The sequence below is a fragment of the Diceros bicornis genome, chromosome 8 (assembly GCF_020826845.1).
Source record: "Diceros bicornis minor isolate mBicDic1 chromosome 8, mDicBic1.mat.cur, whole genome shotgun sequence".
NCBI lineage: Eukaryota > Metazoa > Chordata > Mammalia > Perissodactyla > Rhinocerotidae > Diceros > Diceros bicornis.
In genome coordinates, this window is record NC_080747.1 from 20,274,226 (window position 1) to 20,346,314 (window position 72,089).

A 72,089-nucleotide genomic window follows, 5' to 3' on the forward strand; every position below is an offset into this window, starting at 1 on the left:
TCCTCTTGCTAAAAAAAAAAAAAATATATGCCTGGACTGCAATTTTGCTCTTATGGCCTCTCCCCTGAGATCAGCTTTTATTTCAAAAGTAAAACCCCAGCACAAAGGGTAAGGAAGCTGCAAACCTTTTGAGGAAGGCTGTACAGCACTGGCTTTCATTAAAATACTTCTGCAACTCCTGTGTTATCCGGAAAATGCCTTTTGTGCTTGTTCTAAAAAATCTCCAGGTTCCGTCCAATTTTACGATCCCGTGATTCTCCCGTGTCTAGCACAATACCTGGCATTGTTGGTATTAAGCAAATTTTTTTTTTGATAAAACGAGAGCAGAAAAGAACGCCTATTGGCCAAATGGCTTCCTTCTTCATCTGCGAGACGCTGCAGGGAATCCTGTATTACATGAAACGTGCAATGATTACCAAACTGTTTGAATTTTGATGAAACATTTCACCATAGGGGGAAAATTCAGGAAAAAAAATGCAAATACAAAACTATCCTGCATTTGTTGTTAGTATTATAATTATTATTTTCTTTTGGTGAGGAAGATCAGCCCTGAGCTAACATCCGATGCCAATCCTCCTCTTTTTTGCTGAGGAAGATCGGCCCTGGGCTAACATCTGTGCCCATCTTCCTCTACTGTATATGGGACGCCGCCATACCATGGCTTGATAAGCAGTGCGACAGTGTGCGCCTGGGATCCGAACCTGTGAACCCGGGGCCGCCAAAGCAGAGTGCGTGCACTTAACCACTGCTCCACCAGGCCGGCCCTTGTTGTTAGTATTTTAATGCGCTTCTACAAACAAGCAAGCAAAAAAACTTTAAAACTGTATTCAGAAGGGAAACAAAACCCAGAATAATAGGTCCAGGGCTGGGGAGGATGGTATTTATTCTAAAAGGCAACAGAGAAATGTTCGGGCCTGGGACTCAGCTCTTAAGACCTTCCTCTCAAACTGGTCATTATTCAACATCCTTTGGCTCCAACTAAAGATGAGTGGACCTGTCCGTGCTGTACGGCCAGATCACATTACTCCTTCTTGTCCAAAAGGCTATTGCGAGTGTCTCTGGGAAATATCTCACAAGACCAAGGCTCACCGGGTCTAGCATTTCCCAAATCCATATTGACCCATCCTCACAGGAGATGGAGAGGGTTGGGCAGGACTTGCTCATAGTGAACCCACGAGAGTCCTAGGTGATCACTCTTTTCTTCAACAAGTGTGTCCAAACTGTCTAATAATTTTTAAGGGATTGTTATCACATCAGTCTGGAGTTTCTACAATTCACTCTTTTATCCTTAAAAAAGAACTAGGAAACCATCCCTGGCTTTCTCTCACGCCTCCCGTATTTCTTGATTCCTCACGAGACACTGATAGCAGTTCCATGGCCGTGTCAGTAAGTTTTTCAGTGTCCTGGGGTGGAATGTTGCTGAGCTTTGGGAAGGGTACTCATCTGCAGCAGCTCGACACACTTTCACTATCCTCCCGGTCTTAAGAATCAGTTTGCTCCCTCTCTGAACAGTTGTTTAAAGATAAACCTTTCTGAAGAAGGTAGAGGCAAACGAAATTGTGGTCATGGTTCGTCCTGGGCTCTAGCACCACTAACGGGCTAGCTCTAGTCTGCGGGCTCCAGAACCACCGATGCGCCCTGCCTTGATGGAAACCTAGCCTTCCTCCCACCAGGAAGCCCCTGGCTTCCCTGTGTCCTGAGCTCCTCTGGGTTAAGAGCCCCTCCCTGCTTTCCCCACCTCAGCTCATCACAGAGAGGGCTGCTGCCCTTCTCCATTCTTCACCAGGAAAGCCAGTCAGCCTCCTTTCCTGCCTCCTGACCCGTTCCCCATCAGCCCTTCCAGGAGCCACAGGCCCAGACTAAGCCAGATGATAGGGACAGAAGTCTCTTTCCTGGAAACATCATCCACAAGGAAAGACTTGGTGTTATAGGTTGAATTGTGTCCCCCAAAATTCATATGTTGAAGTCCTAGCCGCCAATAGCTCAGAATGTGACTTTGGAAACAGAGTCACGGCAGATGTAATTAGTTAAGTGAGGATGAGGTCAAGCTGGAGTAGTGTGGGCCCTAATCCAATATGACTGGTGTCCTTATAAAAAGAGGAAATCTGGACATAGACGCACACAGGGAGAACGGCACAAGGAGGTGTGAAGATGACAGCAGAGATCAGGGTGATACAGCAGAAGCCAGGGAAAGCAAAAGATTGCCAGCAAACCACCAGAAGCTGGGGGAGAGGCATGGAGCAGTCTTCCTCACAGCCCTCAGAAGGAACCAACCCAGCTGACACCTTGATCTTGGACTCCTGGCCTCCAGAACTATGAGACAATAAATAATAATAAATAATTTCTGTTGTTTAAGCTACCCAGTTTGTGGTACTTTGTTACAGAAGCCTTAGCAAACTAATACACTGGATATTAAATAATAAAGAAGAAAGAAGGAAATCCCAGTTAATGAAATCCTCCGACTCCCCACTTAGATGCCCCTCTCTCAGGAAGCCTTCCCCGAGCCCCTGAGAGTGGGGGCAGCTCGCCGGAGGAAGAGAAGGCCAGGGGATGGTGTTGAGATGGTTGCAAGGGTCACGTGCTCGTGTGTTTCTTTGTGGTGCCTTGGGTGGAAGGATCGTGAAGCTAGGAGGGAATAAAGTTGCCTACAAGGCTCCCACTTGGGCTCCATCCTGCCCCTGCTCCAGTCTGGGTGATGTACCCCGCCCACGTGCTCCCACAGCACCTTACACTTCCCCTGTCTTTGCTTCCATAGCACAGCCTGATGATCAGCTCTCTACTTGTTGGTTCCCCCACTAGACTCAACGCTCAGGATCATGCCCACTCCATCACCATTATATCCACGTGTCCACCACATGCCGGGCCCACAGTGCATGTCTGTCAGTGGATGGATGGATGCTTGTACGCATAGGGGTAAAAAGAGCCAGAGAACTAAGAATATGAAAAAGTAGAAAGGGAAGGACAAGAAGAAAGAGTATTTTTTTAAGGGGATAAAAAGAGGGAGAAAAGACGGAGGCGGACAAAGAAAGGAGAGACAAGTGAGAAGAATAATGTTCAGCCAGGGCCGGCCCGGTGGCACAAGCGGTTAAGTGTGTGTACTCCGCTGTGGCGGCCTGGGGTTCACTGGTTCGGATCCCAGGCGCGCACCGAGGCACCGCTTGTCAAGCCACACTGTGGCGGCGTCCCATGTAAAGTAGAGGAAGATGGGCATGGATGTTAGCTCAGGGCCAGTCTTCCTTAGCAAAAAAAAGAGGAGGATTGGCAGATGTTAGCTCAGGGCCGATCTTCCTCACACACACACAAAAATAGTAATAATGTTCAGCTATCTTTCTGAGGATCCACAATTCCTTATCTGGCACTCTTGGGACCAGGTGTTTCCATGTTAGAATTTTGGGATTTTAAGAAAGATACCTTGGGGCACAGTTCATATGGGGCAGCATTCTATGCACAAACACATTAATATTTCTGCAGCAAAAATGGATGGATATTTGCACAAAGTGGGATAAATGAAGACTAAAAAGAGCTCCATTATAGTTTAAGTCAAGTCAAATTTTTTTAAACTTCAGGTTTTCAGAGGTTTGGGGTTTGGGATAATGTTAAGGGAGTGTGACTCTGCAGTAGAACAAAAGCCAGGCTGTGACATGAATCTCTGCCACACTTCTCATTTCCAGGAAGGGAAAATGCTCGGGGCAGAGGGCCTTTCCCTGCCTGTGTGTCCTAAGGTCACAGCTAAGGTGAGTTTGGGGCGGGGGTTCCCAAGAAACTGTTGGGGACAAACCATTTGTTCAACGGATAAAAAGACAGAGCTTTGTTCTCAATCAAAGCAAGTTGAAGACAGAGAGGCAAGAGAGAAGCTTTCTTGTTGAAAATCAAATCCTTCCTTTAGCTCCAGACTCCTCCCCACCCTTTCCCCCCTAATAAACCACATTTTCCGTTGTTCTCCTTTTCTGGGAAATCGTTCTACAGGCATCTTCCCAGCCGCCCAGAGCCCAGCTGCCCCAAGCTGCAGAAGGTCTGGGCAGTGTCTGGTAGAGGACCCGTGGGGCCCCCAGGGCCATGCCTGGGACTTGCTTAGCTTTGAGAATGCTCCCCTCCTATAGGATTTGTCCTTGAACCTGGTTCAGCTCATTCTTGAATGATGCAAGGCACCCGCAGAGATGTACCTGCTGTCACCCCCAGCGTGTCCAAGCCCAACCCGCTCTGCCTCATCAAGGGGGGAGGGTTAGGATAGGGCAGAGGAAGGAAAAGAAGATCAAAGCCAGGCAGGTCTGGCTTTCAGTCTTGTCCTTGCCACTTGCTTTGTGACCTTAGGCATGTGACTTGCATCTTTCTGAATTTCAATATCCCCTCCTGTAGAAGGGGAATAGGGATTTCTCTTGCAAGGCTGTTGTGAAGATTAAGTGAGATAACATGATAATATATGAAAAACCCAGGCCCTTAATAAACAACTATTCCCGTGTTTGCTGTTCCATAAACCGTCCGGTGATACTTCCTGGGACCAGTGGCCCATAGTGTCCTAGGTGGTATGTGGGAGGTGCGGGTGATGGGGATGCAGGACTTGGAAGACTTTTAGAGCAAGACCCCAAGCTTCTCCTGCACTGGTCCATACTCTCCAACCTCAGGCAAGTCCACAGCTTTTGGGACCCTCCAGGGATTCCCCCAAGAAGGTTGTCCTGGATTTGGGGCTGGTTCCTGTAAAGACAGGTTGATCTCAAAACCACTCTTCCAAGATGTCAATGCTTGAAAGTCTGTTGATGCTCCCACCAGCTCATCTGTGAGTGGTTTTACCTACCTGGGGGCCAGCAGACCCCCTGTATCTGGGCACATCTGCACTGGGTACAGCCCCTCAGTTCTTACCAAGTCAGCTGGTGCAGTGGCTGGCAGCTCACAGGGCTATCAGGGACAGAGAGGGGACTCAGCCAGCACCAACCCCTGGTATTGATGCCCAGGGCAGCACAAAGGCCTCCTTCTCTCCTTCCCAGCTTCCCAGCTTCCCAGATCCAGAACACATCCATGTTAGGTTAGGTCTGGAAAGACTGACTGTGCGTGGTCCTTATTGTCTGCACCATGCCCTTGGCTCCTGGTGTCTCTCTGTGGAGTTGTCTTCATGATTCAAGATGGCTGCTTGAGCTCCTGCCATTACATCTGTGCTCTGCTTGCTTCCCAGGGGCCTCCCCAACCAGAGTGACCATTACTGAGCCTTATTGATATATGTGGTGGTCTTAAACATGTCCACAAATTCTTTGACAGTCCTACATAGACAGGTGGAGGTCTGTGTCCCTTCCCCCAGAATCTGGGCCAGACTTTGTGACTCACTTGTCACCAATAAAATGCAATGGAAGAGAGGCAGCAGGACTCAGATCACAGAGGTCATGCAGCCTCCAGCTGGTACTCTAGGGACACTTGCTTTTGGGGGGTAGCCACCACTTCAGAAGTCTCACACCCCAGGACTGCCACGCTGGAAAGCCACACCTGAGGAGGGACAGCGCTGGTATGAAGACCAAGGACAGGAATGAGAGGGCCCAGTGCCAGCTGAGCGGCAGTCCCTAGGCAGCGCTTCCTCCCTCTAGCCTGTTGGGGCAGCAGGGCACGTTGTCAGATTGTGTGCTCCTGAGGCTGAGGGCCAGGGGTCACGTGCTGCTTCATCCACTCACGGGCTGAGTGTTCTTACACAAGTAAATACACCTTTCTGTGCCTCTGTTTTCCCTATCTGTACCATGGGGATAATAATAGCCCACACCACGGAGAATTATATCGGTTAATAAAACGTGACAGCTCAGAATCGTGTCTCATTCAAAATTATCTGGTTTTCTTTACTCCACAGCACCAATTATTTCCTGGAATTATTGTGTTTCCACTTTTATAGTTCTCCCTCCACTAGAATGTGAGTGCACAGGGCAGGCACCACATGTACCATCCTCACTGCTGTGTCACCATCACCTAGAAGAGTGCCCGGCACATAGTGGGGTCTTGTATCAGTTGAGATCCGGTTTGGCTGTAACAAATGAACTCACGATGACAGTTGTTTTAAAAGGTAGCAGTTTATCTGCCTCTCATGAAAAACGTCTGGAGGTGTGCAGCCCAGAGAAAGTGTTGTGGAGCCGTCGTCATCAGAGGCCCAAACTCCTACCTAGCTACTCCACCAGGATTAGCATGCCCACTTCCTGGTCCAAGGTGGTTGCCTGAGCTCCAGCTATCACATCTAAATTCTGTGTTAGGACCAAGGAAGCATAAAAATGTGTACTGCTTCCCTTTTCAGGAAATTTTCCAGCAGTCCCACACAATAACTTAGCTTATGTCTCATTGGCCCGGCCTTACTACGTGGCTATGCCTAAATCCAAGGCAGGCTAGGAAATTTAACCCACTCGAGGGGTGCCATTATTCCCAGTTAAAGTTGGAGTTCTAAGGGAGAGGTGGGAAAATTGAAAAGAAACTAGCAGTCTCTGGCCAATGCTCAGTAAATCTTGGTCAGACAGACAAATGGCCCAGCAGCCTCTGCCCTTTCCAACCGGGAGTCCCACTGAACTGAAGGCCAGATGACCTGTAATTTGTGCCCACGCTGCCTGTGCCAGGTGTGACTACTGCCTGAGTGTGAGTCAGAAGGTAGGCTGGCTCGGGAGAGAGGGCTGGGCGAGGCAGAAGCAGCCACTCTTTGGCCTGTGCACACCCCCTCCTTCCCATACGTAGGGCCCCCAGTCACCCCCAGAGCAGAGCCCCTGGGCACAGAAGGGACGACTGACCAACAATGAGTCTGTCTGATGGAGAGGGGACGGCCAAGGACAGGGCTGACCTTCCTCATTTGCACTTTATCCCAGGACTTCACCTGCTTGATTATCGATGGTTTCGCCATCCATCACCACAGGATGCAAAATGTCACCTCACGGCCTGGTCAGCGGGAGTGTCAGCAGCCTCTGGGCAGGAGCAGGGGTTCCAGCTGACGAACGGGGACTTCAGGCCCAAGAGGGCAGGTGCCTGGCTCAGCCTCTTGGGTCCCAAGAGCCCTGCTCTCGCCTCCAGACCTGCATCCTTCCTGGCTCAAGGGTGCAGAGTCATCCAAGAAGGCTGGTGTATAGAAGGTTCCGGAAACAGGTGCCAAGTCACAGGCATCTGCTTCTGGAAGGGGAGAGCAGGGAGCCAGATTTGGGCAAATCTAGGCTAGATTCGCAAATGCTGAGCAGACTCAGGGCTTTTTCTTGGATTCAGTTCCTCAGCAGCTTTCTGTGCCCACAGACGTTTTCTGTCTGTCGCCATCCCAGCCTCCTGGTGATGCCAGAGCCCCAGAGATCACAACCCCAGGCCTGGGGCTGAATCCTCTGGGTGCTAGCAGCAGAGGGTTTCCAAAGTTCTCAGTCTTTTTACTCCTCAGGAGCAAAAGATGTGTATTTGGCTAATCGACAATTCCCCAAACCACCACCACCACCGGCAACACCCAACACTGGTCTCTTCAGAACTTGAGCTTGGAGTAGGGCACCAACGAGGGGCAGAACAGGGAGCTCCTCAGCTGCCCTGGAAGAGTGCTGACCCCATGCCGAGCACCGTGCTATGCACTTGACACCTCTTAGCCCATTTCGTCTTCTCCTCAATCCCCATTGTGAGACACTATTGCTCTCATCCCCATTTTACAGATAAGGAAACAAAGGCCAGAAAGCAGAGGCTCCTTATCCTGATTTCAAGTCAACAGGCCAAACGTGCAGCCTGTTTTCATTTTGTTTGGCCCTTTCTTATCACTAAATGATACAAGTTATTATTTTTTAAAGGATTATCTTTGGTTTTAAAAAAAAGTATTTCTGTCCCATGGGCATGTTTAGACTTCCTTTCCACACACAATTTTTCATTAGCACCAGGTGTAAAAAAGGCTGAAGTTGTTTTAAAGATCAGAATCCCTATCAGTGTATTTTGGGAGGACAAACAATTCCCCAGATCTTGGCATCATGGAATCCTAACAACTCCCATTGACTGAGGGCTAACTATATAAGAATATCATGCTAAACACTGTGTATTCCTTGCATTTCCTTCTCCAGTTCCTGAAGATAGAAATCATTACTTTTCCCACCTTGTAGTTGAGGACACTGAGGCTTATCTAGGTAACCTGCCCCAAACTACACACTCAATTAATGGCAGAACCAGCTGAAAAGGAAGAACCGCACACCACAGCCCACCAGCAAAACCCTGCTAGCCTCCTATTTTTGTATAGCCCAGGAGCTAGGAATAGTTTTTCCACTTGTAAATGATTGAAAAAAAACATCAAAAGAAGACGAATATTTCACAACTCATGAAAATTATATGAAATTCAAATTTCAGTGTCCATAAATAAAGTGTTACTGGAACACAGCCATGCCTGTTCATTTACATACTGTCTGTGGCTGCTTTCGAGTAGTTGCAGCAGGGGCCGTATGGCCTGCAAAGCCTAAAATATTTACTACCTGGCCCTTCACAGGAAAAGTTTCCCTGTCCCTGCTCTAAAGCATGGGATCTTAACCCTGGTTCCCAAGTTTCCAAGAAAGCTCTGAGGCCAGAGTCAGCCCTGAGCGCCAGAGTTTCCGGCCCCTACCCCTCGGGATGGGGCCAGACAAGCCAGCGGAGTCGACCAACTTCTCCGGGGCTTAGCTGCAAAATAAGGATCATCATCACACCCCGCCCGGCTCCAAAGACTGTCAGAAGATGAAAACAAGATATTGTACGTGAAAGCGTTTTGTTATCCAGAAGGCGCTCTATAGAAATGGGCAGGTTTACTGCGTTATTTGATTCAGAGAAAGGAGGTTGGTACGAGGGAAATAAACCCATCGGGGGAGGGGGGAGTTCTGCCTTGCTTTTGCGTGATTCGTAAATAAAACAGACCAAACCTGCCAGAAATGGCCTTGGTCATAAACCCCATGCCCCTCGCTCATGCAGCAGTTTCTTTGGCCCCGCAGAGTGGAATCACAGCTTAAGCACTCATATTTGGGGCCAGTGCCTCAGCCCCAGGGAAACGGCTTGCAGGCGCTTCCCAAGTTTGGCCTCCTTCCCAAGGAGTGGTTCCTCCCCGGGGAATCTTAAGGTGCTAAGAAGACGTCCCTGCCACCAAACATGCCCTGTTTTTTCTGCTCACTGACTTGCAACATTTCAGAGATTCATTTCTATCTTTATTCTGAACTTGTTAAAACAAGTATTTCAGGAATAGGCTAACATTAAACCCTATTGGTTATTTCTATAGAGTGAACAGTTGATAATTTATTCAACAAATACTTAATAAGGTCCCAAACGTGCCGAGGAAAGGGAGGAAAACGTGATGGATCAATGCCCCTAAAAAGGAGGCAATCTGAGGGACATGGGGGGGGAAGCTGGGAGGGCGAAATCGAATCTGGTACCGTCACTACTGTGCTGAAATGACCCCATTTCTCAAGGTGTCTAAGAAAGTGAAAGGCGGAGAGGAGGGCACAGCAGGAGTCCAGGAGGCATGGCTAGGTTTGGAATAGTTTTGTCATAGGAAAGGGAGAGGGCATGAGGCACATCTTGAGGGTAAAGGGATATTTGGAGCTGCTGCCTTGTAACTCCTGGGCGAGGTCCACTGCTGCAATGACCCCCCTCCCGCTAATGGAAACCTGCTGCCCTGGGGGCTCTCAACACAAAAGCCAGTCTGGAACCAGACAGCAGCCCTGCGCTCCTATGCCCCAGCCTGAGTCCCCCTGCTGGCAGCGTGGATGCCTGACACTCAGCCGATCTTTTAAAAGTGAGAGACAAACAAAACCGTGCAGAATTGGATGTTTATTTCCACCATCTGCATGGCAATACAAGTTCAAGTTATAATGGCATCCGCTCTCCATCAGTATTAGGGAACCATTTAAGCATCCACAGCCATTTACAGATTATAAACACACACTAAAAAAAAAGGCGACAAGTGGCATGTGGCCCCGCACCTGCTGCCTTTGTGTGTGTCAGTCAATTTCACGCCTAGGAAGCGCTGGGCTCCTTGGGGACGGCTATATAAGCAGTTTGGTTGGTTGTGGGTTTTTCTTTTTTTCCTGGGGAACAGCATAAAGCAAGTTGGCTCCAAAATACACTTATTGCAAATAGATGAGAATAAATGAAAAATAGACTGATCATAAACACACACAAAAATTGCTGAATTTTCTAATGTTAAAAGGTCCATTTGCTTATAGTTAGTAGATTACAACTGAAGAGTCGTTTTACTGGCCTTCAAGAAAAGTTAGCAGGGGTCGCTGTGCAAAAGGCTCCTATCTCCCCCACTGCCGCCCACTCCCACTCCATTAAGGTTGAATCACCAGGTAATGGCAAATAAAGCAGAAACCGAACTTGGTGACAGCAGGCATGGGAAATTGAAGGATCAAAGAGAAACTGATGCATTTTACGAGGAAAGAAAAAAGAAAGTCTGCCCAAAAGCTGTGAAAATGTTTTCTGGATCAACTTTTTATCTTGCAAAGGGTTTCTCCCCCTCCTTCAGACTTGCCCCTGCCCCTGTCATGGGCCCACTGGTGGCTCCAGCCTCCCAGACCTGCCTCTGTTCTGACCTTAATTAGCTGTGTGACCTTCAGTAGTCATTCTGGGAACCTTTCTTATCCAGGAAAGCTTAAAAGGGGGAGTTTCACTAGACCAGTGTATTCCCAGGGGACCTCTGGATCTCATGTTTCCAGGGGAACTTTTCCAAAGAGAAGTTTTATTTTCGTTTTACTTTGTTTTTGGTTTTGTTCTGTTTTTCTTCCGACAGTTTTCTAACTAAAAGTACCTTCTGCTTTTATGGTGTAAAGAACCTGGTTATTGCCTACGGCCAAATTTTCTGGAGGAGGGAGTGTGAAGAACACTTTCTCAGCTTTTTATTTAGTCAAAAGCTCCAAGTGCTTCCTCAAAGTTCCTTTGTCTCTCTAATGTGATCCACGAGACACATCAGGCAGACTCTTCCCACCAGAGCACCACATTCAGCTCCTCTGATCTATCCCAGGGGGAGCCTGCCTGCCTCCCTTTTCCTCTGAAAACTGGTTTTGAGATGGCACTCTACCTTCCGCTGCTCATTAAGCCCGGCTGGCTGGAACCCAACATAAGAGCTCAATTAGCCTTCAATACACTTATTTAGAATAAGGGTTCCTTCTAGATAGCTAGAACAATTACCCCTACTGTCTTATAGGCCTAACCCAATTTGGGGTTCTAATTCGCAGCCTTATGTTAAGGAAGTTGCCATTGAAATTGAATTATTATACATGAGTGTGGACTCAGTTCATTTCTTATGATAATCACTGAAATTTCGAGGTCAAATGGTAATTTCTCCAGCACTTTAGGAGATCTTTAGGAGCCCATGTAGAATATGAACATCCTCCAAAATCTAGTATGATTAATCCATGGGGAAGTTGTTAGAAAAACACCGTCTCAAGTATTTCGAATCTCCCCTTTCTGCACTTGTCTAATTTTCACTGGTTCCTCACGCTGTTTCTTACCTCTTCCCCTTTTCCACTAAAATCTACCCTTAAAAGGATCTTATTTAGATCCTGACTCAACATAAAAAGAAAGGTAATTAGAGAAATGAACACTGGCAGTATAGTGGATGATATCAATACATTATTGTTAATTTTTTTAAGGTGATACTGTGATTTAAAAAAAAAATGAGTCCTTTACTTTAGAGATACATACTGAAATGTGAGCTACACCTTGAAAAGACGCTTGAGATTCGCTTTAAAATAATAGGGTGGTGTAGATGAAACAAAGTCGGACTTGACTTGATAAGTGCCAAAGCTGAGTGATGGATACTGGGCTTCATTATATGATTCTCTCTACTTTTGTACATGTTTGAAATTTTCTATTAAATAAAAATGGTATTTTTTTTTTTTAAATAACCCACTTAGAGAAACATCTGATAAACTCATCCTAACGAAGATGTAGCTAACTGATAAGGATAAATAGCAGTTATCTATTTCCTGATGTATTTGCATTTTAACAGGGGAAAAAAGACTTAAAGAAATGAACCCAACAGCGGTAAGTCAGGCAGGAACGAAGAGGAGAGGAGGGAAGGAGTGGGCCACCAGGAAAAAGGCAACGTGAGCCCAGAGCTTTGAATACAGTTCAGTCTCAATTTTCTATTTCCATCTAACCTAACAGGATTCAATAAAGATCACGCCAATAAACACAGCTACATTTTGTAAAAGCTATTTCTGATGCTACTTTATTTTCCATTTTTTTGTTAGCCACCATTTAACAACAGCTGCTATCAGAGCACTTGCGACATATCAGACTCCTTGCTGGGTACTAGAAACACGCGATTTCATTTGATCTTTATTTTAACCCTTTTAGATATTATTTTCCTCATTTTACAGATGAGGTAAAAGTCACTTGTGCAAGGTCACTCAGCCAGTAAGTGGTAGAACCAGGGTGGGAGTCTGGCCTCTTAATTACTTCACGGTCACTAGAGTGCCCTGAAAGAAACTCTTCCTGAGGGTTGGTCATTGGATGATTTACTTCTCTCACAGCATATGGACCAATTATCAAAGGTGTGCTAAATCATTAAGTCTTGCCCCATATTTAAAAACAGTAATTAGGGGGCCGGCATGGTGGCATAGTGGTTAAGTTGGCGCGCTTCGCCAGCCCACGGTTCGCAGGTTCAAATCCCCCGCGCAGACGTATGCACTGCTCATCAAGCCACGCTGTGGCAGCATCCCATATAAAATAGAGGAAGATGGGCATGGATGTTAGGCCAGGGCCAATCTTCCTCAGCAAAAAAAAAAGGAAGATTAGCAACAGATGTTAGCACAGGGCCAATCTTCCTCTCAAACAAAAAAAAACAGTCATTACTATTTTAAATTATGAAATAGCTAAAACATGATGCCAAACTAAAACAACATAATAATCTGTGATGGCCAACAAATGAAAGATTTATGAGGCTAACGAGGAACTATACTATGGACTGGTATTATTTAAATATTAGTAAGTGAGTAGACTCTGGGCTTTGGCAGGTCTGTCTAGAGCAAGGGAGAAGAGGGCTGGGAGATGAAGGAGACTAGAAAGGTAGGCAGGGGAGCATAGCCCACCTTGTAGACCACACGTGCCACACGTAGATTCTCCAGGACGCAGCTGCTGAGAGCACGAAAGCTTTATGGGGGAGTAACACCAGTAAAAGAAAAGGGAGGAAGCAGGCCGGGGCAGGGGAGCCACTTGACTGCCATGCAGATCCCACAGAGTTCAGCCAGCCCTGAGGCAGCTCTGAAGCAGAGACTGCCTGTCAGAGGAGTCCTGCACCAGATGGAAATAGCCAGGCCTCTGCACACTCACCTCAGACCTAGTGAATTGAAATCTGCATTTTAACAAGAACCCCCAGGGATTCTTATGCCCAGTAAAATTAAGGCTCCCCTCTCAATTTTAAGACAATTTTTAGACAATGCTAAAGTGGAGGAGATAACTACCGTATTAAAAAGGGTAGTCCAGGTAGACCTCATTGAAAAGGGAAACTTGGAATAAAAACACGAAGGAGGTGAGAGAGATAGCCAAGCGCCTGGACTGAGATGTTCCCAGGCAGAGGGAATAGTTGGAACCAAGGCAAAGTGTGCCTGGAGTGTCTGAGGGACAACAAGATGGCCAGTTTGGCTGGAGCAGAGGGAGCAAGGATGAAGAGCAGGAAGGAGAGTCCGAAAGACAGAGGAGGCAGGGGTAGAGTGGCCAGATGCTGTAGGGCTTTTGGGGACACAGCAAGGACTTTTGCTTATACTCCATGATACGGGAAGCCACTGCAAGGGTTTGAGTAGATAAGTGACGTGACACATGCCTGAAAGGGATCACCCTGGTTGTTGTATCGAGAACAGACTATAAAGGGGCATGAGTAGAAAGCAGGTAGACTTTTTTCTTGGTGGGGTGGGGGGGGTGGTGTTGGGAGTACTGTAATAATCCAGACAAGAAACATTGTTAGTTCAGACCTGGTTGGTAGCAGAGGAGGAGGTGAGAAGTGGTTTGAGTCTGGACACATTTTTAAGGTAGATCCAATATGATTTCTTGATGGATTAGATGTAGAATGTGAGAAAGAGAGAAGTCGAGGATAAGCCCAAGGTTCTTGGTCTAAGCAACTGAAAGAAGTGTGACCAACTGAAGTGGGGAAGGCTGTGAGTAGAACAGGTTTCAGGGGGAAGATAAGGAATCACCTTGGGCATGTAGAAGCTGAGATGCCTGTTAGACATCCAGGAGATGACTGGGCAGTTTCATACGAGAGTGGAATTCAGGAAAGAGGTCTGCTAAAGATGTAAATTTGGGAGCCATGATCAGTCATTCTACTATAAAGTCATCTAAGACTAGGGCTAAATATAATGAACTACTGCTATGCTTGTAGGTCTGCTGATTATACCAAAAGCTTTGGTCAAATAATATAATTGATGCGAAAGTCACTGTGACACAAACTTTTTCTGTACATCTCTCCTGGGTTGTGATCTGAAATTTCAGGGGCATAAAACAGTTAATGCACTTTAAATATGTTTTTAAAAAATAGTCTCAAATGTAAATGCAGAACAAAAGGCAACTCAGAGAAATCAATAGAAGAACTCTGCAAATAAAAAAAGATGATGATCATCTAAAATCAACTACATACTTTTCACTTTCCACTGGAGAAGGGACAAAATTCATTGATGACTCCCTCTCAAAAAAGTTCTACTAAATAAACTAGATAATGAATATATTTTAACTTAAATCTAGCACAATTTGGTACAGTATACCTTTATGCAGAGCATCATAGCAATTATTAACAGAAAGTGCTATGTTTCAGGCACTGAGTTAATCACTTTACATAACTATCATCTCATTTAATCCTCAATCCTATAAGGTTGTACCCATTTCACATTTGACAAGACTGAGATTCAGAGAGGTTAAATATGTGAGCCCAGATGGTTAATAAGTACTAGTGCAGAGATCTAACTCCAAATCAAATGACAACTACCTGCAAAATTCAAACAGTACAATTTTGAAATGAAGAAGGAAGCGATACTAATCTATTTTATTTTCCAATAAAAGGTAAGTGTTTCTTTTAGAAAAGATTAACTCTAAGCATCCAACTTTCTACAGCCAATAGATCCTTTGCAAAATGGTTGGAATATCATCTCTTTCCTCTCTTATTTTTAATAATCTTAGGCAGCCACCCTCCCACCATGACTCATGAGTCTCATTATAAGTATGACTTTTCTTGCTGATTTCTGGGCAATTTGATACTGATGACCGAATCAAAAAATGGGCAAGTAATTTAGTGTTAGTGATCTGTACATTAAGATTTTATCTGTAGCAATAAGGTAAAATAATATAATGTACTGTCAATGACATTAAAAATTTATATCATGTAATAAATTATATAACATTTATATTTTTAAATAGTCTACACCAAAAATATTTTTGGAAAAACCTTTTTCTTTTCGTAAAACGTACAGGTTAGCAGGCTCACATCAGCTTCAATTCTTATGGCTAAAATCCCCCACAATTATGCAGTTAAACATAACCTTTCTTCACATTTCTCTAGAAGCTCAAGCTGACACCACTTGATAAAAACAAGACAGCATAAACATTTCCAGATTTTGCCTAAGGCCTTAGATTGAACTGTAGAGTATTAGGCAGGAAATTATAAAGCTACATTCATTAGCTTTGAATTCATCATCCTAGATGTGAACATCTGTAATGGCCAAAAGGAACATGAAAATAAAAAGGAAGACACAAAAGAATGCAGTGGGTAAGTCTTAGACTTGTATGTTAAGAGTGGCCATCAGCGACATATAATCAACACAATGTAAGAGACAAAGAAAAGACTGTTGAGGGAGATTTTTTTTTTACTCTTAACAGCATATTCAATTGTTCTTATCAAATTATTCAGAGGGTATCAAACTTTTGGAATGACCAAACTTCTGTGTACACACACTGGATTATTTTTTAGTTACAAAGTAAGGTCAGCCTCATGAATGCAAAACATAACAAAACCATTTAAGGGCCTGGCAGAAATTAGTACATCTTAGACAGTGGGAAAAGAGAACAACTTTTATATGCACCAAATGTATATGTATTCAAAAAAATTTCGCTGAGTGTAATATGAAAGAGACTCATCAGGGTTTGCTGTTGTTGTCAACTGTTGGCTTTTTTCCTCTGTGAAAGAACACAAGAATTTAACTCGCACAGTGAGCTACTAATTCAATATTAAAGTAACATCACCGGTTAAAAAAAAATCAGCTTTGTTTAATTTAAATTTTACTAAAACCTATCATAGGTATATAGTCTAAAAATAAAAGCCCATCCTGTAGCATAGGCCTCATGACAGTCTATGGGTGATTAAAGAAACAGAATCACAGCAGAGTTATGTGCTGGGGCAAAACATTAGAAAAAACTTAATTTATATTTAAATTTACTACTCTGTATATCAAGTGCCTATTGGCTGAACAAAACTGTATCCAATAATTCACATTCTATAACATTCAACTAATACAAAAAGTTAAATAGAAAGATTTATAATTGAACACTGAGTTCCTAAGGCTGGTATCGCATATCATTCCCAGATAGAGTGAGAACTCATCAGCAGAGGACATAAGAGCCAAATTGAGAGTTGGACTTAAAATATCTTTCCCCGCTGTGTGTATAAGTAACACATTGTGAAGTGACCTAAAGAATTTTTCATGTTATTCAATTTTCTTTTCCAGGCAGACTACCACAGCCCAATGACTACAAAACCAATCCAAAATTCATCCTAATAGCCTTAGTAAAGGCAATTGGATCACAAAGATAGAAAAGGTCAGCAATGATTGGAAAATGTACCATCCATTGCCCCTCTGCCACAGTTCAAGGATAACTAAGGCCAATTATGAGGTTACCAATCAGTACTAGCAATTTAAAATAAGTAATCATACGTACATACTTTGTTATACTTGTATGTGGAAATGGGAGAGAGCAAGCAAAAACGACACTGGGATGGGGGCAAAGGAAAGCCTGAATATGCAGAACCTGCAAAATCCCTTCAAAAACTCTTATGAATTCTATGACCCCAAGGTCACATTCAAACCAGTAGAAATAGAGCTGGAATTCCAAAACCTTTGGAAAAAAGGGCTAATAAAAACTGCAGCTGATTTTATGCACCAGGAATGAAATGTTAGAACATATCTATCATTCACATGTGGGTTCATGTAATTTATCTTCAATTAGAATTATTATCTATTCAGCAGCTGAAGCCTAAGAACTGCTGATACACCGCAGAGGAGAAAACACTTGCTCGTCTCTCGGCTCTGGCCTTTCTTAAGCTAAATGATGATCACACAATATAGATCACTTGTTCTACAAAACAATTTTGGCTTACGTGTGTAGTAAGCTGCACTGCCAGCATTTACATTTGCAACATCACTTCATTCCCTTTCGTAGACTGGAGCGGTTCTATTGCAACTTTTTAGCGTTATTGGTTCTACAACTCAGTCCCAAATTCACATAAAAAAATTACACAATTTTTTAATCCAGGATTTACTCCTTTGAAATGAGTTATTATAGCTAGTGAAAAAAAGCCCAGATATTTAAAATATTTGAATCCCAAAGATACAACAATTTAAAAGTAACTTTTACGATATTTATAATTAAGTACTTTATCTCAACACAGTCTAGACTTCCAAGGTTGTCAAGCCAGTGTCTAAAGTATTCTAACCTAATTCTAACACTAATGGGAATGGCATCTGTCTGAGCTCATGCTTAAGAGTTTACACTGCCAAATTAATACAGAAAAATACAACCCAGAAATCAAGGTGGCATTCTCCACTGTAGTGTTTTCAAAAGTAAGTTCAATGAGAAGTCAATAAGTATTTAATTTAAAAATAGGTTCCATCTTTAGATAAGGATACATTCAAACCAGCTTCAAAGGAATTCTTAGAGCCTTTAATATGCCAATAGGCAGGTTTGCAAAGTCCCAAAATTATTTGCCCACAGAACCTTTTATCCCCATGAGCATCTCAGGAATGATGCTCCACAAAGCAAGTCCTGAGAAACATGGCTTTGGCATTTTGGTGTATTCAGAAGCTTCATTAATTCCTCAGGCTATGAGACATCAGTCTACTTCTTAAAATTTAACAACACAAATAACTGTTATAGCCAATACCTCTGGAATTTCGGACTCAGAGATTGAGCATGTGGGCAGGGAGGGGGGAATACACTTGTTTATCATGCTATACCATTTTTACCTCCCTAGCAAAAATATGTTCAGAAATACCCATGTTAACCACTCTTGATGGTCATGCCCAACACCTGGACAAACTAACCAATATACAAAGGCTGCTTAAAACAAAAACAGTGGAATAAAGTTTTCACTTGTCCAAATGGAAAAATGCACAAATGTCATATAAAACAATTTATAATTACATGTTTAGAACTGGTAACCCTAGTTATCACTTAGGGGTCTATATATTGTCTAGTTTGATAACATTTACAGAGCTATCTTCTTTGAACCACTAGTGAATAATTAAAGTGGCTATGGAAAATTTCTTTTTACTTGAGGAGGTCAGTTACTTTAGAGCAGTGTTTCTCAGCCTCAACCTCAGCACTACTGAGATTTTGGGCTGGATAACTGTTTTGGGAACTTGTCCATTGTAGAGTGTTGAGCAGCACCCTGGCCTCCACCTACTAGATGTCAATAGCATCCCACTAGTTGTGACAACCAAAAATGTCCCCAGACGTTGCTTACATATAAGCAAATCATCCCCAGTTGAGAACCACTGCTGTTGAGTGAAAATTAAAGCTTACACCTTGACTCTGCTTCCCGGGGAAACGTCATTTTACAGGCATACTGTGACTTACACACATCAACGAATATCTAGTAATTAGTAGCATCAGAGATCTTTCTAAATTTCGTATAATCAGAAACATAAGTAATTTGTGAATGCTAGAGAGAATGGTTAGGAGAAAGCAGTCTACACATTTCAAAGAGAATTAGAGGTAATTTTACCGTCATTATATTAGTAAGAATTATCTGAATCATAATGCTTAATTGAAAAACATTCTAACAATTAGAAAAATGCTAATTGTATATTATAATCTGTTAAGGATCATAACGATTGAGGCAGTCTAAGAATAAAGATGTAGCAATCATCAATGGCTAGCTCAGCCCATATTCTACTCCTTGGCCAAATATTCTCCATGAAATTCTCAATTCAAAAATCTCATGTCTTGTCTTTAAATTGCTTTTTGTATGGCAGCTTCATCACTTCTTTCAAATTATTAAAAAAACTCTTCACATGTCATGAAGAAGAAGCCTGGTATGTGTCAAGAAGTACATTATCTAGTTTTGAAGCCACTTCTTCAATATCCACATCTTCAGTTTTGTCATAATTGTCAACTCCCAATACATCACTCTCTTTATTTTGTTCTTTTCTTACTGTCTTTAAACACTTGTCAAGTCTCTTTATGAACAAGTCCACATCCTGTGTCTTCATTCCAATGGCTGATGCAGCATTGAGGTAAGCACAAGGGTAATTATTTGTATGTGACATAAAGCCTCTGAAAGTGTAGCCACTCACAGTTTGCACAGACCCATGAGGCACAACCCTGAAAGAGAAAAGATTTACCAATTTAATATGTCTGGTGATATTAATAGAATATCACCATAAACAAAAGATATCTGTGTTACTAAGCCTTACATTTACTTATTAAGAAGTTTAAAAAGAGCCGGCCCGGTGGCACAGCGGTTAAGTTCACACGCTCCGCTTTGGCGGCCTCGGGTTTGCCGGTTTGGATCCTGGGCGCGGACCTACTCACTGTTCATCAAGCCGTGCTGAGGCGGCGTCCCACACAGAAGAACTAGAAGGACCTACAACTAGGATATACAACTATGTACTGGGGTTTTGGGGAGAAAAAAGAAAAAGAGGAAGATTGACAACAGATGTTAGCTCAGGGCCAATCTTCCTCAAAAAAAAAAAAAGCTATAAATCATAGCCTATGAAAACAGACTGTCAGTCTTACAATAAAAATTATACAATACACTGCTATTTTACATAAAAAAGTATTGCCTGGTGATTACCGTTTACTCCTCTTCTATTAAACAGCTACAAGCTCTAGGAATCACAAACACCTCTACATCTTCTTCAAAGAGGTAAAAAGAAAATTATTTCTGTTTTTGTACCAAATACGGAATTTGACTTCACATCTAAACACTTTAATGGAATATTGAAATTTCTAAGTCAAACCACTTTAATTAATTGCTGTGCATCATCTCAAATAATCAACAAAGGAAAATTACACCTATCTGATCAGTGCTAAGCAACGGAGGGTTTTAAAGCAAAGATCCAGAAATTATGTCACTGCTTAGAGCAGGGTGGTCATCAGCAATCAGTAACATTCAGCAATGGCACATGCGTTTTTTAAGCTTGATTTCACTGGCATCCTTGATATAAGTAGACTTCTAATGGTACTTCTTTTTTTAAAGAAGTCAATTAAGATCAACCTAAACATACAAAGAGTGGCAACACTAAAAGCAAGGCCAAGAAAACCATTTTAGAAGCGTCAAAACTATGCTGTAAACAGATATAGTTCATCAAGGGAAAAGCTGAATTAATCTAAGATTTTTTTCTTTTAAAAAGTTGTCCTTTGATGCGAAATCTCTAACTTCTAGCAGAGAGAAATTCTTTAATAGAAGCATGTAAAGAAGAGTATTTAGAGCAAGATATTTCTTTTCAAGTCATTTTTCTCTGACCTTATTAAATATAAAATGAAAAATGAAATTCATTTTTAAGCCATGTACATACAAGAGCAAAAGATACATTTTTTAAAGGCAGTACTCAGACAAAAATTGCATAATCTTTTTAGTTTAAGAAATGGTGTTTTCGTTAAAAACATTTTCACTTAAATTTAGTAATGAAGATGACTTATTTGTAACTCCATCATGTGACACTACTGAAAATTATATAACAAAGGAAAATAAAGACAAAAATTTGTACAGAGAGGTAATGAAACTTTGTTTCTGTATGTCTATTAAAACAAACACTGTTCATATCTTTCTGTGACTATTTCAAGTGTAGGCAGTCCACAGGTGGGCATATAATGAATGGCCTTACAGATCTCTACCTCATCATTCTTTTACTCCCTGATGAATTCTCAGGTGTAGGTCAGAGTGTACTTAGGGGACTATTGTTAAGGAAAGGTACTTGATTAGAGTTAACTTTGAAAAGCCAAATAAATCCAAGCCTCTTTTAAACATACTTACCTGGCTCCAGAAACCTGTCTGGTAAAAAGCATGGAGCCAAGCTGAGTGACAGCTTTGTCACAGTGCTCATCTAGTGTCTTAAGTGTCATAGCTGAAAAAGAAAAAAGTATCCTAATGAGCCTTGGTTCACCAGCACAAAAATCACTCAAAATACAAACACTTAATGATGGGGACATCAATTTTTTTACTATTCTGTTAAAATACATATAAAATTTACCATCCTAACCATTTTTAAGTGTACAGTTCAGTGGTATTAAATTCATTCACATTGTTGTGCATCCATCCCCCTAACTTTTCATCTTGTAAAACTAAAACTCTGTGTCTATTAAAAAATAACTCCCTATTCTCCCCTCCCTTCACAGCCCCTGGCAACCACCATTCTACTTCCTGTCTCTAGGATTTTGACTACTCTAAGTGCCTCATGTAAATGGAATCATATAGTATTTGCCTTTCTGTGACTGGCTTATTTCATGGAGACATTACTTTTTATTGTCAAGTGGTATGATTTCACTTTAATGCACTTAATAAATTATAGTAAGGATTTGTTTGCATATCAAAAAATATGTTAATATAAATTAACATACTCAGAATTAGAACAGAATTTCCAAATTACCCTTCCAAAGAGTGAATTTTCCAATTAAATAGATGGGACAATGGGATGATCAATATGACAGTTTATTCAAATTCAACCATGTTTTAAGAACTTATAAAATGAGAATGTGGGATATATTTCAGCACATATATAAAACTAAGTAAGATCAACTTCTGCATATGGAAATGGAAATTATCTTTCTGAGGTTATACACGTAAACTATATTCTATTCATACCACCACCATGAGCTACCATTTCCTGAGAACTGACTCACCTTAATAGATACTTTACAAATATATCTCAACCACTGTTAAACAATTTTGCAGGGGAGGGATCATTATCCCTATTTTAAAGATAGGGAAAAGGAGGTTAGAGGCTAGTACATGGTGGAATTGAGATTCAAACCATACCATATCACCTTCTATAACACCTACATAGATTATAAACCAGCAAGGGACTGATTGGGGTGGGTTTTATATATAACTGGTGGCCAAATGGTTTTCCATGGAAGCTCATTCCAGAAAAAGGCTTCAGTTACAAATGACTCTTTCCTTACTTTACTCAGATATAGATGAAATACGAAACATGTTATACTACATCTATTCACAAATTAAAAGCGATCAGTATGAAGCCTGAAAGTTAGTTAAACGCGTAAAGTCAACATTTATATTATCCTGTTTAGTAGCTCTTGTACTACAGGACAAAAATACATAGTCGTTTTACAAACCAATGAAATTATCATAAATACAGATATCTCTAACGTAGAGACAGTCAAGAAAACAAACAATAATAGCATTAAAAACAATATAAGAATAGCTTTAATTTCTAATATTACAGTGTTTTGTTAACTGGTAGAAATTTTTACACATTTATATAGAATTCTTACTAGTGACCAAATTATTTTGGTTAGAAGCAGGAGTTAAAGTATTATTTTCTGTATATTCATTATATTCACTATAATACTTAATATTGATTTGGATTCTTTCCGTATATAGGTTTTATCTTAGAAATACATTGAAGCATTTCTAAAGGCTAACTAAACTTTTTCAATTTACAAGTTAATACTATAATGAATTTAGAAATATCACTGTAACCAGAAAGAATTCATACTGTTTCTAGAAATACCAGCTTCCTGCTGGGGATGGTTCAGAAGTACTGATTTTTTTTTTTAAAAGAAAAAATTACCTAAAGATATGGGATTGTGAGGTGTATGCAACAGTCTTTCATTGTAGGCTTCTGACAGCTTCTTCAGTTGGTTGGACAGATATGAAAACATTTCCTGCAACAACAAAATGTTACATTTAAAGAAAATCAAATAACTACTTACTGCAATTTGCCAGATTTAGTAAGACAAAATCTGACAGGTGTGAAGTCTGTGCTGTGAGTTAACTCATCCATGTGCCCCAGGAGCAATTCTTTCCTTTACCACAACATAGCAAGATTCAAAGTTGCCATAATTATCAGAAACCACAGGATTTAGGCAAAGAAGGCCAAGAACCAGCACATTTCCTGCTTTGGGACTATGTATCTACCACAATTTCATTCTCTTTTCAGACCTCCAGGGCTACCGCTCTAGTCCAAGCAGTCATCAACCTCTTCCCTGGACCACAGAAATAAATTCTAAATGATTTCGCTGCCTACCTTTCCACCCCTCTACAATCTGTTCTACACACAGAGGCCAGAGTGGTCTCCTAAAGCAAAAATCACATCACGTTCCTCCCAATGACTTCCTCCTGTAAGTATAAGAAAACTAAACTCTTCATCTATAAGGCCCCACATGATCTGGCCCAGCCAACAGGCCCAACTCAGCAACTGTCATTCCCCAGAATGACTATGGCACCAGCCACATCAGCCTCCTTTCCAACTGCTGAACATGCCAGCTCATCCTAGTATCAGAACCTTTGTGCCTGCTTCCTTCACACTCAGAAAGCTCTTCTCCCAGATCATTCCATGAATGGTCCCTTTTGTCACAGACTAAATTATTTTATTTACTTTATTACTTATTTATTATTTATTTATTTTATTACCCTTATTACCTCCCTTTAAAGCAGCTCTCCGACTTGGCCCACTCCCAACTCTCAATCTCGTTCCAACACCATTACCTATTTTGGTTCCTTCACTGTACTTACCACAATCTGAAACTATCTCATTTACCTGATTAAATGAACACTGCCTCTGATGACCTACGAGAATGGAAAAACTCCTTGAAAGCAGGGAATTGTGTTCTTTACCACTATTTTCCCAACACCAAGAAAAATGTGCCAGGCTTCTAGTATGTAAGTAACTCAGGAAGAGGTAGTTTAAAAATGTATTTCCTTTAAATCATACAAACTTAAAATTAACAAACTCTTTAACTCAATTAAAAGAATATAGCAACTAAAAACTAAAAATTGGACTCGATCTTATTTGAATAACAACGTATATATAATAAAAATATTTTACGAATATAAAATTTCACGCACACATGTATATAAGTGGGAGTTTAATGAAGATACAAATATATATTATAATTTTATTTATTTATTTTTTTCCCCCAAAGCCCCAGTACATGGTTGTATGTCACAGCTGCACATCCTTCTGGTTGCTGTATGTGGTACGCAGCCTCAGCATGGCCGGAGAAGTGGTGCGTCGGTGCGCGCCCGGGATCTGAACCCAGGCCGCCAGCAGCGGAGCACGAGCACTTAACTGCTAAGCCACGGGGCCGGCCCACAAATATATATTAAGTTGGCAACTGGTTGACCTAAAGTTGTATTTTCTTCTCCTAGTAAGCCCTTTAAAAAGTGCTGAAATGAGGGGCCGGCCCGGTGGCGCAAGCGGTTGGGTGCGCGCGCTCCGCTGCGGCGGCCCGGGGTTCGCTGGTTCGGATCCCGGGCGCGCACCGACGCACTGCTTGGCAAGCCATGCTGTGGCGGCGTCCCATATAAAAAAAATGGAGGAAGATGGGCACAGATGTTAGCCCAGGGCCGTCTTCCTCAGCAAAAAAAGAGGAGGATTGGCGGATGTTAGCACAGGGCTGATCTCCTCACAAAAAAAAAAAAAAAAAAAAAAAAAGTGCTGAAACGAAAATCTGCCCAAATAAGTCTGCCCCTGAATAAACCCATTTTGCACTGACCTCCTCCAGCCATAGTCAAACATATAAATGCTAAAGATACACCAAAGAGCCAAGGGCCAACAGAGTACCCCAGTGGAGACAGCAGGAAATGATACTTCTTCAACTTCAAAGGCAACAAAAGCTGCTTCATTCTTCTCTAAGGTAAGGTCTGATCTCACACTGGGACCCAGAGTAGCTTTTTCATGTCTAAAGCACACAGATGACTAACTCCACCTTCTGTTAGTCAAGATGAAGAGAGGAGGAAAATTCCTACCAAGTTTATGAATTATTAGTGAATCTCCTTAAGACCACAAACATTCTTACCCTGTCAACACAGTACATTTTATATTCTGACCTGAAAAAATTTTAAATCGTCATTCTCAAATTTTTAGGATAATTTATAAGACCAATTCTCAGCATGTCAGAATTATGAAATCTTAGATCACTAAAATAAATCGATTCTTTTTATATTCAGGGTTAACACCCACATTTAACATACCTAATAAAGCTACGAGTAAATGTTACTTTTACATGTGATAAGCCTTTCTCTTTTGTCACTAAGTGTGGAGAAATATTTAAGGAGGCAAATGTTATTTATCACCACTTGTAGAAACAGAAAAAAAAAGTTGTTGTAGGCATCTTTTCTTAGACATAAAAAGATTTCCTGGCTCCTCCTCCTTAAACTAATATTCCAATATTCACTTTAGAAGGTGAAACAATAAGATAATTAAATGGAATAAAGAAATCAAGAGTTTTTCCAGCAACTAGAACAATTCACAATCTTTTAGTACCATACCAGTGTTAATGAAGAGTCAAATTCCTGGGTTTCATTTATATATTTCCATCTATTATAAAGTAACTAGGTCACTAATTTAAATGCTCTGTATTGTTTAAAAAAGAAAAAAGCAGCCACATATTTTAATTCAGATATTAGATGCTGATTTTTCTTCATTTATATTATACACCCAAGTCTTAATCGGCATCTGTCTGTCTAATTCTCTCTTACTCTCAAATTCATCAACCTCTCAAAAGCAGAAACAAATCTGATAGCCAAGAAATGCTTTTTACAGAATCCTACATTTTCTGCCCAACAGTAACAACAAAAAACTTACTTCAGTGGTGAGGACCAATTTAAAATACTATTTTCTCTAGTATGGCTGCCAGCATAGTCACCAATGTGGTCACACTTACAGACTACTAAATTTGTACTTAGCTATTTCCAAAAAAGAGGAAATGTTTCCTTAGGAACACCCCTAGTGGGTGCTTTTAAATTTATTTATGCATCCATGGCTATTAAAAAACTGAGATTTTCCCAGCGTTCGATTTCTAATACTTTAACACATTAGTTTTAACCAGTTCTATCAATCACTTACCAATGGCACTAGAATTCAGTTTTAACTGCAGCAAATATTAGGATAAAAATCTTTAGACTATAAACATAATATTAAGGTAACTAAATCTCATAAATCACTAGTATGGGAGTAATTAGACAAAAAAGAAAATATTTGTGAGTCAAGTTCACATCCATCTGCAAATATGTATAGTATCTCCACTCTGTGTAAAGGGTTATGAGGTTATGACAGGTAAGCATCTTAAAGCACAATATACTGAATCCTCCAATATTGCACACATTAAGGTCCTAAATGCTCTCCCATTAATATCACTACATTTAAAAAATATCATTTAGGAGACTGTACCAGTATTTCCTACACTAACACTTAGCTAAGCAGTTTTTTATCTGATATATTAAAGGTACTACAGAACTTGCACTATTTTTTTGCTACAGTTAAATCTATAACTGACATTTATTATAAAATACTTCTATAAAGGGAGAAATTTATAAGCACCCCAAGCAAATGTATATAGAAAGATCTTACTTAAAAGAAATGAAATATTATTGATTTTCTATGTCTTTTGTGCTGTATTTAACTTAATTTTAAAAGACTCTTCACTAGACATAAACTGAACTGTATACCTGATTGCTAATGTCAGCTATATTTCCAGAATAAAAATACAAAACTTTACACCATAGTTCAAGATGTTAATGGAAGAGAAATTGAATTACATTAAGCATTATCTTTCATACGGCCTCTTGCAAATTGATTTGCAGTCATGAAGCCCAACATTTAGCCTATCCCTCCCCATAACCCAATGACATGCATAATTCACTAAATTTTAAAGAAAAAGGTCTTACGTAACATGCTTTTTTGAAACATACTGTTTCATGTTATAGGATGAGATAAAACTAGAACTTCACATATTATTACAATATGTCTCATAAGGTAGGTAATAAGTCAAAAGAGAAACATAAGTAGTCTAATATTTCAATGATAACATGAAATGGTGGATGGACAACAGACTGTAGGTACGTATCCACGCACATAGATGTCCATATTTGAAGATAACAGTACTAAAGGCAATATGCTGCTCTCTATGACTGTGGCCAGCTGAAAGGATCCAGGCAGTCCTTGCATCACAGGCTAAAGCACTGCTTTCAAACTCTTCCGCTGAGGCCCCATATCCAGGTCTGAAACCCAACGTTTTTGTTGAGATTCAACTACTCTACTTTTAGGGCTGCAAATCTACTAATGTTTCCAAACTTAGCTTTGTATAAGACACTGTTTGAAGTTATATGTCTGATGTTCTTTTAGAAGTTAGTTTGTCCTCCAAGCTTCAGCTAACAAATTCCAGCCACTGGAACAGCCATTCGGCTGTCACTCCTCTTCTGCACTTGTCCAACTCAGCAGATATTTGCAACAATGAATGATTATCTTGCCTGCCCTGCGCAGCAAAGCACTCTTCTAAAGGGAAAGCTAAGCAGAATAATGGTTTTCTCCAGAAACAAAACAGAAGTGAGGATAGACTTCTAAGACTGATCTTTCTTTTTGCATAAAAAAACTCAAAGAAATAGTCTCTTAAATTTTAACCCCTTTTCTTAAAGGCCTCTTCAGTTAAATTCACGGTCATTTCTCCCTCAATGAAGCAGATGTGTTGATCAGGAAGGGGCTAAGGGCAAAGAGGCTCAATTCACAAACAGAGTTCCACTCTCTCTGATCCTTTCACCCTTCAAAAAAGAAGGCTTGACAAGGAATGGCTTCAAGCTGAGTTCTTGTCTGCTCTACTGTGAAAAAGATAAAGCCTTTGCTGAAGAGATATAGCTAGATGAAATAACCTCTAAAAATATCATTGCGGTGAATAAGGGCACAGAATAAAAACAAATCCTAAGTTTTCTTTTAACACTCCTTTTTTAGTACACAATAACACCAAAAATATAAAAAGGAGCTCTCAGTGATGGTATATAAATAGCTCTGGCTGGAGCAAAATGGCTTTACCTCAGCTTCTCCAGAGCTGAACCAATAAACTATCACGATTAAATTTCCAGAGTTCAAAGGCAAGTCCATTTAAACAAGAGAGTCCCTTACTTCTGCAGCAAATCCAATAAAAAAACAATATTTATGCTACATATTCACAATTATAGTTTATGGAGGACACCCACATTTTTCAAAGACTTGCCTGTTGAATGAAGTTGTTAAAGAGCAACCTTTTATTCACTTACAATGACAGAATTCTCAAATGAGCTTTTTAATACTTGGAAGATTACCACTACAGATAGCCTCTGTTCTAAGTAAATTCTATACAAAGAATTTTACCCAATTAATACATTAGAGCCTTTGGGGTTTTACACGCCTCCACTAAATAAAAATATGGGGTCACGAGATCATTTTTATGGTTCAAATGCTAGGCACCGAACGGGCCAGCACTCCCTCAATGCTGGATGAGCGACTGGAGGCAGTGAGAAGAGCGTGGTAAGACAGAAAGCACAGAGGCTTCAGCATCACACAGACCTGGGTTTCAATGGCAGTCTGGCACTTATATGTGGACTCTGGGTAAGTACTTAACTTCTCCGAGCCTCAATTTCATCTGTAAAGTGAAGATAATACCTACCTCATAAACTTGCTCTGAGTAGTACATGAAATAATGAACATAAAGAACCTAGCAGAGTTCCTGACATACAACAGACATTCATAAAAGCGTTAGTTCCCCATGCACCTACTTTTCCCTTAGCCTAAAAGAGTTTTCAGGTTACAGTAACTAACACTAGCTAGCAGGACTCCTATAGACACATGCTAATACCCTGTAGCTAGAATCCTATTCTTGTCCTGTCCCTGTTTATTCCACTCTACTCTACCTAGATAAAAGGAAAAGAACAAAGTTCTGGATGTTACAAAGAGAGTTACCTCTTGACATCTGAGATGGAGCCATCCAATTCACAAACATCACTAGAACATAAAATTTCTCCCATAAAATATTTATCCAATGATTAACAAAGAATAAGTCCCAAACGAAAAGCAGAGCTGGGTTGTCTGTTGGATCCATTCACCAGGTGACCTACATATTCCTGCAGGTCATTCTCAAAGCAGCTGGATTTTCATCCATGCTAAGCAAAATGTACACACGCATGTACCTTTGGAATCATCTAAAAATAGCTGGAAATTTTAAAGTCACACCCTAAAAGTCAAGTCAGAACAACCATGGCATAACAGAAAATCTTAGATTCCAAAAAGATAAACGAACACCCATGAAATCAACAATTCCAAAATCCTAACGTAAGAAAAGTGCTTTGGAAGAGAAGTACCTGCTAGGGAGGAGGTCCTACTCCCAGAAGCATAGTTCTTGTTATACACAACTGGTAATCACCATTTTAACTCATTCCTTTTCACAAGTTTTCAACTATATCCATATAGCGAAATAGTTCTATAAGAACATCTAATTCATAATGGAAGTCAGTATCAAAATATTATTTGCTTTCTGACTAATTTCCACAAAGATACTTCTTCTGTGTAAAACAAGAGATGACTATACAACACTGAACCTATATGTTCCCCTAGTTCATTCAACAAACATCTGATGAGCATCTAGCATATATCAAGCAAAGGACACTAAGAAGAGAGGGATCAATGGCAAACTCCAAGGTGGACACTAGTCTACTAGACTACCCATAATCAAGAACCAAGTTTCATTTCAGACACCTGATGGTAACTTTTTAGGGGCGTACACTCAAATAATCCATTTACTTTTGTTAGTTAAATTACTTTAACTACAAAATCACTCAAGACTTGTATTAGTTTATTATAGCAAATATTTAATATTATTAGCTATTATTATTTACAGTTTCAATTCAAGAAGAACAAAAACAGGAAATACTAGTATGCTTGTTTGATATAATAACAGTACATAAAAATTTTTAAAGTCTCTCTCTATAATAAAGTATACTCTTTAAATGTCTAATTTAAAACTTTGTGTAATAGCCTTATGGTCAGAGCTATTAAATATTCCATTTATTTAGTTTAAAAATGAATTTTTTACCCAAAACTGCAGAGTGATCAATATAATCTAAAAAGCAGCTACAATATAAGAAAAGACTATAACTATGACAACTAAAAAGATCAGAAATAAATAGACAACACATTATATTTTCAAGCTTTGATATTTGGGATATTTATGCAGTCCATTTCAAACTCCATAAAATATTATCTACCTATGTAAAATATTAAAATACTATAACATATCTTTCCTCTACAAGTTTCTGTTACAGATACAAGTGATTTGTGTGCCCCAAAACAATGGGTTTCAAACTTGGGTGTGCATGAGATTCATCAGGGAGGTTTCTTAAAAACGCAGTTGTCTGAGCGCCACTCCAGACTTACTGAACCTGAATCTATCCTAAAGGAAAGCAAATTTTATGAAGTGCTCTAGACGTCACTTCCTCGGGGAGGCCTTCCCTGACCCTCCCAGAGTTGGGGTATGTGACCCAGCTGGGTTAGGCGACACATGCTCTCATACATTCTGCTTGTCCTTTCGTAACGCTCATCCTCACAGTTTACTATCTGCAAATTAACAGAACCTCTATCTCTAAACGATCTATCAAATCTGCTGGAAGGACTTTGTTTCCACATGCCTACATGTAAACCAGGCTAGCCAGATCATATGCCCACCCTGAAAAAGGAGGACGGGCCACTGCGATTGACAGTCTACCAGGACCATGTGGAGTCGGGGAGAGGCAGCTCCCCAACAACAGTGATTTCTGCACAAGCCAGTAGCTTATATCCTCTCTAAAATATAACAGAGCTTTTTTGGCCAGGGTAGCTAAATCTATTCACTGTTTTTGCCTCCTTTGGATATTAGCAGACCTAAGTCTTCAGATTTATAGCTATATAAGATAGCTACATAGCTACCAGGCAAGATTATGTATCCATAAAAGAAAAAAAACAGTAGAGTTTAGAGATCAAGATAGAGGATCAGAGGCCCAATTGCCTAGATTTAAATCTATGTCCCTCAATTTACCTCATACATGTTACTTCTCTATCCCTCCATTTCCCATGAAAAGGATAACAGCAACACTCACCTAACATAAAATCTGTGAGTTCAAATATCTTTCCTATATTGAAACAACTACTTACAGGAGAGCTAAGATCCACTGGCACCTGATACAATTAAACTGTCATATAAACAGATGACAGTCTTCCTCATCTATAAACAGTCTTCATCTGTCATATGGAGTAGGTTCCTTGAAAGATTTGCTGAGGTCTTCTCTTGGCTTTAACAATCTATGACCACGATGATTACTTTTTGGAGTTTACCAAACTGGAGTCTTATTCTAATCATTTAAAAATTTTTTGTCTGGTTTATTGAGGCATAATTTACATATAGTAAAATTTCAGATGTCTGCTCTTTAGGTGTCCACTTCTATGAATTTTGACAAACACATACAGTCATGAAACTACTCCCATTCTCAAGATACAGAACATTTCACCACCCCACTAGTCCCCTCCCCGACCTGAGCCTCTGACAACCACTGATCTTTTTCCTTTCCTGATATTTTTTGCCTTTTCCAGGATGGCATATAAATAAAATCATAGAATATGTAGCCTTTTGAGTCTAGCTTATTTCATTTAGCATAATGCATTTGAGAGTCATTATTGACTCTCAAATGCATTTGAGAGTTGCTGCAAATATCAGTAGTTTGTTTCTTTTTATTGCTGAGTATGTATGTACCACAGTTTGTTTATACACCAGATGACGGACATTTGAGTTGTATCCACGGTTTGGTAATTATGGATAAAATCACTATAAACATTCATGTATAGGTTTTTGTACAGACATAAATTTTTATTTCTCTTGAGTAAATAGCTAGGAGTGGGACAGCTAGTTTATATGGTAAGTATATGCTTAACTTCGTAAGAAACTGTCAAAGTGTTTTCCAAAGTTGCTATACCATTTTGTCTTCCTAACAGCAATGTCTCAGAGTTCTACCCGCCTGAGATCTTTGTCAGCATTTAGCATGGTCAGTTTTTTTAATATTAGCCCTTCGCCTAGGTGTGTAGTGGTATCTTCTTGTGGTTTTAATTTGCATTTCCCTAATGATTGATGTTGAACATCTTTTCCTGTATCATGTAAATCTTGAGATATCCTCACAATAAAAAGTAAACAAATACTTTCCTATGGACTGAATTAGCGGGGGGAGCAGGACTAGGGTAAAATAGAGCACAAACATTTTTAAACTTCTATTACTTACTCATAAGGCTGTTAAGAGAATCTGTCAGATTAATATATATGAAAATACTTTAAAATATGTAAAGAACTATTTTAAAATCTAAGCAATTAATATTGCTACTAAGTGTTAGAAAGACATACAGATACAAAAACTACACCAGGGGCCTCTAGCTCTCCCAAGCAGGAAATGAATAAAACATCTTAGCCTGACCTGCCCTGCCAACACTGTCTCTGAATACAATTTTGGAATTGTCTTGAATTAAGCTAGCTTTTAGCGTTGGGGACAAAGTCCAATTTTTCAGGCACGAATGTCACTTTTCATAGCCAACATAAGCAATGAGTTCAGCATTCCAATAATGGCAAGGGATGGATTTACTATTTTAGAATGAATAGCCGGCCAACTTCTGACCTGGTTCTTCCTCCTGCGACTGACATCTCACACCTAAACAAGTCTTCAGAGTTCCAAAAACTAAAAAGCAAAAACTTGTCCATCTGTCCTTTAAGAATCTCTAAGTGATAAATGAATTGAATTTTACTGAACTAATAAGAATCCCTGATGCAGGAATTTCTCAAAAAACCAAAAATCACCTGTCCAAGATTCCTGAGAATATCCGGATAGACAGGATGACAATGATGAACTGAAAACCACCTAGGGTGGTTCCAGATCAAAGCACATCCCCTAGGACCATACTGTACTCCCAAAGTGACAAACCAACAGGCAAAAACACCAATAATTGGGAGTACTGTTTCAGTCAAGTGTATTATTTTACACCTAAAGGGAAAGCTTACCTTTCTTTCTTTTAATAGCTTCTTATAGCCATTTGATCCAAGTGACAATAACGTAATAAGGACATCTAAAGAAGGTGAAGCTGAAGCTCTTCCTGAAATAAGGATGAACAAGTTACATCCCAGAGGGAAAAAAAGCTTCGGAAATTAAGATTTATTACAGTAGCCTAAGTACAAATGGATTTTTGTTTCTTAGTTGCTTTTTCTGAAGATCAACTGATCTATTTACCTGGATACATCTTGCTGATTTCCTGAATGAAGGAATCATTAAAGCCAGCAATTATAGCGCCACCTACTGGAACCATAAAATTTTTATCCAAGCTCTGGACAAAAGCGTCTATTCTACCACCCCGAGCACCCTAGAACGAAACAACATGTAGTATATTACATATTGGTTTCTAGAAGAACAGACAACAACTGCTATTAACAAATAAATACCATTAAAACGGTGTATGGAAATAAAGAACAGATCAAAGATTTTTATTTTGTTTGTAACAGTGCCAATAAAATATTAAACTGAGTTTTTAAATGCTGCTCCTTATTTGTGGAAGAGCACTTTATAGTTTACAACCCGCTTTCACACACAGATCATTTCATCCTCACAACAACCCTTTGAGGAAGGCAGGGTTTCAGGGTGAGTTCAAGTGGGAACTATACTGAAACAGAGCTTTTCACCTTAAAATTGGCTAAGAGTGGATTCCTCCTATGCCTCTCAACTGTGATCTTCTATTTGACAATAAATGTCACAGTGAGTCCTACAAGTACTAAGTAATCTTAAACACCCTCTGTGAGTTCAAGAGCGGCCACCATAATCTAATGAACTGTAGCCACCCACGCTGCCAATCAATTAGTTATACAAGTAAGTGCCTCTCTTTCATGCCTGGATAATCTACTACCTGCACGACCACTTTAAGCAATAAGCTCTGCTCCTATCACCACTCACATAACAAAAGAGAAAAGAAAAATTTTATTTCTAATATCAACTAATGGAAATTTTTTTTGTATACTCTTGGCAATGTTTCTACATAACTCATGGTTCCTAATGTTATAATCTTAGATGATCTCATTCCACTGCAAATGAACTTCAAGTGAAAACTTAAGATTATGGTGAAAAACTGAATACTTACTAGAAATGTAAAACTAGGTTCTAGTCCCCCTCCAACACAGTCTATGACCTTCTGTCTAATGTGCTTCAATTTTCTCCTCTTAAAAAGATACTATCTAAATTTCAACTAAGATGGTTTTTTTCTTTATCTGCAGCCACAGATTTTCAATCTGTATTCACAATCTACATTCCTATTAATATTATAAGCACATTTGACCTTCATCTTCACACTTTCTTTCCACATCTGTATCTCAGGGAGAATAGAAGGAGCAGATAGCTGGCCTAATCTAAGAGACCAGACCCAGGTAACAGGTAGAAGCAGCAAAAGCAGAGAAGGGGAGCCAACTACTCCGAGGCTATCACATGATGGTTAAATCTTAACCTTCCCATTACTCTTCTTTCTGATTTCCTCATAAACTATGATCAGAAAAAATCTCACCATATCACAGGAAAATAAAGAGAAGCATATAAGACTAACAGAATAAATAAATGAAAAACATGCCAAGTAGTAGCACGTAAAAATAAAGTGGAACAGTGCGAGTTGCCTTTTTACTAACATTTAAGTACTGTCCAAGGCTTCGTGAGAGAGACCTGAACCTAAATTGGGAGCAAGAGTACTAACAGAACAACCAGTGCACCGACTTTGCTAGAACCCTTCATCACTAAAACACAGAAAGCACCAAAAGGGCAGCACACTTGGTGGCAAGAGAACACACAGGCTGGACCCAATTTCAGGAATGGTGTATGACCTCATTCCCCACACTGAAGTCAGAGGCTATCAATGAAGAGGACAAAAACACTAGAAGGATGGAAGGGCTTAAATAGAATAGGAAACATAGCAGCATGTTCTATGAAGTAAAGGGTTGCCATTTACCAGTTCATTCATTTACTCATTTATTCATAGAACAAATATTTGGGCACTTATCTCTCCAACATTGTTCTAGGTTCTGGGGATAGTTGCAGTGAATAATACGGGTAACTGTTCACGTAATAATTACTGCCAGAATTTACTGAGAACTTACTATGCACCAGGCACTGTTTTAAGCACTTTACACTCTTAACTCTTTTAACTCTCACAATAACCATATGAGGTAGATGCTGGTATAACAGTCACTTTACAGATGAGAAAATTAAGGCACAATGAAATTAAAGTGACCTGCCAAAGCTCAGAAATGTAGTCAACAACACAGCTGGGATTCAAGTCCAGGCAGTGAAAGCCCCTTATAGAAGGTCACTCAGGCAATCAATGACACAGCAAGGACTAACACCGAGGTAATCTGAAAGAAGAGCTCATGTTTAAAAGATAAAATACCATTCCTACGGCATTTCTGTTCTTCCAGCTACTCAGGCCAAAAGCCTCGGAGTCTCTGAATTCTCATTTTCTCTTATCAGCATACTCCATAAGATCCACTCTCAAAATATATCTGAATCCAACCAATTCTTACCACCTTCACAACCACCACCCTGGCCCAAACCACCAACATATTTTACATGGGCTGCTGCAGCAGCCTTCCACTCTTGCCTTCCTACAGTCTATTCCCCACAGAGCAGCCAGAATGACGGTTTAAAAATGTAAATCACGGGCTGGCCCGGTGGCTTAGCGGTTAAGTGCTCGTGCTCCACTACTGGCGGCCCGGGTTCGGATCCTGGGCACGCACCGACGCACCGCTTCTCCGGCCATGCTGAGGCCACGTCCCACGTACAGCAACTAGAAGGATGTGCAACTATAACATACAACTATCTACTGGGGCTTTGGGGGAAAAAAAAGGAGGAGGATTGGCAATAGATGTTAGCTCAGAGCCGGTCTTCCTCAGCAAAAAGAGGAGGATTAGCACGGATGTTAGCTCAGGGCTGATCTCCCTCACAAAAAAAAAAAAAAAAAAAAATGTAAATCACATGTCACTCTCTTGCTCAAAACCCTCCAATGGCTAACAATCACATCAACAATAATATCCCAAATCCTTAACACATGTCAAGTCTCTTTACTACCACTGCTGCCCTCATCGCCCTGGTCTAGCCACACCGGCCTCCCTGTTATTCCTCACACATTCCAAGCACACCCCTGCCTCACAGTCTTGGCACCTGCTGTACCTTCTGTCTGGAATCTCTCTAGAGAGCTGCACGGCTCACTCCTTCACATCACATTCAGGGCTCTGCTCAAATGTTACTTCTTGGAGAGGCCTTCCCAGATCACTCCATCTAATCTGACACCCTACCCCCCGAAATTCAAGAGTGTTAATCAACACCAGTCATATACATTGTTTACTGCCTGCTTCTGCTCCAGGAGGATAGGATTTTGTTTTATTCACTACTGTACCCCCAGCACCTAGCCTGGTGCCTGGCGCATCAGTGGGAACTCTGTAAATATTTGTTGAACGAACTGACAATTAAGTCTGTGAATAAGCAGTATTAACACCTACGTCTCTCAAATTCTTAATAAGCAAAGTTGCTGCTTCCCACACTTTGAAGCTTTACAACCCATTCTTTTATATTAAATATATAAATAATTAATCCCACGTATTTTTGTAACTCTACCATATCCCCCTCCGTTAATCTTTCGTAACATCCGTATTTCAGGAGTCTCCTAAATTAGTCAGTTTAGTATATAAACAGAAGTACAGGTTCATCAAAGCTCACTTCCTGGGGAGTACATGTGCATACTAGAATGTTCCATATGCTTAGAATTAAGTCATTCTGGGTCATCACCCTTAAAAAAAAAAGAATTCTGGGGTCTGACCCGGTGGCACAAGCGGTTAAGTGCGCGTGCTCTGCTGCGGAAGCCCGGGGTTCACCGGTTCAGATCCTGGGCACGCATCGACGCACCACTTGGCAAGCCATGCTGTGGTGGCGTCCCATATAAAGTGGAGGAGGATGGGCACGGATATTGGCCCAGGGCCAGTCTTCCTCAGCAAAAAAAGAGGATTGGCAGATGTTAGCACAGGGCTAATCTTCCTCACACACACACAAAAAAAAAAGAATTCTGAAACATTTTAGTACCAGCTCTTTCTTCACCAATTGCTTGATTATTAACAATACTACCCTCTCAAGAAAGTATTGGCAGTTTTAGTAGTTTGTTTTTTTAGACAAAAATATGGGGCTCTGGAGCCACACTGAACTAGACGGGCCATTCTGTAGCTTGGGAACTTGGGCAAGTCACTTAATCCCACTGAGTTTGTTTCCTCATTTGTAGAATGGAAGGATACCTTAAATTGTTAGAATTAAATTAATAAACTTTAAAAGTCTAGCAGGATGCCTGACACATGGTGGGTACTCAGTAAGTAGTATTTATTACTAATAAGAACTACTGAGATGAACTAAAGTTAACTTGAATTTTTTAGAATGTCATGAAACAGCAAACAGCACTCCATGAGACTCAAGCCTTTATTCGGTTTAAAGCACCACCTTTAAAAGTGACACCACCTTTCTTTGTGAAGGCCAATTTGGGAAAATTAGAATGTTTATCTACTGCTTTTTTTTTTAAGAAATGTCAATTTTACAAAGTAATACAGTATCTGCAATAATACAATAGCTAGATTTAAAAAATTCATTCACCCATCTTATAGTGTTATTTTCTGGTTAAAAATTTAGTGAAACTACCTCACAAATGAAGAGAGGTAATGAAAAAGCAGGGTATTTGTGATGTACAACTCCAAGGGCACCTTTCATACTGTATCTTGGAGCTCATTTTCTTTTAGTCTTAATCTCTTCAAGTACGCCACCAAATTTCTAGTATTCAAAGATAACATCGAGAGCACTAAAACACTGAGCACTTCTGGGTTAAGTACATAATATATGAGTAAATGTTAAGGAACTATTAAAATGATCATTATGAAAACTCTGTAGGCATGTAGAGAGTAAAGAAATATAATCTAGTTTAAAAATTATATCTATTTTTTTCACTAAGTTTAAAGACGTTAACATTAAATATACACAATGACTATTAACATGTAAAAAGCAATGTATATAAAAAGAGAAAAAAGTAGATACATCAATTAGTAAGGGTATTTGTTAGGGTAATAGGGTTATGAAAGATCTTTGACTCTTTCTTCATTTTTCTAAACTTTCAGTAATGCTGATGTATTTGACTTTTAAATGAATTGAGGCTGCAAAAATTAAAGAGGAGAAGGAGAAAAAGAAAAGGAGGAGAAGGAATAAAAATGGATCACTGAAATAAAATGTTTTTCAAGATTTCCAGCATAGTGAATTGTACAACTTTCCTCTGCTACCATTCAAATTAGACATAATCTAGTTTAGAATTGTGATGAAGCCTTAAAAAGTTAAGGAATAATAGAAAAGGATATCAAGAAAATGCTAAATGGTCTTCCTCCAAAGATTTTAAGAAACCCTGATATACCACGCCTACAACCCACTCCACCCCTAGACTTCTTATGTTATGTAAACAAATCTATTTCTTCCCTTGTTGGAGCCAATTTGCCTTGGGTTCCCACTACTTGCAGTCAATTACATCCTAACTGGTACAATCTCTGAGTAAAGAAATTAAGCAAATCAGCTATTACTATCTCATATAAACCACATTTATATTAGAGATGATATTAGTGCACTCAAAATGATATAAAACAAAATAATTTACTAGTTAGGATCTACTGGGCTAAGGAGCACTCACCACTGTGCTGGAGAAAGCCACAGATAATCCGTGAATAACTTATGTCCACATAACACAATCACATGTATGTCAAAACCGAATATGTGATTAACATCATTATGCACACAAATTATATAACTCATATGTGGATGATATCTATCCATATCCTAATACAGTATGAATAATTAATCATTATAAGTAAATATAATACTTCATTTATCCACTTTTTTCAGTAACTGGTTATTAAGAGTCAATTATGTACCAGGTAGTGTCCTAACCTATGAAGAGGTAATAAGTGCTATGGAGAAAAAGAGCAAGAGGCCGTCAATTTTAAGAAGCAACATTATGTTACATACCACTAGGTAAGAAAAAACATTGCCAAGTAATGTTATATGACACCAATGACTGTGAGACATCCCAATTCCAGAGACATTATAATGTAGAAAAATGTGCACCTTAAAATCAATGGATATGGTAAAACAGGAAAAGAGGGATAAGAAAATGGTGGCAAGGAAGAGGGAGGTGTTATTTAGATAGGGTGTCTGAGAAAGTCTCATTGACCTAAAGAAAGTGAGGTAAGAAGCCACCCAACTCTCTGGAAGAGCAACCAGGGAGAGGGGTGAGCGAGAGCAAAAGCCCGGGGTGTGGCACATGTGGCACAATGGAGGAACAGAGAGAAGACAAGTGTGCCGGGAGATAGCAAGTAAGAGGGAGAGCGCCAGGAAATGAAATCAGAGAAGCTGCAGAGACCTGAATACACAAAGCCTTGCAGACTACGGCTGTGACTCTCATTCTGAGTAGGATGGAAAATACCAGCATATTTTCAAAATAAGAATTTAAAACAGATGACCGGATCTAGTTGATGCTTATAAAAATAAAACAAAATCACAAAATTTCTAAAAAACCTACCAACTCCATAGTTACATGCTAGAATGTTTATAAATGAAGTCATTTCCAGTCTAGGATAATAAGGTAGAGTGAGTCCTTAAATATTAAATATAGAACAAATCATCAATACAGTTTTAAAAATCTATATAATCTACATCTACATAAAAATTTACATAATGTACTATAATCTAGTACATTAGAAAAATGAGAATACTGGTAATGAAACATTCTCAGAAAGTTAAAAACTAAACTACTGAAGTATTTCTATGTTGATTCTGACCAAAGCTACTAGTCCAACTACCACCATACTACCAAAGAATAATTACTTTTACTGAGTGAATACTGGGTGCAAACTTCTAATGCTCCATGAAGTAGAGGGTGCTAGATAACTGTTTTTATTGTATTAGGTTATAAGGAAAAAAAAGTAACAATCCTGTAATATGTTAACATCTATTTTTTCTTGACATCTCTTTTTAAACTCTCTTACCTGCTGAATGAGGTGCATACACTTTGAAGACTGCAGTCCATAAGCATTGTTGACTATGTGTGGAATGCCATAATTAGCACAAATCACAGCCAGTTCTTCTAATCTACAAACATAAATATTCGAGAGAAAGACATATTCATACTGTGCTTTTATAAATTACAGTGTGAAAACTTTTTTTTAATAGCTATCCTTAATGTACACCAGGAAAAAAATGACAAAACTGAAACTTCTGCAATATTTTAGCATATAATTTTGGCAACTTAGAAATACATAACAGGCACTTTAGAATAAACCTAAAAAACTTTTAAATTAATGCTACCAATAAATAAGAAAATATGTATTTATAAAAATCTATATAGATGGTAGCTTTTAAATCACTTTAAAATTTCCTGTATGTAAAGCAAGAAGCAGATTATTTATAATGACCCCTTACAAGGTGGTATGCTCATTTTTAAAAGCTTTTGGTTGCTTATCATACTAAAGCTAATATCTGCAAAATAAATAGCATATCGTGAAATCTTAAGAAATATCACATTAAACATCTCATAAAGTAAAAAATACATTTTCAAACAGACTTTAATGTATTAAAAAATACAGAACATTAAAATGTCTCTATACCAAAATAACTGACATTTTCCAACAACTTGGATACTAAAGAATCTTTTATAGCTGCTGGTTTTAAATTCAGTCTTACTTTTTCATTTGACATTCCCCATATTAAGGCAACTTGAAAGTCTAACTTTATGCAAAGTAAGGTAATACATTTCCAATTAGAGCACAATAAATACAGTCACGAGTCCCTTAACAACGGAGTTACGTTCTGAGCAATGCGTCATTATGTGACTTTGTTGATGTGAGAACATCATAGAGTGTACTTACACAAACCTAGATGGCTTAGCCTACAACACACCTAGGCTCTACGGTACTAATCTTATGGGACCACCATTGTATATGCGGTCTATCACTGACCGAAACATCGTTATGCAGCGCATGACTGTAGATGTTTCTTCACAAAACTAAACGCTACTTGTGACTGAGGTCATCTCTAACAGAAATGTCTTGCAACCATGAAGCGAAAACTAAATCCTGTGATTTAATAAAACTAATTTTTAAAAAATTTTCTTTCTATAATATAGTTTAGAAGCAAAGCATTTTTATACAATAAAAGTTCTTTTCTACAAAGATGTTTTTCAAATATATATTAAATAGTTTTATTATCTATTTATGAATACATATTCTTTTTCTAGCATATGTGCATTAATGTTTTTAAACTACAAATAGGAATAACATTCTGTTCATCTGTCAGAAGTTTTCGATTTGCTTTCTTAAAGTTTTATAAGTTAAAACTCATTCTATCATTTATTTTCATTAACCTCAAAAACGACACAGAAAACCTTTCTGTTACTTAAACTAATCAAATGTTTTTAACAAAATAGACCTTCTGGGATACACACAATTGTTTTCTTCATAAGGTAAAAGGCACTTTCACATGTTTGTGTTCTAATGAAAGTATTCTTTAAAAAAAAACTTCCCTGAAAGTAAGGCACCATAATAATATAAAGTACTATTTTAAAAAGGAAAAAAAAATATATCACTTGCGAGTAGTTCAAAATATTCTGAACTGATCTAATCTGCTAATATTTAGAGTGTATATAAAGGTATTCAATGAAAGGCCAAGGAGAGGCAGAAAAAATACCTTCCATGTGAATCAAACTGTATTCCAACTTAGAAGCCAATTTAAGGTGTTTATCAGAAGAAATGATACCTTCCTTTTGTTTAACATTACCTTTGACTGATTTTGCCCCACAATACTCTGTCCAATTAATTAACAAAGACAAATATATATATATCCATTCAAATTAAGACTATAAAGGAATTAAGCTTAATGTAAAGATATCAAAATGTATTTCAAATTTAATAAAATCAAAAATTCAAAAATATTACTAACAACTGTACATCACCATTTTCCTAAAGTTCACTCTTATCAGAAACATTCATTACATAACACCACCAAAAAGTGGCAAATAAGAATTTTGCCGATTGATAAAAATTTTATGATTTTTTCCCAAAGGAGATAATACATGTAAAATACTTAACACTGTACCAGGTATACTGTAAACATTCAAAAAAAGTTAGTCAAAATGAAACAAAAACAAAACTGTCCTCAAGGATAAATAATCTAACTAATATAAATATCCATACGCTGTTTTTGGAAATGTGATTTATTTCTATCACATTAAAATTTTCTAGATAGCAAAACCATCATGAACAAACTATAGAGATGTTTATTTAATATTTCAATACAAATTTAAAATCTGATTAGTAAGTAATGAATAAACAACTAAAGCATACACAACATAAACTTAACACAGAATTCAAAGATTCATGAATGAAGCAAGGCAACTTTTCAAGAGCATGGTTTTAAAATTGTCTCTTAAAATCTGCCTATAAGAAAATAAAAGCTAACATGCATTCACTACTGTCAAATTACGTGTTTCCATGAATTAAAACCAAAGTATAACTTAACGCTACAAGAAAAGTCCAACGTCAATATAGTTTTTACAAGTTATTAGCACTTCTGTTCAAAATGTTAAAATGAAACAGAGTTGCTGTCAAAACTAAACATCTCTATTACTAGACCTAAGCCTACTGCCTTTTCAGAATGAAAATTTGAAGCCATCTCTTAGAAAAGTAAACATTTGCTTTTTTTCTTTTTGCTTTTATTTTCTTAAAAATTTGCATTTTACTCAAAATGCAAAGACAACCTCTGTGTATACCTAAGTGTACATCTGGGTTAATCTTCCAACTAAAAAAAAATTCAAAGGACAGTAAATAATCCTAAAATTTTCTATTTAATATCTGTTAATATTGATAGTGCCTACATACGAAAACTAACTGTAAGATCAAAGAAGTGGAGATAGGAATGAAAACAAGTAAATCCAACATTTAGCTTAGAAACTTCTATTAAATAATGAGGAAAAAGATGCTAGGAGATCAGAAACAGAAAATAAACAAGGAAGAAAACAGAGATGCTCTGCATCTGCTTAGGTGATAAAGGGATCTCCACTTGGTACTAGTTGTTTTTCCTTCTTCTAGACCAAATTTTTATTTTCCCAAGTCATTACGCTATTTCTCCACAAGGTCAATCTATTCTCTTAGAAGAGTCCATTCACCTATTTACTGTCAAATGTTACTTAAGCATATTTGAGAATTAGTATATCCGAATTTTATTTAAAAGACTGATGAACACCTAAACGACAATATTCACAAATCATTTACCTATCAGGCACCCTTGGAGCAAAACAGGATGTAGTCGAATGAACACACAGAACGTAATCAGGCCCAAGTTCCTGGACTTTAGCCTCCACTGCTTCCAGGTCTGTGCGCAGCTCGTCACCTTCTAAAACGTTCTCTATCACCACAGGCTCAAAACCTAACCAAGCCAACCAGAAATCAAAACGTCAATGTAAACTAAAATGAGGGAAGATTCTGGAACTCTAGGAAGCAGTGCTACTTAACACAAGAACTCTAAATATTTATTTTAGTTGATGAACCCTCCTCTAGTAATAAAGACCTGGCTCAGTACTGTTATGAGTCAAAGGCAGGTCAAAATAATGTAAAGGACAACTAGAAAAGTAAATCTACTTATTCTCTGGCAACAGCTAAGTTTTATTTTAAAGCTCACTTTACTTCAGAGATGGACAAAAATAATAATAAAATTCAAGTACTGAAACAAATCACAATCATCGACTTCATGTTTTACCTCTAAAGAAAAACATAATGAATTTCAGTAGCCTAAAGATCACAGACCCATCTCATGGCTTACAACGGCCTTCTATAATTTAAATATGAAAATTGTTTTCAAATTTTCAATTGAATTAGTACACTTAACTAGCATATGACCAAAGTTCCACCCAAATAATAACTATGTAACATATGGTAAATATTTAGGTATCCATAAACTTAAAAAATTATAAAAGCAATATATACACTAAATAATGTACAAAGCACTTCTGTAACTAAGTACTTTGTGATACTAGTAAGTACTTAAGAGTAAAAGTAAAATCTAAGTGTTTAAGTGTTGGAAATTGGATAGAAAATAAACTTGGGAAATTCTGCACATGAAGTTATTATGTAGTCACATCTGCAGCCTTCCCATGTACCAAATCTAGCAGCAGGCTAGATTCATGGATTTAAGAGCTGTAAGGGATTTAGAAACCATTTAGCTCAACTCAGTCACTTCAAAGATTAGGGAGCCAAAGTTCAGGAAGATTAAGTGGCTTCCCCAAGGTCACACAGCAAGCTAAAGCAAAGTTAAGAGCGAGTAGTTTTCTTTTATGTTTTAGAATCCACATCAAGTTGTTTGCATTCTATCTACAGAAATATAAAACCTCAGCCACTATAAAATCATCAACTCAAATACGTTGGTTCAGAGATGTCTAGTTTTTATATCTATACCTTCACAGCTATTAAAACAAACAAAACTTTACTTAAGTAGGTAGCTTCCTAAGCACAGCTAATTCTCTATTATTTCTCAAATTCTCTAGACCCAACTCTGTTTTTGCTTTCAAACAATTAAAACGCAAGTTTTTTTTTTTTTTAAGAATACAACTATCTTGCTTCCTAAGGATACAGGCTATCCTAAAAAAGAATGAACTATAAATTGTGGTCCAAATTACATCTTTTGAAAAAAAGTTTCCCGTTTTTCAATAAGGGAAATTTTTCCATAACTTTGGTTATCAGATCTTTGGTTAATAGGATGTAAATGAACAGATTTGACAACTTATTGCCACTTAAAATAAGTCAGTATATTTTTTAGAAGTCTATCAGTTTCTGCTATATGTCCTTATTATGAATCCCTTTACATGAGTTTCTTTAGGATTATTTATGGTGTTTAATTACAGCTCAATACTGTTCATTTCATATAACAGACTGAAGCCATTCAAAAATAACCTTAAATTCTCAAATTCGACTTAAGCAAGCCAAATACCAAAGCATCAATTTAAAGTTTTTGTTTCATCTATACTTAATGATGCCTGCATCCTCGTACTTTGATTCCTGGTAATAATTTATGTATCCTCCACTCATGTATATACGACAAACATTCCTGAAGCACCTTTTAAACTCCAGGGACTACTGCTGGGCACTTCATATGCCATCCCATTTAATCCTCAAAACAATCTTGTGAGGCAGTAATCATCCCATTTTGAAAAATAAGGACAATACAATCCAGCAATTCCACTTCTGAGAATACACCCAAAAGAATTCAAAGCAGGAACTCAAACACGTATTTGTACACTCATGTTCATAGCAGCATTATTCACAACAGCCAAAAGGTGGAAGCAATCCAAGTGTCCATCAATGAAAGAATAAACAAAATGTGGGATATAAATACAATGGGATATTAGTCAGCCCTAAAAAAGGAAAGTAATTCTGACACATGCTATAATATGGATAAACCTTAAAGACATTATGCTAAGTGAAATAAGCCAGTCACAAAAGGACAAATATGATTCCACTTATAAGAAAAACCTAGAGTAGTCCAATTCATAGAGACAGAAAGTAGAATGGTGATTGCTAGGGACTGCTAGGGACTGGGGGTAGTAGGGAGGAAGAGTTATTGTTTAATGGGTAAAGTTTCAGTTTAAGAGGATGAAAAAGTTCTGGATATGGATGGTGGTGATGGTTGCGCAACAACGTGAATGTGCTTAATGTCACGGAACTGTATATTTAAAAATGGTTAATGGGGCCAGCTGGCGGAGCGGTTATGTTCACGTGTTCCGCTTTGGCAGCCCAGGGTTTGCCAGTTCAGATCCTGGGCGCAGATCTATTCACTGCTCATCAAGCCATGCTTGATGTCCACACAGAAGAGCTACAACTCTACAACTATGATACACAACTATGTACTGGGGCTTTGGGGAGAAAAAAGAAAAATGAAGAAGCCTGGCAACAGATGGTTAGCACAGGGCCAATCTTCCTCAAAAAAAAAATGGTTAAAATGGTAAATTTTGTTATGTGTATTTTACCACAATAAAAAGAAGGAAAAGGAACACATTTAGTTTCTTTTTCATTTATCTATCTCTATATAAAAAGTTTGAATTTTCTAACCGTGATGTTGAAGACATTATATATGCCACTTCTCTTCTTTTACCTGCAGTGATCATGGATTTAAAGCAGGACTTCTGGTCTATTCTTGGCCATATAATATATTTTGCCTTTGGTCTTTTGTGTCGTAATGTTAAGAAACACAGAGTTAGACTCATACCGGTTGCCATAGGAACTACAAAGCAGTTGGTCACTGTATGGACACCTATGAATAAAAAGTAAAAAAGAAATTAGTTGTTCCATTGAAAAACCAGCATTCTTCTTGAAGAGATGATATACTTCTTCTATCAAATAATAAGAGTTGTAGGCTTGGTGCTTCCTCTTCCATACTCGTTCTCAGGAAGCTCACTGCCAAATTCATCCCCCAGGCTTACGGCTCTGATTCTCCATCTTATTCTAAAGGTTTATATATATATATATATGTCTTTGTAGAAGCCATTTACATCCTTTTTGGAAAGAAGCATTAATAAAAGAAATTAGGCAAAGATGTGTGTGGCTAGTCAGCCAAAAGTATTATGATTAACACAGTACATACCAGCCAACTTTATGATGTCCAGGACCAAAGAATTGGTAATTTTGTTCAAAAGGCTAGAACCTGCAGCTTTTGGTTGCACAGCAGAAATATCACCCGATCGTCCAATTCCATGAATGAACCTAAGCAAAAAATGGGCCAATAACTGGACAAAAATATTCAGTGTTCTAAGTAACCCACTGTATAAGTATACAAATACAATAACCAAAAAAATACCAGAAGCGATACTTGACTATTGTAGACATATTTCATAAACTATTAATAATATGAAAATATCCTACTTAAATTGAAACAAATTCATCAATTATGCTGTGGTAGCTAGTCTGCAAAGACAGTCACCATCAATTCCTTTTCTCCCTATGCCCATATGCTACTGCCACACCAAGAGGTGGGGTCTAATTCCACCCCCCACTTGAACCTGAGCTAGCCTTAGTGACCTGCTCGGCCAGGAAGAATCCAGCAGAAGTGATGGTCTGGAACTGCTGAGCTAGATCACAGGAAGCCTTAAAGATTTGCACCTGGCCTCTTGGGGGGCTCCTTCTTACAATCCAGCTGTCATGCTGGGAGAAGCCCGAGCCACATAGAGAGGCCATCTGAGCTCCCAGCCCTCTAAGTCAGTCAACCTGGATAAACTGCCCAATTGAATCTTCAGATGACTAAACTCTCAGCCAACATCTGACTGCAACTACCTAAAAGACCCAAAGCTATAAACACCCTGCTGAGCCCAGTTAACCCACAGAACTATGAGAGATAAAACAAATGACTGTTTTAAGCCACTAAGTTTTGGAGTGGTTTGTTATGCAGCAGTAGAAAACCAGAATATATACAACATTAAATTCTTTCTTTCTTTTTCCTTTAATTAGAGCAGTGGGCTAAATTCCAATGGGGATGAATTGATGTTTCAAATATTGTCTTAGTTTGAAAAGAACTATACGTTCCCTGAAAATTAGTGTGCAAATCCACTCATTTTAAATTAGATGATGTTATACACTAAAGATAGCTCTGAATACCCTTCAAACTGAAAAATTTATTTTAATGTACAGTTAGATCGGAAATTCTGGACACTGGAATTATCACGGAACACTAGTGTCACATTTCATTACCACTGAAACCTCATGTACAAAGCATTGTTTTTAACATATATCATCAACCATGTTATCAGACCTTTTTTTGTTTTTGTGAGGAAGATCAGCCCTGAGCTAACATCCATGCCAATCCTCCTCTTTTTGCCGAGAAAGACTGGCCCTGAGCTAACGTCAGTGCCGATCTTCCTCCACTTTATGTGGGACGCCGCCACAGCATGGCCTGACAAGCGGAGCATCAGTGCGCGCCCGGGATCCGAACCTGGGCCGCCAGCAGTGGAGCAAGTGCACTTAACCACTACGCCATGGGGCCAGCCCCTATCAGCCCATTTTTAACCATGAATTTTTCATCCAAGTTATATATTCATCATCATTAGTTTTGACTGCAATTTTTTTAAATTGAGATTTAATTGACATATAACATTATATTGGTTTCAGGTGTACAACATAATGATTCCACATTTGTATATACTGTGAAATGATCACCACAATTAAGTCTAGTTAACATCCATCACTGCACAATTACAAATTTGTTTTCTTGTGATGAGAACTTTCAAGATCTACTCTCCTATCAATTTTCAAATATACAATACAGTACTATTAACTATAGTCACCATGCTATATATTACATCCCATGACTTATTTTATAACTAGAAGTTGGTGCCTTTTGATTGAACTGGAAGTTTGATGGTTTTGATTGAAGTAAAAGTCTACTATCCCTAGGAAAATTTCATCATGATTTAAAATCAAAGAAAACAGGAGTTTTCTAAGAGTTTACCTACATTTCACAGAAAGGTTGGAGAACAGAGAAATGATCGTATTTTGAACTACTATCAATTAAATGGTTATCAGAATTGATGAAAAGCTTTCTGAAATAATGCAAAAGAAAAAAGCAACTTAAAAATCTAAAATTAGATTTAATAAAACTTTTCCTACATCTATTGCAACAAAGCAAGGTACTTATAAAATGGGATTCAGTTTAGATGCAAACAACCCTTTAAAGTTCTACCTCTATATAATTCTCTAAAAAAAATTTGCCATGTTAGAAAAGAAACATGGAAAACTACAAACAACCTTAACATATTTTAAACTCTTACAACCAAATAGGTTTATTAGGTTAAACACTCTTATCAGAAGACATGGCCAGTACTGTTAACCCAGAACCTGACAGGGTAACCACCACATACCAGAACTTTACCCTACTGTCTTGAAAAGCACCTGCTCAGATAAACTGTTTCCATCTCCCTGTTGCATCTAGTTTACGAGAGCATTTGAACAGGGAAGAAGTAGGTTACAAATGGACATTTTATAATTTAACATGATGAATACTGCCACCATCGTTTTTAACCAAAAAAGGAAACAAGAAATGTTTTCACATGCGACTTGAAAAAAATACCTGTAATGACGCCGAGCAACTAATGCAGATGCCACTCTCCCCTCCCTTTCTCCCACACCACAATTGCCCAGGAAATTGTTGCTATCCATGATCGCAAGTTCATGCAGAAAGAGTTCAAGTGTACTTTCATCCCAACCATCCTCTGGACACTTGCCCTTAAAAAAAAAAAAAAAAAAACCTATAATTATATTTAAGAAAACCAACGTTCCCTAGTACCCTACTTCAATGAATTTTACAACTTTTTAACGTGTATTTTGCCACGCTCCTTGCTTTCTAAAATTCAGATACAAAGTCAGCACTACGAAGAAACCTCGAGTAGGCAAAACGTTTGTGTCACACTGTATTACAATTATCTACAGATCGTGAGGAGTGATGATACACGCACACGATGAGATTTACTCAGGTTTAAAGTTGTAGTAGGTTAAAGTAACCGAAAACCACTAAACTTTATCTTCAACGAAGTTTCTTCAAACCAGGGTGTTAAAACTAGGGGTTGTCAAACTTGAATGAAATTAAAATTCAGGAATGCTGCAGGAGCGACACCCGTGAAGCTCCGCGGCAGACTTCGTTCGAATTAGTAGATCGCGGTTTAGAAACATCACGTATTCCCTGAGTCCCTGGGAGGACGGAAAGATGGAAGGGGCGAACTCTGCCCTTTCCGCCAACAAAACAGTAAACCGACTGGGACTTCCCCTCACTTCCGCATCCCGAAGTTAGAAAACCGCGGGGCTCGAAATCCCGAGCCCACACAGCCCCTAACGACACTCCCCGGGTCTTGCTGGCTTTGGCGAGGCTGAGAAGGCGCTGAGCGCAACAAGGCAGCCGAGTGCACGGCAAGCTGCGACAGGCTCCGGGACAGGTCTCAACCACCAAATAGGAGCGGCTAAGGCGGGCCCAGCGCCAACAGGGGCGCGGGGCGGAGCCGGAGCCGGGGGGCGCGGCGGCTGCGAGCGACCCGACAGCTCGGTACCTTCTCCAGAAGCAGCCGTACGAGGTGCTCATGGGAGCGGCGGGCCTCACGGGCCTGCCGCACGTAAGCCGGCGACACCAGCCGCTCGCCCGCCGCGAAGCTCTCGCGGTTCATGTCGGCGGTGGCGACGGTGACAGGACAGCAGTCTCCACACGCCAGAACACGCGACAGAACCACGACGCAGCTCGCCGCCTGGACGGTACGGCAAGGCCTTGGGGCAAAAATCTGCGTCTCGCTCTCGCACATGCGCGAACCGCCCCAGACGGTGCGCCAGAAGCCGGAGGATTTGAGCATGCGCAAGGGTGTCTGCGCGTTTAGCGGGCTTCGGAAGGTACTGAAAATAAGCCCCGCCTCGCTGCCTCTGATTGGTCTGGTTAAACCCTCGGGTTCCTGAAAAGGACTGGAAAGCACTTTGCAGTTGTGCAGAAGGGCTGAGGAGAGTAAAAGGTAACTGCGTGGGCTTCTCAGAAGAAAAAAATTTCCTAAATTACTCGGTGTTCCAGTACCGTTGAATGGTGAGATCTGCGTAGAGTCTCTGCTTCCGCCTTGCTCAGACCGTGTTTCTCAGATTCCAGAACCTTTCGTCTTTACCTTCATACACCGCAACGTTTACAATTGCTTGATAACCCCCTATGAAATAGCAATGCCCACTCCTTTTCTCCTTTGCACTACAGAATTTTTATCACCCACCACCTGATACGACAGACATTTGTTTATACACAAACACACAAATGTAAACTCCCTAAAGGCCGGGCCTTGGTTGTTGCTGCGGTACCCCCAGAGCACCTAGAACAGTGCCCGGGGTATAGTGGAGGCTAAAAAAGTTTTTTTTTTTAAATATTGAATTACTGAATTACTCTAACCATTCAACATCCTAGCACTAGGTGCTGGAGATAGAGAAATGAGGAATGAACAGGCAGGATCCCTGTCAAGACTTCCTTGCAATCTTCGCCTTAGGTGAGCCTGCAGTAATTGCTCTTATCCAGTGATATGCTAGAGCCCACTTGTACTGGTTCATACTCTCTTGCAAGAGTTGATGGTTAAATGTTCAGTAATTTTGTGAGCTGGTTTTTAACTACAACTGCTCTTTAAAAAATTATGTAAGTTTACAATTAAGTTAATTACATTAAAAGCAAAAGTAATAACTACTCAAACTCATCACTTCCTAATTATTTTACTACATTTTACTGTTAGCTATGCTCTTGAGGTTATTTACATCTATTGTATCTGAATGGCAGAAATAGGATATAGTGGTGTACTACTGCACATCTCTTTCCAACTCCCTTAGTGGCATCATGATGGTAGCTTGAAATTGGCCATGGTGGGAGTGTTTACACCATGGAAATCAGTAAACACTACAAATCAGGCCCTTCCCTACCCTCTCCCGCCAGAAGTCAGTTGTTTACCATGTAGCAACTCACCACTGTTCCTACTGCATGTTCCCAGGGCATCCTGCCATTTATCAGCCATTATACTCGTGAAACTGCATTTCAATTGTTAATTTTCTGTCTGCCTCAACTAGATTGTGAACTCCTGGTTGACAAGGGCTATATTTGATATCTGTGTTCAAAGCACAGCGCTGAATGCATAAATAAGTGTTCAACAAATGTTTGTTGAATGATGTAGACCATTTGAGAACTACATAAAACTACACAGAAAGATAAACCACAAAAATAATGAGAATTTAGCTTATTTTTTTAAATGAGCGTTACCCTTCCAACTTTTGGAAAGTTGATTTCTTATTCCCAAAGTACAACAATTTTCGCAACTTCTTTCGAAAAGGCTTCAAAGCTGCTTTGTAAATCACATGCAAAATGTGCAAAAATCGCAAGATCCATTTCGTTACTGAATGGACACACTAGATTTTTGAGCCAACTGATTCTTTTACGTTATTCACCAGTCTTAGTTCAGAAAGACGTTTGTTTCCAAAAACTAAATCCATCATTGAGCTATGCCTTTACTGAAGGTATTCAAAAAATGCAGGCTCTGAAGGCAATCTCAAAAGAACTGTTCTAAAAATTCATCTCTTCACTCACCCAATGAGTATTTATTGGGCACCCTAATATTTTTAACAGATAGGGCAACATCAGAATAATTTCATGGTCTTTACAAGATGAAACAGTTAAAAATAGGTCCAACTTTCGTAGGTGTGAATTCTGCTTGTGTCACTAGTCACATGACCCTGGATACATTACTCATACTGCCTGAGCCTTGCTTTCCTCGTCTGTAAAATAGGAACATGGAGGAGACAGTTACGATGATTAAATGAGATGTAATTGCTCAATGACATCTTCGCCTTGACAGACTGATTATATAAATGGACAAGTGCCAGACCATATATAATAGAACCCTGACTCACAACCTCTGCAGTAAGTCACCCAGGAAGCCAAACCAAAACTCCTACAGCAATCCACCCAAAGCAGTTAGGTTTCAGTCAGTGACTGCCGGCTTCCCAGTTTTTTCACTCACTTCCAACTCAGGACTAACAAGAGAAGGCCAAATATGCATGCTCCCCAAACCAATAACATAAGATGCCTGGTTTCCAGTTAGCCCACCTCCAGCTCCCCCAGGCCTACAACCTCCAATCAGCGTACACCTGAGCCTTTCCCCTTTTTCACGGTAAAGTTTTTCCACTCCCATCTGCCTTTGAGTCTGCCAAAATGCAAGTGATAGTGGCTAACTCCTTGCTCTAGCAAGCTCTGAATAAATAGTCTCTGTTTGTTATTGGGGTGGTCTTCGTTTATTTCCACAGTTTTCCTGGAGACTCCACTGAGACATGGTCTGCACTGTCCATCACCATGGAGGCCACCTTCAGCCAGATGTGGCACCCACAGAGGCCCCCTGTGCCTTGCTATCTGTGACTTGTCAAGTCTGTGCCAACATGGCAAGTCAGTGCCAGGGCTGAACTCGGCTAACTTTGCATTGAGTTCCTCAGCTCTTTATTCTAAGTCTGGTACCCAGGTTTTGTTATGGTTTCCATTTGTTTGGCATCCTTGGTGGGACCAGGCCATTCCTTTTCATCATTTTTGGCTCTCTTTTGTACTTCTATTTTGTATTATGCTATCTAAAAGAGTTGTTTTTCAGAAGAAGGAGAATCAGAGGGTAGAACACGGCATAGGCCCTATAAGCCTGTGGTTCGAGCCAGCCTCGCAGACCAATGAGTTTGCAGTTCCTACCAGACCAGCATCCATTTAGACAACCTTTTTTGTGGGTCACCTATAAAACTGGATGAGGTTCTCCTTCATCCTGATGTTTTTGTCCTGAGAGTTGGCCTTTGATCTAGAGAGACTTCACTCTAATTTTCCACCTGCCAGGAGGCACATGCTCTGTGTTTGGAGGGGCCCTGAAACACAAAGAGCACAAGCATTACTTTCAATCAACTATTGCCAGCTCTCCTGGGTCGTCGAAGCCTAAATCCTCTACTCCTCTAGGAAAAACGGCTGCTTCTTATGTGTATTCTCATTACAATCCTAATTCTGGTGCCTGTCTCTCTAAGTGGCATAACTCCAGCCATGAGGATTTGGGCCCTCACTGGCCAATCTGGGGAACATTTGATTTGAATAAATTTTTTGTTTGATATGCACCTTAGAAAAGGAAGGGAATTAAGATTTCTCAGGCCTAATGGGCAGCAGTTTTTGATTGGTATGCAGAGATCTCCAAAGCAAATTCTGGTTCAAAAATCGTTTTACTAAAAGATTCTTTAGCCACAGCTAATGAGCATTTGACAAACTTAAGCAACAACAAACTAGACTCGTTTCTTAGTAAATCCTGCCCCTCCTTGTCCTCCAGTTCTTTCCCTATATCCAGATGCCCCTCTTCCTCCTTATCCTTCTGATCTCTCTCTTTCCTTACCTCCATCAACTCCTCCCTTCTCTTCCTCTTGTTCAGAGCCCCTACCTGTTCCCAGTGACTCTCCTATGACCACAAAATACCAGTTACCTCTAAAGATCCATCCCTCCTATGAGCCAGATATGCAGGCAACTGTAGAATTTAAATTTGGACCCAAGATGAATTAAGAGCTATAATTAAGGATCTCCCTACTCTCATACAAGACCAGCAACTATTCATAGAAGAATTTGGAATACTTTTGGGTGCATATGATTCAGGGTTACCTAATCTACATAAGCTTGTACATAGGTTGGTCAGAACCTCAGATGCTAAATCTTCGATGGCACAGCTGATTGGACTGACCCAGAAAGGATCTACAGAATCTCTCTTTTCACAATAAACCTAGGGTCAAAAAAGAAAAAGCATGAAAAGCAGGGCAAAGTCTCCTAAAAGTAGTATCCCCAAACATTTCCAATAAAAATTGATTGGCCCATAATTCAATCATACAAACAGAAAAAAGATGAAAATATAGAAGATTTTCATAATATACTAGAAAATGCCTCTGACAGCATTCAGGAGTTAACAAAGGTGTGGGCATAAAAACAACCCTTTCATCTCATTTTGTCAAAGGAGTTAAACCTGAAACTGGAAGCCTAATTCAAAAGTAGAAATTGGAATAGAAAATAGCCCCTTTGTCTGAACTAAAATACCTGTCAGAACATTTTGAAAGGACTTTAGAATAAAAATGAGACAGAATCCAAAATAAACTATGATCTTGCAGATCAAACAGCTAGGTGGCCCACTTCCCAAGCAACCGTATTTGACAAAGACACTGTAGTATTGTAAACAGAAGGGACGCTGGAAAAAAGAATGTTCCATCATATAAGAGAAAAACCAAGACAAAAGAAATCCCTCAATTCTGATCAATGAGAGTGCCCTGAAGAAGCAAAAAGCTCCCAATATCCTCACTTACCCTTAACCACTCAAGTTGAATAAATATGGATGGTCAACCTCATCAATTCTTGGTAGATAGAGGTGCTACTCTTACTACCTAAAACTCCATCATCTTTTTTGTGTGTGTGTGAGGAAGATCAGCCCTGAGCTAACATCCATACCAATCCTCCTCTTTTTGCTGAGGAAGACCGGCCCTGAGCTGACATATATTGCCAATCCTCCTCCTTTTTTTTTTTTCCTTTTTCTCCCCAAAGCCCCAGTAGATAGTCATATGTCATAGCTGCACATCCTTCTAGTTGCTGTATGTGGGACGCGGCCTCAGCATGGCCGGAGTAGTGGTGCAGTTGGTGCTCGCCTGGGATCTGAACCCAGGCCACCAGTAGCGGAGTGCACGCACTTAACTGCTAAGCCACAGGGCCAGCCCCCAAACTCCACCATCTTTGCTCAACCTCTTCCTCAGAGTAAGCAGACATGCAAGTGATAGGTCTTTAAATAACCCACAGGTTTTTCCTATCTCCCAGCCATTAATTGTAACCCTTGTGCCCTTGAATGAAAACATGCCTTCCTGCTCTGTGATACCACTCCTGCAAATTTAATAGGGAGAGATTTACTTTGCAAATGGAATTGTAATATTAAATGCACAACAAAGGGACTATTTCTTAAAGTTCCAGAGGACTCCTATTCATAATCAAGTTATGTCTGCTCTGAATATACCTTTGCCTTCTTCATTATATTTTATGCATACCCCAGATAAAGGTCTTGACATTGTACCTGACATTCTATGACCTTAAAAGTCCACTGACATAGAAAACCTAATTGGGTCAGAACCTGGAGAGTAGATAGATCTACCAAACTGTTAACCCAGACATCCCGAACATCTCTTGAAGCCAGAAGCAAAGCAAAATCCCTTGAAGACCTTATATCCAAAGGTCTTCTCATACCTTGTTTTAGCCCTGTAACATTCCAGTATTGGCAATAAAGAAACCAAATGGATAAGGATATCAATTTTTTCAAGACCTCAGTGCAATCAACAAAATTTTTATCCCTCACTTTCCAGTAGTACCTAACCCAAATACCCACTTGGCATCAGTTCTACCTGAAGCTACTTGCTTCCCTGTAATGGATCTTTGCTTTGCCCTTTTGACGTGTCTCTATACCACATCTAGGACAGTCAATACTTTTTGCTTTCACTTGAGGAGGATAACAATATACCTAGATAGTCATGCCCCAGGAGTTCACTGAAGCCCTCTCCTATTTTTCTCAGTTCCTCAAACAAGTCTTACAAGATCTAAATTTTGCTTGTTATTCAGTTCTGATACAGTATGTAGATGATCTCCTACTTTATTCAGAAAACAAGAAAGCTTGTAAAAAGGATTCCATTTACTTGCTCTCAGCCTTAGAAGAAAAGAGACACAAAGTTTCAACAGATAAATTGCAGTTTTTCCAAAGCACAGTCCATTATTTAGATCATGGCATATCTAAGAAGGGAAAAATATTCTCTCCTGATAGATTAAAGACTATCCAAATTTACCCTAGACCTCTCACAAAATAACAATATAACAGGATTTCTAGATTTAACTGGATATTGCAGGCAAATTTTTCTGAGATTGCAACACCTCTTTATGAGTTGACTAAGTTATCAGTAAGAGACCTTCTCTTCTGGGAACCCAGTTATGGAATAGGCCTTCTGTAGCCTCAAGAAAGTTCTTCAATAGCTTCCTTCACTGGGATCCCTAACTACAAAAATCCCTTTTGTCTATTTGTGCATAAGTGATCCGGACATGCCCTTGGGGTTCTAACTCAATTTCATGGGAACCATCAAAAACTTACTGCTTACTATAGCCTTACCCTTGACCTGGTTGCAAAGGGTTACCTTCCTTGTCTTGTAACAATAGCTGCTACTGAAAAAACAACAACAACAACAACAACAACAACTTGTTGATACTTCTGCTGAACTAGTTCTAGGCTCCCCACTTGATCTCATGGTTCCTCACACAGTACAGACATTATTGCTGACTGGGAACATGCAACACTTTTGAGCCAGCTGATTACCCTCCTATGCTATTGTTACTGTCTTACTCTTGCGTTACTATTCATCACTCCAACACTCTGAACCTTGCCACTCTACCAGAAGAAGGTGAATCTCACAATTGTCTTACCTTAGCTAAGAAAGTTTCTGTACCTTGTTCACATTTATTAGAGAATCCCATTGAGAACCCTGATCTTATATTATTTGCTGATGGCTCATACTTGAAAGTTATCAAGCAGGATATGCTATCACTAATTTAAACTCTCCTTTAGAATATAGTCCTCTGCCTGAGGTAAAAATTAGCTAGGACAGCAGAACTTATTACACTTAATAGACTAGTCAACTAACCAAAGACCAGAGACTAAGCATATATAAAAATAGAAAGTATGCTTTCAGAGCAGTACATGACTTTGAGATGCTTTGGAAATAATGCTGGAATTCCCATTAAAAAAATGGACAAGTGAAGATACTTTAGATGCATTCCTACTTCTTAGAGTGGTGGCTATTATAAAGATGGACACTTAAGCAACAAGAGATAATACGGAAGCTAAAGGAAATGCTCTAGCAGATCATTGTGCCAAACAAGCAGCCTTAGCCAATATTATGATCCTACCTACACCTCAAGGCATAAATCTATGGAGGTATTCAAAGAGGCCATTATCAAATATCAGTGTTTAGCCCCTGATTTTGAAAAGGAAAATAGAAAAAATCTGGTTGTGCCTTTCACTCAGATGATCTCTGGAACTTCCAAGATGGCTGCTTTATGGCATCAGATGACTTCAAATGGAAATTAGGTAAATTTCTCCAAGAACTACTCATCACCCTACAGACAAATCAATTGCTCCCTTAAATCAAGATTGATTGGGAAACTTTAAGAAGATAGCTGAAGTTATTTTCAGGTCATGTGTCACCTGTCAACAACATAATCCTAGAAAAACTATAAAGGTGAGACATGGCCTGGAACCAAGTCCTCAATAGCCTTCCGAACACCTTCAGACGGATTTTTAAAAATATTTTTTAGTTATTGTATGTCTATTTTCAGGATGAGCTGCAGCATTTCCTTGCCAAAAAGCTATAGCCTTTACAGTTGCTAAAAAGCTGCTTGATTTTGTATTTCTAACCTGGGGCATACCAGCTTTTATGTCAAGTGACCAAAGCATACACTTTATGGTAATCACTATAAAAGAACTCCATAAAGCATTACCCCTTCCTCAAAAACTACATTGCCCTTACCACCCACAATCTTCTGGAAAGGTTGAAAGAACTAACGGCATCCTTAAATTTAAATTTACAAAACTTTCAGAAATTCTTGCCATCCCTTGGACAAAGGTAGTTCCATTCCCACTAGCCTTCATGGCTATGTGGTCCATTCCCCTGGGTACACATCAGTTATCCCCCTATGAACTGGCTACTGGAAGGTCCATACATTTAGTGATTTCACAATGATAGGATCTGTCCTATTGCACACAAACATGACAAAATATTGCACAGACTCATGTACTATACCCAGTCCTATCACCAAGATCATTATGCCATTGTTCCCACACATCTTCTTAAACAGCCTCTTTATGATCTTTGACAAGGAGATTTCATCTACTGGAAGAGATATAAGAGACAAACTATTCTTGAACCTTACTGAAAGGGACCTTATTAGGTACTGTTAACAACAAATACGATAGTGCAGAGTCAATCATTGGGTTCGAGTTTCACAACTAAAGAAGTAATTTAGAATTCCATACAATTGGAAAGCTACTCCAATAAGGTACCTCAAAGTGCAGATTCTCAGAGATCTTCTAGAAGTAGCCAATCTTTGGAAGTTTACAGCTGATCCAAAACCTGCAGAACAAGCAGATGACCTCAAATAGTGGACAGCTTCCTACCAAGACACTGGACCCAGATCTCTGCCTTACTCCTGTTTTATTTTTTGTGTTTGCTTATATTCATTCTTGCCATTTTATATAAGCCCCTGGCTTTTGTCCATTCAGAATGGCCACTTTTTCTTTTGTTCTCTTCCTAGTATAATTGTTAGATCAGAACATATTTACCTAATGCCATTCTTAGGTTATCCCAAACAGTAGCCATCCCTCAGTCTTACTGACTGCTTGATATGCCATCCATCACCAGACCCCCATGATAAAAATCTCTGGGCAATTCCAATCTCATTAAATAAGACCATAGAGAATTGTAACCAATGATGTTTCCACTTGCAATTACATGGACAAATGACCTTAAACAAATCAACCTGTGGCTTTGCTAGTGTCCCTCTCTCCCTTAAAAAAGAATCGATTATTATAATCTACTGATTAGACCCTGGGTATTTCTAAATTTGAATTCAACAATGTTTGTAGGGTGATGGGCCAAATACTTGCCACTTGGAAGAGACTCATTGAAATCCAAATATGTATCCCAGCTATGTAAGGCCTTGGTTCCAACCTTATAGCATGAGCAACTCGTTTTCTTCCTGTATCTCCATGTCCCCTCCCAGATACTACTTCCCTTGCAGCCAGCACACCTAGTCTTGTTTGCCTCAGATTAACACCTCATGCACTTTAGGAATAGTATCCTGTGAACTTGTCTGTACACAGAGACCTTGATTCTATAAATCACCAGGGCTAGAAATCCTAACTTATACATGAGTTCTCCCAAAATAAGGCCACTCTTGCTTATTCAGGCACTCTACCTGAGGGAATTACTGATTCATTGTTCATGCAGTGTTCCCAATGGTGAGAATAATACAAATAGAAAAGACTGTAAGAAACTTATTACTAACTCAAGCAACAGTTAACAATGTTACCACTTCTGCTCTAGATGAAGTACACATCAGTTGCAATTCATTGGTGTGAACAGTGATGGACAATTGCATTTTTCTAGATTTCTTGTTGGCCAGTCATGGTGGCATCTGTGTCATTGCTAAAATATCTTGCTCTGCTTAGATCAATGAAAAATCCAAGGTAGAAAAGACTATACATATCTTTAAGGAAAGAGCTACTTGGCTGTCTTAAGTTGATCCTCGTGGCCTGTGGGATTTGCTCTTTTGGTCTGAGTTCTATTGGGTTCCTGGTTCTGAAGCATCTTAAAGGAATTATTACTTGTTCTTCTTTTTGTCATAATGGTAATGATGCTGGTCTTTGCATTCTGTGTAGAGTTTTAAATTCTTCTATGTAGCTACTCTCTCATTATATCATCACCATAATAGTAAAACAAAAGGATTAAGAAGATCTCACAATAAGATTGACTATGGAGGCAACTGAACAATCCCCAGGAGGTGAAGATCTGGATATCTAGATCTATCTATTTAATTCCCTAAATTGGCCAACCTCTTGCAAGAAAGAGAATGACCAAAAGGGGCATCTGAGGGACTGAATATACGAAGGAACACTAGCCAGACCATATATGACAATAGAACTCTGACCTAAAACCTCTGCAGCAACCAGAAAGCCAGACCATAGTCTCTGCAGCAGCCATCCCAGAATAGTCAGGGCTTGGTCAATGACTATCAGCATTGTTTTATTTTGCCTCCATTTCCAACTCAGGACCAACCAGAGAAAGCCAAATATGATCCTCAAACCAATCAAATAAGATAACCCCTTTTCTAGTTAACCCATCTCCAGCTTCCCCATGTCAACAGCCTACAGTCGGGGCATACCTGATGCCTTCCCATTTTTCCATTATAAAGTTTTCCCACTCCACTGCCTTCCTTTGAATCTCTGCCAAATACAAGTGATGGTGACTGACTCCCTTGCTGTGGCAAGTTCTGAATAAACAGCTTCTATCATCATTCGAGTGGTCTTCATTTATTTCCACACCTTTATAAAATTAAATTGACCAAAAGCTAAAATATATCATGTACACAACTAGAGGATCTCTCTCTAGCATACTGAGAGAAACCAAGGGAAAAATCAATTGATGTGAATTCGTTAACATAATATGTGCAAAACCCTATTTAAGTGCTGAGGCTAAAATGTTAGGTACTAAATGGTACAAAACATACCTTTCCTCCCGGAATATTATTTACTTTGAAAACAGAACATAGTTAAAAGACAACTAACAATACAATCTAACATATGTTAAGTAGCAGGAGTCCCTGTGACATGATCAAAGGTGGCCTCATGGAACAAAGGGCACTTAGGCTAAAACTTTGAGGATTATCTCAGTAAACATAAGGGAGAATCAACCCTTCTAAGGAGGAAATGATACGAGTTAGGTTTGGAATCAGGGATAAAGATGCATTTCACAAATACATAGTTCTGTCTGGTTGGTCTTAAATCACAGGAGGAAAAGCCTCAAAGCTAAATTGTAGCTCTGTGTTAAAAGGCTTTTCTTGCCAGTCAAAGGAATCTAGACTTGTTCTGTAGGCACTGCATTTTCACCAGAGGTTGCCCTCCCATTCCCCCATGGATGTGCTCCACTGACACAAGCTACTTATGGTCACCAAACACTCTATTGGACCCCTACATCTGAATTGAGAGATAGCTAGAAGAAAGTAACCAGAATAAAGTATTGAGGTAAAAAAAAAAAAAAAAGATGGAAATATAAAAGAGAGTAAGAGGCACATGGAATACAGTAAGAAGAAACTATGGAATCCAGAAGACAATGAAATAAGAAAAGTGCTGAAATAAATAACTGCCAGTTTAGAATTCTGTTTGCTGGGACACATCTTTCACAAATGAGGAAGACATACTTCCAAAGAATAGAATGTGGAAAGATGTGGTAGAGGCCCAAAACTAAGGCTCAATATTATATGTTATCTTGACATCTGGTAAAATCAGGAGGACCTCAAATGGACTAACCACAAGATCCCTTCTCGCTCTGCTCCTGCCAATAAGATGCCCTAGCCAAACAACCCTCCTTATCAAAGGGATCAGGCAGAGTTCCTGCTTATCCCTGAGTAGCAGGTTTCAGTTCCCTGTCAGCCCACAGAATTATTCAAACAAGCCAGTCACTTCCTTCCATGGGACCAGGGAGCACCCCACTCACCCTGCCTCCCACAGCCCCTGGTCATTCACTCTGTCCTCAAGTGTAACCCCCATGTAGCCATGCATGTCACGCAGTGCCGTGCTTCCCAGGCTGTGAGTATATGTCACTAATAAACTGCTGTGAGTCTCATCTGTCCAGTGTCAGGTGTCACGCATTTGGCCATCCCTATAACCTTACAATGAGAATCCCTTCCTTACCAATAGGGTGAATATGAGATGATTAAAACAAAAGGAGGTGCCGGCCCCGTGGCTTAGCGGTTAAGTGTGCGGGCTCCGCTGCTGGCGGCCCAGGTTCGGATCCCAGGCGCGCACCGCCGCACCGCTTCTCCGGCCATGCTGAGGCCGCGTCCCACATACAGCAACTAGAAGGATGTGCAACTATGACATACAACTATCTATGGGGCTTTGGGGAAGAAAAAAATAAATAAAAATAAAATCTTTAAAACAAAGGGAAAAATAGAAACTCTGCAGTGGAGAAATCTGTATCACATTTCCTTAACCAAGTGATCAAAGTTAACATCACAAGTGATAAGTCATGTAGCTATCATGTATTCCCTGATAGGATGCTATGAGAAGGGCATGTCACCTTTGTGGTAGTCTTCTCCAAAACCAATAACCCCAGTCTAACTATGAGAAAATTTTAGACAAACCCCACTTGAGGAACATTCTAGAAAATACCAGAGCAGTATTCCTTAAAACTGTCATAGTCATGAAAAACAAAAAAACACTGAGAAATTATCACAGACCAAAAGGAGTTGAGGAGACATGATGACTGAATGCAATGTGGTATCCTGGAACAGAAAGAGGACATTAGTGAGAAATTCAAATAAAAGTCTGAAGTATGGTCAACAGTATGTGTCAATGTTGGTTTCTTAGTTTTGACAAGTGTGTTATGGTAATATAAGATGTTAACATTAGGGAAACAGAGTGAGGGATATATGGGAACCCTCTGCTCTATCTCTATAAATCTAAAATTATTCCAAAATTAAAAAGTTTATTTTTTAAAAAATGAAGGAGACATTTGCAGACAAAAACAGAATTTCACCAACAGAACACCACTAAAAGAAATGCTAAAGGGTATCCCATAAGGCAAAAGGAAAATGCTTCCAGATGAAATATCAGAGATGCAATAAAAGATAAAAAGCGACAAAAATGGTAAGTAAACATATGGGTGAATCTAGGTTCGTATTATCCATGTTAAAAGTTATAGTAAGTGTTGAGGAGTTTAAATATGTATAGAATTAAAATACATGATTGGAATTTAAATAGGGAGGAGCTAAATAGAGTAAACAGAGTTGAAGTGTTTTGAGGGCTTTGTACTCACAGAGTGGCCCATGGAGTTCATTAGAAGGCAAAATCTTGGGCCTCTCCCCAGACTTACTAAATCAGAATATCTATTTTAACAAGGTCCCCTGTGATGCATATGTACATTAAAGTTTGGGAAGTGCTGTTCCAAAGGTGCTTGTATTATCTCAAAAGAGAGTAGAAGTACCAACTGACAGTAGATTTTTGAAAACCTAGAATTTATTTTGTAATCTCTAGGGTAACCAATAAAGAAATAGTAAAAGATTGCGTAATTTCTAATCTAATACATAGGAAAAGTGGAATAATAAAAAATAATCAGTTCAAAATAAGGCAAGAAAAAGAAAAAGAAACAGAACAGGTAGGACACCTAGAAACCACATTAAATATAAGTGAGCTAAATATTAGAAACAATGATTATCAGGCTAGATTTTTAAAAACAAAAATAATTACATGCTCTTTACTAGGGACACATCTAAAACAAAAGGCTATAGAAAGGTTGAAAGTTGAAAGTAAAATAATGAAATAGATATAACATGCAAATACTAACAATAAGAAAGCTGGCATAGACTATTAATATTAGACAAAGTAGGGGCCGGCCCCGTGGCTTAGCTGTTAAGTGCGTGTGCTCCGCTATTGGCCGCCTGGGTTCCGATCGCTGGCGCGCGCCGATGCACCACTTGTCAGGCCATGCTGAGGTGGCGTCCCACGTACAGCAACTAGAAGGATGTGCAACTATGACATACAACTATCTACTGGGGCTCTGGGAAGAAAAAGGGGAAAAAAAAAAAAGGAGGAGGATTGGCAATAGATGTTAGCTCAAGTCTGGTCTTCCTCAGCAAAAAGGAGGATTGGCATGGATTTTAGCTCCGGAAGATCCGAAGTGCCGATCTTCCTCACAAAAAAAATATATAATATTAGACAAAGTAGACTTTAAGGCAAATGGCATTACTAAACATAAAGAGGAATGATTCATAACGATAAAAGATGCAATTCACCAGGAAGATATAATAACTCTTAATTTGTATATACCTACTAACATAGTTTCAAAATACATAAAGTCAGAACTGACAAAAGGAAAAATAGGCAAATCTGCAGTTACACTAGAATATCATAAAACACCTTTTAGGAAGTGATAGAACAAGTTAACACAAAAAATTAAAGATATAGAAACACCATGTTTAGTAAACATGACCTAATGTACTTCATAGAGCACTGTATCTGACAACTACAGAGCACATTTTGTCAAGCTCACATGGGACATTCACCAGAATTGACTCTATCGTGGGTCATAAAACAAGTTACAACCAATTTCAAAGCAGTGAAATTGTGCAGAGTACATCCTCTGACACGAGGCAACTAAGCTAAGAATAAGAAAAGCAAGACTTATTTTGAAATTAAGCAATATTGTAAGTAATCCATACATCAAGCAAAATATTATAATTGAAACTGGAAAGTACTTTGAACTAAATGATAGTAAAAATACCACATATCAAGATCTATGGGAAGCAGCTAAAATCATGCTTAGGGGGAAACATATGAATTTAAAGGCATATAGTAGAAAAGAATAAAAGGCTTAAACATTTCTGAGCTAAGATTTTATCTCAAGAGTTAGTAAAAGAACAGAAAATAAACCCAAAGAAAATAGAGGGAAAGAAATAATAAAGATAAGAACAGAAATTAGGGAAATCGAAAACAAAGAGAGGATTACCAAAATTAATAATGGTTTCTGTGAAAAAACTAAGGGTGAGGTGGGAAGGAGAGCCCAGGTCCGGAGTCCAGGGAAGCTGCAAGAAGGAAGTGTGGGGAGAAGCAGATACACAGCAAGTGTCCAGGGAGGGAGTGAAGGGCTGATTTTCAACGGGGATTTTGAAGTGTAATGCTGAGGGAACCCCCATTCTCCATCTCCCTATGAAATACGTAGTAAAATAGTCTTTTCTTGTTAATCCGCTATGGGCTTGGATCTATTTGGCGGATGCCTTGAAGCACTAAATCCTGCTGTAAGAATGGGTGTAGAGTGAAATAAGGGCAGCTCAAAAGCACCTGGTCCCCTCTGATTTACAGTAACGAGAACTAACACTGAGCCTGTATGCCAGGTGCTGCTCCAAGGACTTTACCTGCAGTAGCTCATCCAATCCTCCCAGCAACCCTATGAGGTAGGTACTATTATCCCCACCCCATTTTGCAACTGAAGACGATAGGCACCAGAGAAGCCAGGTGAGATAGCACATTAGTTGAGGAAAACAGCCAGGATTCTGACCAGGCTGTCTGGCTCTGGAGACTGTGCTCTTAACCACTGCTCTACACTGTCAGAGCCAAGAGGCATTTCATGGTCCAGGCTTCAGGCAGGCAAATATGTAGCATAAGGGTTCTGTCCACTGGGATGTGAATGGAGCACAAGAATATAATCAGAAAGGGAGAGAGGACAGGTTGCCAAGAAGCATATTGTTAAGTCATAAAGCCCATTGAACCCCGTGGGCAGAAAAGCCCCGTGCGATATTGGTGCCCAGGATTCCTTGATGCTGAGCCCCAATAGCATCTGAAAACCCAGAAGGCATCATAGACTCCTCCACTCCACCATCACTCACATCTCGTCTATCAGCAAACCTGTCATGCCTCACCCCACCCCGTTCTCTCTACCTGCTCTACCACCACCTACTCCAGGTCCGTCATCTCCCCTTGACATCGCCAACTGCAATGGCCTCTCTGCTTCTGCTTCTGCTTCTGCTTATCACCGCTCATCCCAGTCTGGTCCCCACTCAGCGGCAAAAATTCTCTTTTAAGTATATATCAAAGCACGTAACTCCCCTGCTTGGAACTCTTCAATGGTTTCCCATCACGCTCAGCATATAATCCAGATGCCTTATCTTAACTTATAAGGTCCTGAAGACGGGAACCCTGACTATTTATTCACCTACTCTTCCTAGCACTTAGCACAGTGCCTGGCACATGGTAAGCATTCACAAACATTTTTGAATGGCTAAAAGATAAGAATGGGTCCCAAAGATTGCTTATCATTTGATGGTTGCTGAAGGAATCCAGATGTGAGAGAGAGCAGGGAATAGGCGACACCTCATGTTATGAGTGTATTTTAAATTGGGGAGGAGATGTTTTCCAGTGGCAGATGCAAATAGACCAATAATGACCACACCACTTTGTCATTCCATTCACGTGTGTTCTAAAAGGCTTGGGGTAGGGGAAATGACAAGTCTCTTAAGAAGCATGGCAGGATCTGGCTGTCGTCACCTTCATTAATGAGGCCTCTTAAGTAATTTGAAGCAAAATAACTTCCACGCCAATGCCAAGCTTCAAAGAGCGGTTGGAAGTGGAAAGTAAGGGAGGAGTGGAATCAGTAACTAGGTTGCTCAGAGAAGTCTCCTGTGATTAGAAAAAGAAAAAAAATGCAGTAATTACATGTTGCTGAGACTCAGAGAGCATGGTCTCACCTTCATCTTCTCTATTTCAGATGGAGAGCGATGAAATAAAAGTAGATGTGGATGTAGCAGAAGGTAATTTAAGACCTTCCCTGGGATGAGTAAAGCAATTCTCTCTCCAAAGGGAGGAGAGGTAGGTAGAGAAAGCTTCCTCCAAGCACTAAAACTGCAGAGATAGTTACAATTCCTGTAAAAGCAGGAGCAAGAGAAGAGCTGCAGGAGACTTGTCAGGAGTCTGTGAACTGGCCCGGAGCCTGGGGCTTGCTGGCACTTGAAAGAGTGAGGAAGAGTTTCAGAGGCCTTTGACTTAGAGGGATGGCGGGTGGTGGAGCAGCGATAAAGGGAAGTGGTCAAGTAGTGGTGGGAATCCGGAAGCTGGAGTTCGGAGCCTGGCTCCCCTTCTTCCTCCAGTGTAAGTCGGTGCAAATTACTGACTCATTCTAGGCCCCAGCTCGCTTCTCTGTGAAAGTGGCATAATAATAGTGAGGGAAAGATGATGATGGATGTAAAGTGCTCAACCCAGCTCATGGCACAGTGGGAGCACTCAGCAAATCTGAAACCATGGTCTCTGCTGTTACAGCTGGTCATGGCCATGGTAGCGAGTAAGCCACTTGCCCCTAGATGTGGAGAGTGTGGACTGGCTCACTCAGCCTCCTTCTCATGAGCCTTACCAGAGGCTGGACAACTACAAACTACATTCTCCGGACTCCCTCTGAACTGGTACTCTAGAAGCAAATTAAGTTTAGCCAATTAGATGCACTTGCATGAGACTTGGAAGGTGGAGGGCATTTCCTGCTTCTTGCGACTGTGTGTTGTCAGTGGTAAGCAAGGCAGTAGAGACATGAGGGTTTTTTTGGCCTTTCAGAGTCTGTTCTTCAGTCTCCTGGGGGTTCAGAGGCGGTGTGGCTTTCTAGTACCAGGAACACAGTCTCAGCAGCGGGTTCTTGACATCGGTAGCCCTAGCGGTGGCCGCAGCGGTGGTAGCTCTCCTGGTGGGTCACTTCTGCAGTATTCTGGGAGTCATTTCTAGAAGCCCCGTCTAGAGCCCACACCCTTAGACTTCCCAATGAGTTTGTAAACATCTTATTCCCTACACTAAGTCCCTTCATAGTTCAAACATCTGGAGTCATATCTGCTTCCCGCACTCAACCTTGACTACCACACTCGGTGTTTGCATATTTTTTCTTCGCAATCTCAACTGTGTACCACTTTTTTTTTTTTTTTTTGCTGAGGAAGATTCACCCTGAGCTAACACCTGATGCCAATCCTCCTCTTTTGCTGAGGAAGACTGGCCCTGGGCTAACATCTGTGCCCATCTTCCTCTACTTTATATGGGATGCTGCCACAGCATGGCTTAACAAGCGGCGAGTCGGTGCACACCCGGGATCCGAACCGGCAAACCCCGGGCTGCCCCATCCGAGCGCACGCACTTAACCGCTTGTGCCACTGGGCCGGCCCCTTCCTCTTTTTTTTTTTTCATGTGAGCTGCCGCCACAGCATGGCTGATAACAGAAGAGTGGTGTGGTTCCACGCCTGAGAACTGAACTCAGGCCTCTGAAGCGGAGCACGCCACACTTTAACCACTAGGCCACTGCGGCTGGCCCAGTACCACGTTTTTTTTACAAGTGAAAAAAACAACATTTTGGAAAGCATCATTCACTTCACCTGGTAATATTATTTTTCCTGCATCCCTCACACCTACAGAAAGACTGACCAATTAGCCCATCCCTATATCACTAAACCTAAGGCATTGCCATCCCCTGGTGACAGCTGCTCAAACTGCACCTGCAGTGCTTCGAAGGGAATAATCAGTCAGAATCATCAGAATAGAGACGACTTCACAACCCCAAACCAAGAAGTGAAGCCCAATCAATACTGATGTTCTTATGGAATATTGAAAATGGGGACGTTGAGAGAAAAGAATTTCTTCAGTATTGCCCAAGAGAGATGGAGCATTGATGACTCAATATGAGTCTTCCCGTCAGCTTGGCAGATTGAGCCTTTTCATCAAGAATGACTCACTATGTGTCATTGTGACGGTATTAATTACAAATAGCCACTCCCTTTGCAATGGACTCAAATCCTTTTTGGGAGAAGGTGGAAAATAAACACACTCCGCAACGTTCTCAACTTAGTTTCCCTTTCGATAAAAGATTATGCTGATCATCTGACACCTGTGCTGGTACGGTTGTCACTCTCTCTCTCCCCAGACACTAGTGGGTAAGCATTGTAGGCTTTTTCTCAGCCTTTTGTAAGTCTGAAATTATTTTATCAATGATTCAGTTCTACAGAGCCTGAAAACTTGTCCTCAGAGAACTGAGAACAATTTGTGAATGTATAGACCTGAGTCAAAATCTGAACTCATCTCTATAAGAAGCTCATTAACCCTGAGACCTTCTTCTACCTCCAAACCCTGACTTGCATTCCCAACAAGTGGACAAATGTACACTCCTTGGTCAATTCTTAATTATCTTCATGTGGCTTATTTAAAGCCATTTATTTTCATGCAATGAGGAGACTAGTTGAAAAGGCCAGCCTCTTAAGTTCAAGACATATGGATTCAAATCCTGACCCTGTGGCTTCCTGGCTCTGTGATCTCGGACAAGTTATTTCACTTCTCTGTGTTTCACTTTCCTGATCTGTAAAAAGGAGCCAATAAGAATACCTACTTTGTACGGGATGAAAGATATATAAAGGAACTACACTCAATAAATAGTAACAATTGATATTATTTGCTGGATGTTACAGGAATGCAAAATTGAGCAAGCCACAATCAAAACCCTTTAGAAATATCTGATCTGGGCCAGCCCCGTGGCTTAGTGGTTAAGTGTGCGCGCTCCGCTGCTGGTGGCCCGGGTTCGGATCCCGGGCGCGCACCGACGCACCGCTTCTCCGGCCATGCTGAGGCCACGTCCCACATACAGCAACTAGAAGGATATGCAACTATGACATACAACTATCTACTGGGGCTTTGGGGGAAGAAATAAATAAATAAAATTGTAAAAAAAAAAAAAAAAGAAAGAAATATCTGATCTAGTAGGGAGGGTGCAACCTCTATGCAAGTAACTATAATAGTCTGAATGAGATGTGCCATATAACTGAAGATCTCATCCAATTTAGACATCAAGCTGAAGTAGAAGGTAGCATTGGAGAGTGGACTAGGGCTCTGTCCAAAGGTAGAGAGACGGTGTTCTAGGAGGGGGAAAGTGAAAGAGCAGTAGTGTGGAGATAAAAACAGCCTGACAGGCCACTCTGGGGAAGGCCTTAAAGGCCAATTTGAACTTGAATAGTCGAATTGCAAAAGCAGCCACAAGTACATCCCCCTCCCAGAACTCAGACTGTTAGGTAATTCTGTCCCACATCCACACTGGACTTGGTCAGGTAACTTGCTTTGACCAATGGGTTGGATGATAGCAAATGTAATATAAGTAGAGGCGTGAAAAGGGTTTCGAGGTTAGGCTGACCTTCATGCACTTGGAACATTTCTGCCGCTGTATGAACAACCCCGCTCTAGCCAGTTAGATGATGATAAGAAAGATGTGGTCCAGTCCTCTCCATAGCCCAGTCAACAGTCACCGCTGCCAGGGAAAGAGCAACCTGGCTCCCTGCAGCTGGCCGTAGATGCAAGAGTGAGCCCAGTCAAGACCAGCAAAAGAATCACCCAGCTGGGTCCCACCCAAATCGTAACCCACAGAACTTGGAGCAACATAAATGGTTGTTGTTTCAAGCCACTGCAGTTTGGCGTGATTTGTTAATGCAGCAAAAGCTTGCTGATAATGGGGAGCCGTTAAAAGGTGAGGGCAGGTGAGAGACATGCGTAAATATAACATGCTATCCAGCTGGATGTGCACTTAGGAAATTGGAGGCACACCATGAATCCTAAATTAGGCAAAATAATGATTAGTGTAAATTTGCTTCAAAATAAGTTGACAAGTGATTATTGAGTGCAGAAGTTAGCGATTCATGATGTGCTACACCCTGCTGCTCACGGTGCTGTCTGTGGACCAGAGGCGTCAGCATCACCTGGAGCTTATTGGAAATATGGACCCAGACCTATTGAATCAGACTATGAATTTCAGCAACATCCCCAGGTGATTCTTTGGGACTATTAATGTTTGAGAAGCACTGTCTTATCCTAAAAAGATGAACTGAAGCTACATTGAGCACTCACCTAGTCTTTCAAATTCTGGTCAGATTTTTTTTACTTCTTTAGATGTGTCAGTATACCTTCCTTCCCACCTGCTCCCTACCATTGCTTTAGTAAAATCAAAAACAAAAAGCCACTTTTATTTTTTGAAGTTGTATTATCAAGAAACTCTGAGTGTGTGTGTGTGTTTTCTTAGGAACTTTGTGTAGGGCCCAATAAATAAAATTGCTTTCCCCATCCAGGTTTTGAACCAATTAAGAAATAAGACAGAGAATAAGGTGGATAGAGGCCAAAATATCACCCTTATCCCTGATAAAGTCTAGGTTAGAGATATTGCCGATTGGGCTTTCTATACGGTATCCAGAATTAACTAGCCTTATTCATAATCAGTGCTGACCCAGGGCAGTCTTGCAGCTGCCTTCCCCAAAGAGAGGGGAGAAGACAGGCATGGTTGGGGGGAAGGATGGAGTGAGTGAGGGGCTGGAGAGAGCCAGGAGAGTTACCTCCACATAAAAGGAAACGATAGGAATGGAGATAGGTGTGTGTGTGGTGGTGGTGAGAGATATGTGTTCTATAAAACGTGGTCATCACAATTGCTTGGAAGTTTCTTAAAAGCCAAATTCTTTAGAAATGATCTTTAATGATGACTGACTGATGGTATGATCTTCTGTTACAACGAAATAATGAAGATTGTAATTTGTAATTAAAAAAAATGAGATTAGAGTTTAGTCTGTATGGTAATGATAACAAAGAACATGTGTGAAAGTTTATGAACAAGAATGTTGCCAAAACTGAGGTGAAAGCAAAGCAATGTAGATTTAGAGGAAGCAGGACTTTACTGATGAAGATTGACATTTGGTCCAGGAGTGGAGAGAACATTCAAAGACTTCCATGTTACCCCATGACCTTGAGTTGCCCTAAGACACGATACCTTTACTATTAATAATGATCATGATAACAATAGTTAAGTTTTTTGAGCACTTACTTTGTGCCAAGTACTGAACTGTAAAAACAATGTTTTATTTAATCCTCATAACAAGCCAGTGAGGTCGGTATTTTTATTACCAGGGT

The 72,089-nt window shown here is 39.9% G+C and overlaps 1 protein-coding gene across 1 annotated transcript; it reads right to left on the reverse strand.

The window, feature by feature from the left end:
- Positions 1-15,287: 15,287 nt before the first annotated feature.
- SEPSECS (Sep (O-phosphoserine) tRNA:Sec (selenocysteine) tRNA synthase) lies at positions 15,288-50,560 on the reverse strand. Its single transcript, XM_058546824.1, has 11 exons — positions 50,349-50,560; positions 49,379-49,533; positions 46,904-47,022; positions 46,415-46,573; positions 43,543-43,696; positions 40,264-40,366; positions 33,410-33,539; positions 33,184-33,275; positions 22,935-23,028; positions 21,158-21,248; positions 15,288-19,503 (listed from the first exon to the last, which is right to left on the reverse strand). The coding sequence occupies exons 1-11, from the start codon at positions 50,460-50,462 to the stop codon at positions 19,197-19,199; spliced, it is 1,518 nt and encodes a 505-aa protein (XP_058402807.1). The 5' UTR covers positions 50,463-50,560; the 3' UTR covers positions 15,288-19,196.
- Between the last annotated feature and the right edge of the window lie 21,529 nt (positions 50,561-72,089).

Coding starts and splice junctions, on each gene's coding strand:
- SEPSECS (XM_058546824.1), bottom strand. CDS start 50,462: ATGAACCGCGAGAGCTTCGCGGCGGGCGAGCGGCTGGTGTCGCCGGCT. Junction 43,697..46,414: donor TAAATCCATGATCACTGCAG/GTAAAAGAAGAG, acceptor TGGCTTGGTTAG/GTTTTGAGCCTGTGGTGATA. Junction 33,540..40,263: donor GTATGCACCTCATTCAGCAG/GTAAGAGAGTTT, acceptor GTTTCGTTCTAG/GGTGCTCGGGGTGGTAGAAT.